We start from the raw sequence: 72,089 nt of genomic DNA on the forward strand, positions 1-72,089 counted from the left end.
CGATGTATAATTCTTTACATTATCTATTTTTGTTGCCCTATAATACACTACTGATCCTCTTAATTATACCGTGTCCAGTACTGCTAGGTACGAGAGGTGGTGTCTGGTGCAGAGCAGCAATAGGTACGCCACCAGGAGACAAGATCGTTAGCGAGTCAGAAAGAAGACTAGATCGTTACCGACTCGGATCGACACATGATTGCCTACATATAAGGGATCGACATATAAGCCGTGCCGTCCAAACAAGAAATATCTGCACTCGACACTTAACGTGAAGGCGATATTTGTTTACGATCAACTTTTACCTGAACTTGTTCCCTTCATCGTTTTAGCGTCGTAAAAACTCGGTTTCAACGCTTCTGGACATCGTCGGAAACTCTCGAGACATGGTGAGCCAGAGCCAGAGCCAGTATTCCATTGTGATCGATGTACTCCCTCCGTTCGAAAATAAGTTTGACTCATGTATCTAGACATATGTTAGTATATAGTTACACCCATATGTTGATGATAAAGTTGAGTCACTTATTTTCAAACGAAAGTTATAGTACCATATAGCTACCTTGCCCACCGTTGCTTGTCATGCATTGTTTTTTCCTATGGCTAACCGGTTATCTGCTTTGTGACGATGGCTTCAGGGGCAGGGACAATCCTCGGGCATCAGAGCTAATGAACTTCTGCTTGCAAAAAAGCAGGAACTGCTAGAACTGCTTCGGCAAGGGTTTGCCAACCCGGTGCTGAAAGACTGCGGGGTGAACTACTCTGCGGAAGCAGAGGCCAACAAGCTCAAGGATCCGGCTTCTCACTGGTCGTTTCGTTGATTCAGCACGTAGCTTCTTCCCAGTTTGAACAAGTTCATGCACACATACTGAACACAACTTCATGTAATGTGTGGCGTCCCGTTCATGTTTTTACCGATATGATTTCCCTTGGTTTACTTTATGTACAAACAAAGGGGATATTCCCCATAAAATAAATAAAATAAAGCGGATATAGTGTGGCTCAGCTTTGTCAGATACAACACGTTTTAGTGTGACCGTGCTGAGTCAATTAATTCGGAATGTATGGAGCATGTGTATTCATAATGCTGACAACCACATAATTCTTTTTTTACCACTAGTATGTTAAACAGCTGCAGGAATACACCGAAGTAAAACAAAAAAACATGAAAACATTTTTGCAACCTAGGCCTATCAAACCAAAGAACCAAGTGGTGCATAATGCGACAAGAGCATAGTAGTACAGGCGTACAGCACATTGGCTCAAAGCACCTGAAAGTGCGTCGTATCAGCAGTAAAAAAGAGAAGGCCAGCCATGATCCATGCAGCCACTAAATTACACTGGGCTGCCAAGTAAATCATTTGAGGAGCAGCCAAAATTTATTACTTTATCGACACGCTGTGAGACGGCCAAGGTAAAACTGCCTCTCTGAAATTCGGACGCAATCTCTCGTCGCCGCGGAAACACTGATCGCTACACATTGTAAAGTCAGGAGGTAGAGTGAAAAAAATGCACATCACCAAGAAGAAAGGGATTTTAGTTAGCTGCATCAGCTGGCTTTCTCCAGATTCTCAGCTTCTCGCCGCTGCCTCTCCTTAGCCTCCTCACGCAGTCTATCCTCCTCTCGCCTCAACGCTTCGGCTTCCTCCTCCTCGGCCTCCTCTCGCTCCCTGCGTTCATCCTCTGCGTCCTCTCTTTCATCGAGATAATCAAACTCCTTCTCTGCAGCCATAGCCTTTACTATTGGATCCCGCAGCTCAGATATCAAGCCCCCACCCACCTTGTACTCCTGCTCGTCACCGACAAGGAATAGCCGCTGATCAGGTCCTGACGCCATTGGGATGTCAACAGCAAGTAGCTTCATGTCATACTGCAAAGGAATTAGAGTTAGGTTAGAAGACTTGCTGTCATTGGACCGATACTACTACTTATTTACTACTTCCTCATGCAGGATGACATCTTATGTATTATATTATTTCTCTTCATCTATTATATTATTTCTCTTCATCTATATATAATAATACTAAAATCGGTGATTTCTAGATGGCAAGAGAGAGAACACTAAAAAAAACTAGCTGGATACAGTGTCAAGTGTCAACTACCAGTCGACTATACATGTGCTATGACAGCAATTTAAACTTTCTATTACAAACTTCTTTCATTTCTACAGAAGGGCTGACAAGAATCGACATAGCAAGATTGTGCATTGAATTCAAAGAGCGATCAGCAATTTCTCTTATATCAATAAGGAAGAGAGACTGAAACTTGCTTCACTTTAACTCTACTATTGCAATAATTGTTCAAGTTTTCAGTCACTCACTAAAGGTCTAGTGCTTACATCATATTGTGCATGCATAAGTACAAGACAGTTAAATCTAGAGGCAGTACAGTAGAGTTTGCTACGAAATAGAGAAGAACATTTTACATACCTGTCCTTTTTTCTTCTTGACTTCAACACTTACAAGACCCTTTCTTTCTGATCCTTTGATAGGGAAGATAAGAAAGCATCGCTTGCCGCCAACCTTCAATTTGAAGTCCTTTAGTTTAGGGCCTCCACCAGACATAACATATGCTCTAACGTCAGTGCCAGCTAAGGGCGCACCCATGACTTCAAGAATTGCAGCAGATGTATTGAGCTTTGTCATCGCAATCCTGTAAACCTTGTCAGGATTTATGGTGATCCTTGCGCGTGCGTACATACCCTGTGACAAACACAGATAATTGAAATCATTTAATCTCCAAAAAAACCATGACGCCATATGTCAAGCAAAGCTGCACTAGAAAGCTTAAATTGTCAACTACACCCTTTATGATAATACTACAGAGGATAAAACAAAATGTGCTACAAAAAATTAGTACTGAGCTATAATGTGCCACAAGTAAACTAGTTGTTTACATTAGCAAGTTTAAAAAAGTTCACATGCCCCTGGTTCTATACCCTGCCGCTGCATCTCAGCAAACAAGTCTCTTTAATCAAACATCACCTTGGTCACAGAAATCTAAATTATCTCCTGCTGTATTTTATTAATTCTGTTACTTAAAGAGGACCAAATTGGTGTACCGTCCATGCACACCAAGAAATGACATAAAATGAACAAGCGATGTTATTATAAGCATGTCTATCCAGTATTTTGTCTTCGTGATTAACTGCTACTGATATTTTGAAACATGGTACAGACTATTGGTTTGTTACCCTCTATGGTAAAGCATCATGTGCATACTAATTCTCGACGGATATCCACTTGGTGGATTCTGATCGAAAAAATTGCCTGAGGTGAATCATTTAAGAACAAAGAACAAAATAAAAATATGATTCTGGTTCTGGAGCAATCCACAAGGAGTACGTACAGAATCAAAGTAATGGCTGATGGCAGTTCAGGTGTAATCGCATAACAAAAGGAAGATAACCTTAACATTGCTAAGCATGGTATTCTCCTCACATTGTTAGCATGGTATAGTCGCACACAGGCATGTTGGCTAATCATATGATCAACAGACTATTGCTCCGTGTAGAACTGTACTATAAGCATGCCTATCCAGTATTTTGGCTTTGCGATTAACTGGTACTGATATTTTGAAACAGGTTGTAGACTCTGTTTGTTGCCCTACATGGTAAAGCATCATCTCTGAGAGCAGTAGTTATGGGTCCAGGGCAATCAACCACTATCTAAAATCCCAGTAAGTTCTCTAAGAATATCCACCTGGTGAATCATGATCCATCCTGCATTTTATACCTTAGAAAAGTATGTTAATCCTACTACATTTTATTTATGTTAGTCAAAAAGACCCAAATTGCTGTAGTCTCCATGAACACCAAAAGATGAAATAAAAGATGAAATAAATTGAATGAGCAGAGTTATTATAAGCATGCCTATCCAGTCTACGCTTAACTGCTACTCATATTTTGAAACATGGTACAGACTATTGGTTTGTTACCCTATAGGGTAAAGCATCATGTGCATACGAATTCTCGACGGATATCCACTTTGTGGATCCAATCCATCACCCATAGTTGAAAGAAAAAAATGCATGATGTGAATCATTTATTTTAAGAACAAAGAACATATGATTCTGGTTCTGAGGCAATCCAAGGAGTATATACACAATCAAAGTAATTGCTGATGGCAGTTCAGGTGTAATGCTATATCTAAAGGAAGATAATCTTAACATTGCTAGCATGGTATTCTCCTAACGTTGTTAGCATGGTATAGTTCACGCACATGCATTTTAGCCAATCATATGATCAACAAACTATATCGCTCCGTGTAGACCTGAACTAAAAGCATGCCTATCCAGTACTTTGGCTTTGCGATTAAATGGTACCGATATTTTGAAACAGCGTGTAGACTGTGTTTGTTACCCTACATGGTAAAGCATCATCTGTGAGAATAGTAGCTACGGGTCCAGGGCAATCAACCACTCTCTTAAAACCCAGTAGCAGTTCTCTATGGATATCCACCTGGCAAATCATGATCCACCCTCTATGGTTCAATGCAACTTGTATGAGACAAAACATTTACTATATGAACCATAGACATTGGATTTGGTTCTTAAGCAATCCAAGGAGTAAGTACAGAATCAATGTAATGGCTGGTGGAAACTCAGATGTAAAGATATATCTTAAGGAAGACAATCTTCATACTGACAGCACGGTAATCTAGTACGATCTCCGCACTGTTAGCTTGGCACAGGTCACACGTAGGCATGTTGACAATTTATACGATCAACAAAATACATTGCTTAGTGCGGATCCTTCAGGGTGAAGTACTGAAATCTGGTTTCTTGTAGGAACAGTGTGACAATTATGGAAACATCCCAGATACACCACAGTGCCAAAGGGAAAAATACATGGCATTGCCCACCTAGAATAATAGTGAAGGTTACCTAGAATACTTCATCAAGCTAGTTGCAGGTTCAGGGTAGTTGTTACAGGTCCAGGGCAATCAACCACTATCTAAAAACCCAGTGGCAGTTCTCATAATTGATATCCACTTGGTGAATCATGATCCATCCTCTACAGTTCAATGCAAATTGTATGAGACAAAGCCTTTACTGTATGAACAATTTGACAGTGAATTTGGTTCTTCAGCAATCCGAGGTGTAAGTACAGAATCAAAGTAATGGCTGGTGGCGGTGTAGATGCAATGGTATGATCTCAAAAGTGTTATCATGACACAGCCACACAGGTCACAACTCACACGCATGCAAGTCAGCCGTTCATATGATCAACAAATTATGTTGCATAGTGCAGACCCCGTCAGGGTGAAGCGTGTGGTTTCTTTTGGGAACAGTGCAGCATTTCTGGGAGCATGTCATATACACCGCAGTTTGAAAGGAAAAAACATGGGCATTGCAATTTCTACGAACTGAGCCACCTTAATAAACCGTATTGAAGGTTACGAAGAAATACTTCATCAAGCTAGATCATGATCTCTTCACCATATGTGCAACATACATAGCCGAGAGGAGAAGTGGAGAGCAACTCACAGCGAAGGCGACCATGGCGGTGGCGAGGGCGAGGAATCCGTACTTGGCCATGCCCTCGGAGAGGCCGACGAAGGTGCTGGCGATGCCGAACATGACCCGCCAGAGCGCGATGCAGACGACGACCCCGCCCGCGCCGACGAGCAGCATGTAGTTGCGGCGCCAGAAGGCCTCCACCTGCAGCCCCACGGCCTCCCGGTAGCGCGCGGCGGCGTTCTTGGCGGCCACCACCGGCCGGTTCAGCCCCTGCCCGAGCGGCACCGGCTTCGTGGAGCGACCGGCGCCGCCGCTCGCGAACTGCCTGGCCCCGCCGATGAGACGCTGCATCGCCTTGTGGTGCTGCGGGGCGAGGAGGGTGGGCCGGGGCAGCCTCGCCTCGGGACGCGCGGTGGTGAAGAAGCGGGAGGGGGAAGGGAAGTGGCGGGGGATTGGAGTGGGGGGAGGGCGGCGGGCGGCGGCCGGGGAGGGAGAGGTGGAGGGGCGGAGGAGGAGGTGGCGGTGGAGGGTGTGGAGGCCTCGCCGCGAGGAGGAGAGCGCGGCGGCCGCCATGGGGATCGAGATCGGGCTCGCAGTCGCCGGCTTGGGAAGGAAGGATGCTGGTTTAGACTCGACTCGAGAGCGGCTTGGACTAGACAGACAGACTTGGCTTTCCCTTGTTTGTTCAGACCATTTTTGCACCTTTCTTGCTTGTGCTTTGAATTTCAGTGGATTTTACATTTGCTATGGGATGTGCTGCAAAGGATTTCTTAGCAAAAATTTATACCAAATCCAATCCTGCAAACCAAACAACCATCATAGGAAAAATTTCAAAGAATTTGAATCATCCAAATTTCTTCGACAATCCTTCAAATCAAAGATGCCCTGACCTGTCGATATTGTAGTAATAGATTTTTTTAACCATTTCATGTTCGATTCTATAGCATGATTGCGCTCCAAATTTCATTTTTTTCTAGGGTTTGGAATATTCGAGCTATTTTCACTATAACATGGTCGGACCGACATGGCGCTTATATTCACCGAGTTAGATGGCTAATTGCCTCTGAATCAGTCTTCATGGCCCATAATTGCTGCAGAGAAGAAAAAAATCATAGCGAAAATTATTTTTGTAACGCTTTAGTTCCAGCGGTCAGTTATCTGTCGCGAAATATGTATCATGATGCTTACAGATTGCGATGCGATAGGTCAAATGGCGCCGCACAAATGCATCGTGGTACGTGCTACCTGCCTTCCATGTTATAGAACGTTTTTGGCAAACTGGTTTTGTTTACCAAAACATTTTACACTACGGAACAGAGGTAATACTATCCTAAGCCAACAATAACTGTTATGATATGTGTGACCAAGCACACTATCTGTTTATGATTCGTGCCTACCATGGTAGGTAGAAAATATTCCTTTCTCTCTTCTATTTTTATCTGAATCTCAAAACATAATAGACGGTGACGAAAACACCCACACCCATGCGTAGGTGTACAAAATTCACTCCTCCTACTTTCTCCCTCCGCGAATAAGTGTAAATCTGGATTTATCCTAAGTCAAACTCATTAAAATTTGACCAACTTTATTATAAGCAAAAATAGAAGCATTTGTGACACTAAACTAGTATCACTAGATCCATATTGAAATATAGTTTCATACTATACCAATTTGAGTTCATATATGTTGATATTATTTTTTATAAAATTGGTCAAATTTATAAAAGCTTGATTTTGGATAAAACTAGATGTGCTTATTCGTGGATAGAGGGAGTATGATCTTTGCCGAGACCTGTCTTTTGCCTGGCAATTTAATATCCACACTTTGTTGAACACTGTAAATCACACAGGGGCGTAACACAGGAAGCCCGGCTTCAAGTGGTAAAGGAATACGGCATTTCATTTTAATCACACAATAGCATTACATATACAAAACGATTTACAATGGGGTATTATGCATGTATGTAGGACAACCGACAACATCTAATCAAACACCAAAGTAGGAGTATATAATTTGCCTCACGTGATTTAAGGGACCTCTACATGCGCACACACAAATATAAACACACTCAAACGAAAACTTAACTATGGTGTTCACTCGAAACGTACGAATTAAAGTTACACGTACACCTTTACACAGCCTCAAGAGCATGCATGTTGAGAACCAAGAGTTCTAGTTGTGGAACATGTTTTCAGCCATCAGACCTGCCCTCCACCTTCCGCCTCGCTGCATCACGTCAGTTATGTCCTCGCTCTTCGTTTTTAGGGCCACGCGGTTGATCTTCTTCCTGAAGGCAGGATTTGCAGGCTCAACCATGATTGAATCCGCAGGAGGCATGTTGTAGACCACAACTTCCTTGAGATCTTCCATCAAACCTCTTAAGCCTGCTTCCCCTTCTTTCCCTTCAAGCTTGATCTTCATCTTGGAGCAACCAGACAGAACAATCCTTCTAATCTTTGGGATGGACCTGGGCCTTATTGTCCACTCTTCTACTTTTGTCAGGTTTGTCATCACCAGGCTTGTCACATTGTTGAATCCATTGTTAGAGAGCAAGAGCTTCTTCCCGCTGTAGGAGTCGTCAGACAAGACAAGCTCCATGAGGCTTGGGAGCTCACCTATCTTGTCGATGAACATCTGGTCCACCATGGATAGCTTGAGCACGAGCCTTGTGACATTGGGCAGTGTGTACTGGTCCTCCGTGCCGACGCCTGATGTGTCGATCTTCCCAGTCAGCTCTAGGATCTGCAGGCGGCGGAGTGTGAACTTCGTGAACAGTTTGAAAGGTATGTCATCCCCAGCAAGGTGCATGTACATGAGTGACTCCAGCTTCTTCAAGACGTCTTGAAGTGCTTTCCAATGCTGCTCACCCAAACCTGACATCTGCAAGGAGCGAAGATACACCATGTTGTGTAAAGGTTTGATGTTGTTGCTTGATGGATCAGAGCAGACTAGGCCTGTAAGTGTTTGCATGTTGTTGAGCACCCCGGCTGACTTGGGCAATTCCAGCCTGTTGGCAACAACGTGTCGCAGCGTTGGGATCTCCCAGAATGCTTTTGTCACCTTCTTCACTTCGGTCCTCTTTATGTCAAGTGTCTGAAGGTTGATGAGACGTGCAACCGAAGAAGGGAGCTCGACAAGGGACCGGCTCCGGAGGCCTAGGTATCTTACATGGATCATGTCCCCGATTGCACGAGGCACCTTTTTTATCCTTAACCCCCGGAGATCGATTACACGGAGGAACTTCGATGCCGGGAGAAAATGGAGAGTGTGGTTGCGTAGATCACTGTTGTTGCCTTGGTTCTTCAATGGGCCATGCGCTCTTACTATGGCTGCCTCCATGTTGCTCGATCTCTCCTCGGCAAAATCACCCAAGATGGACCTCATCTTAGGGAACGAGGTGCCTATGGGTATATACGACTTCATGTAGTTCTGGAGGTATAGGCGGCGAACGGAACCAGGTGCGAGGAGGTCAGCACTGTCATGTACCTCGAGGAAACTTGCCTCCTGTGCTTCTGCCTGTGCAAAAGCATGGAGACGGTCATGGATGGCAACAAGCCAAACGCCACCACTCAGGTCCCTCTTCACCAGGTGGATCATCCCCCTCGAGATCAGTTCCTTGAGGTAGTTTTGACCAATGTCCTCCATGGTCTTCCCCTTCTTCGGCTTCAGAAACCCCTCTGCGGCCCATAGCCGCACGAGACGCCTAGCGTTGTAGATCAGATTCTCTGGCATCCCTGCAAAATACAGGAAGCAGGACTTGAGCCGGCTCGGGAGATCGTCAAAGCTTAGAGCCAAGATCCTCTTCACTTGCTTTGGCTCATCGCTAGACTTGAGCTTCTTCAGGACCTTGTCCCACTCTGATATGCTCTTTGTCCGAAGAAGCCCGGCAAGCACCACGATCGCCAGGGGAAGTCCACGTGTTATCTGGAGCATGTCCTCACAAGCCTTGTCCATCAGCTGCTCGGATTGTGAGATCCTGCTACCAAAGATCTTCTCCTGGAACTGGTCGTCGACCCCAAAGACTCTGCGCTGAAACATCTTTTTGCTATCTTCTTCTTTGAGATTGTGTATCTTGAGTGGACGAACTTTCGGATTAGTGTATGCAGCTTCTTTGTCCTCGAGGCGAGTGATGATCATAATTCTGCTCCCTTTCTTGTTCTGCGGTAGGCTTTGGAGAATGGAGTTCCAGTTGGTGAAATTGACGAGGCCATCAATCATCACCAGGTAGCGTTTATCCACCAGGTACAATGAGAGGGCCTCATGAACTTTTTCTGTGACTGAAGAGTGGTCATCGGTCTCCGGGCACACACGCTTGTAGATGAAGTACAAGATGTCATCATCTCTGATTTGTGGTGGGACATTGATCCAAGCCCGTACATCAAACTCCTTCCTAATGATAGGACTGTCATACACTTCCCATGCAAGTGTAGATTTCCCAATGCCGCTCTCCCCAACAACTGAAATGACAGATCTGCTAGTGTCACCTTCCAGAAGACGTTCTTTCAGGGTTACACGTTCAGCTTCAAAGCCAACCACTTCGGTCACCTCATCCCTGCATATATTGATTGACCAAAGGGAAGAACATTTAGGCAAAAGTATGGTTTGCAAGTATTTGTAAGTGAGATGCTAACACAAACACAAGATCTTTACAATTAAATAACAAACACTATGTCCCAACTTTCTAAATAGTTTCACTTCTTTCAAAAGGATAGTTTGATTAACTAATACAAATGTGATAGGTATTTTCTATTACTGACCAAATGTATCTCTTTATTTCAAAAAATCAAAAAGTGTTTCCGGAAGTTTCAAAAAAGAAATCCTGGTTGTGCTACGGATTGGAAAAGGTAGGTTACTTATGTTGTGTATATGGCAAAAATATAAGAAGGGAGAGCTAAGCAAAAAACACCATTTATATACTCTACATATTACAGAGTATTATTTTTGTAGATGCACCAGATATGCAAGATTATGCATGAATCTTAGCAGCTGCACATAACGTTCAGTCATCTACATGTGCGTATTTATAAAGATTTTGGGCAGCACAGTCGTATAAAACAGTCAAACTCATTGGTTAAAAACATAACACGTCCCTTAAGCCCCAGCTTACCAAGATCCCCTAAACCTGAACAATGAACATTTAGAAGCATATAGTCGTGTTTGCTTCAAAAGATTTCTTGGCTCTACACTCACATCAAACACCCATTGTTTGATAAAATTTCAGGAGCACCATACAGACACTACTTGCAGATATAAAAGAAATCCAGAAGACCTCTGCAAGCAGAGCAACACCCAAAATGGCAGCAACCACTGCCACAGGGACAAAGAAATGGCTGAAACGCCAAAGATATCTAGCGCTTCACAGTTTCAGCAAGAGGAAAGACAGCGAATCGAAGTTTCCGCGCTTCCAGTGCCGCATATATGATGAATTGAACTCAAAACCACCTCAACCTGCTCCACCCCAACTCGCATTACGCAAATCCCTATCTCCTTACGCCCCAGTCTCTAAGAACACCAATCGGCCATGGCCGCACTCGCCACCACCAATGCCCAAGAGATTCGCGACCACCAACACCCAAACCACTCAGTCCACTCGCACCTCGAAGCCGACTACTGAAACCCCACCAGAACCCCCGCCAAAACATGGGGAAACCCAGAATGAATCGCGCCCAAATCAGGGCGGCTAAGGTATCCCTCACCTCGCTCGAACGCTGGGAGCCGGCGGGATGGACCGGCGGTCGTGTGCTAGAGTCGCTGCCGCTGCCGCGAGTTTGAGCCATGCGGCCTCTGCGTGCGACGGCAGGGGGAACCTGAGAGCGACGGAGCCGAGCAAGGACGGTTTTGTGCGGGTGGGAGTGTTGCACGGCGCGTGATGCGGTTTTACGTGGCAGAAAGAACACGTGTCTATATCTAAGAGATTTTAAGTCTCTGTTACCCCAGAAAAGTGCAATTGCAGTTTTAAAAAATGTAACTCGTATCAATTGTATTTTTCTAGTAGAAAATTACAACTAAAGTGCATTTTTATGGATGATTGAGACTTAAGAAATTCTAAGTTAAGTGAGACATGGCAAATTTTGTTTAGAAGTGTGTTGTATTGTGTTTAAGAAAACCTATGATTTAATTTTTTATGTTCTATAAAATATGTTATATTTATGCGTATTCTCGAAAATTTTATGCATGAAATTTAACAGAAAATCAAATATAAGCCCAGGGCTACAGGGTGGCTGCGTTTTCAGAATTGAAAAATAGGTTTTGAAACATAATAAATGCTGAAAAGCATACACGGATAGACAGATGTATACTGCAAGCATGTATATTTTCAATAATATATACATTATCCCTTGTGTTACACAACAATGCCAAAAAAAATCAGTTCTGGGTCCAAAATGTGTACTGTTCACTTTATTAGAATCATAGTTTTTTTTTTGTTTTTTTGTACTCTACAAGATGAAGTATTTTTATATTTAAAGTTTACACACTCGTACGAAATTTATGTATACACGAACAATATTCAATTTTTTGAACACTTTGAAATAATTATTCATATTAATTTAGAGCCCAAAGTTCCAAATCTCCAAAACTTAACAACCTTCTATATATGTGTATTTAATATTTATGGAGCTCTTTTGAAGCGATCATTTTGTGTGTGGATCAAGAGAGCTCGAGCTCATTTTGTGGTTATCGATGTGTTTAAAAGTCTCAAATAGTGCATAAACACATCTCATATATACATATTTGAAAAGGTAAGATGTTGAAGCATTTTGTTTGGTTCATCCACTTTAGTTTGTATCTAGTCTATTTTTATGTATAGGTTCACTCACTTTGGTTTGTATCTAGTCTCTTTCAAAAGTACCTAAAACATCTTACATTGATACACAGAGGGAGTAGATGGCAACTACAAGAATAGGGAGCTACACATCATCCTTATGAGCTCTAAAAGTTATGATTTTTTTTCCACATACCATAAATATGCAAAAAAAAATTGCGCCAATCTGTGTAGACGCATAATACTCAACAGTCCACTTGTGTAAATTTCCGGATAAAATGGAAGCAATAGAAAATAGTTATTTTTGTGTACCTTATGAGAGACTCTCACTTTCAGGCTATCCAAGGGGAAATGCTATTTCAATACCCTTATCAAGCAAACATGTTTTTAAAGAAATATTTTATTGTAATTTGGCCTCTGCATCATGAACGGAACATAAAATTTGCCAACTCTATTTAGTAACATGTCAAGACCTTGATCGTAATAATTCTTCATTTTGATTAAAAATATTATGTATTTTTACCACACTAATAATGTAAAATGTTATTGGATCATTGACATGGCTAGAGATTGTACTCATTCGCTACTTTGGGCAACCCATGCAACAAAAATGTGTCAATTGGTACAACAACATTCTAAAACAAGTACAAACATGCACTGTGTGTTCTTAGATGTAATTTGGCAACAAAATAAGATCAAGTGGCACAACTTAAATGAATTCTTCATGGTGTAGAATTACGCGGCTACATGCCCACATGCGGCCATCGAGGAACCACTTTTAGTTCTTCTCCTTTCTTATTTCACCCTCAAAAACATTGAAATTGATCAAGTCATAAATGGGTTCTTATTTGTAGAGCTGAAGAACAAATAGTAGTATGGCGACACATCATGTTTTTGTTTATGGAAGCTTATGGAACATAACCTAGGAAGGCCGATGAGCTGAATATTTTACTTTGTGTCTCTGAGCAATTATCCTGGTGGAAGATAAGTTTTGTATATTGTAGATTGTTATATTTTGGTGTAGGTGGGAAAAATCTAACTAATAAGGCCCATGAGCTGAATATTTTACGTTGTGTCTCTAAGAAATTATCCTCGTGGAAGATAAGTTTCGTATATTGTAGATTGTTATATTTTGGTGTAGGTGGGAAAAATCTAACTAATACCACTACTTTTTCGGATAGTAATACCACTTCGCTACTTGGGTATTCCAATCCACCATGAAATGGTTTTGAACATGGAAAGAACATGTGTCGAGGAAAGGCTTAAAAAGAAACTAAGTGATTTAAAAGGAAGCACTTGTTGTCCATGAGTTCTTGACTTCTCCTAATCAACTCTATTGTATATGATGTTTTTTCCATGATCTCACATCGAGTATTTAGTAGGATGAATTACTTGCGAACCAATTTTTCTTGGACAAATGTTCACATCAAAAGAGGTATCAACCAGCACAATGGATTGTCTTGGATACGCACGGATTAGGGATTTGGATCCCTTACTAAGATTATCTTCTAACTAGGCAAATGGTTGTTTAAAATTGACGAGGATGGAATATGGCATGATTTGTACAAAAAAAATGGGATCCAGGAACCTCTCACAAGTAAAATGGAAACCAGTGGACTCTTAGCTTTGGGCAGGTCTATTGGAGGTCATGAAGCAACATATTTTTCTGTCCCTTTGGTGCCTCATCAGTAAAAACTAAAGAAGATTCTTGCAGGGTAAGTGGATGGGAAACACACAACTCATGACCAATGTCCAAGATTCCCTATAGAGTAAAAAAAAATTGTATTTGTTTCCTTCCTCAAAAATGTTTTTTTTCCAGTTTTTTGTACAAAAAAGTACAAAACTTTACTCTTCGTTGAAGTACCTAATTAAGTTTGCCGCAGCACATAGGCTCTAATATATGTTGATCGTTACATTTGTTTAGTCTTGCGCACACGACACATCAATATATACTAGTATGCGGTTAAACTCTTCAGCGATTATCTAGGTTCAGTATGATGACGATGAATTAGTAATAATAGTAAATACTTTTTCCGATCAGTAATAAGTGTTGAAGTTTTAGTATAAATTTATAATTTGAACTAAAGCACCGATATTTATTATGGATGAGAGGGACTACTATAAAGGAAAAGTGTGAGAGAGAGTACGTGCGCTTTGCACACCCACTTTTTGACTTTTTCTTTCTCATATCTCTCAAATTATATAATATTTTGATTTGATTTTTTCAAGTCGCTATAAAATAACGAATTTAATGGGGAAAATAGTTAGGAATTTATTGTGCAATTTAAAATTTGAAATTATTTAAAATTCAAAATAAATTCTTGGAATATATGTATACGTAATGACATGAAAAAAACTCTAAATTATTTTTCCCATATTCTAGTTGTTATATTTAAGTGATCTGCAAAATTTTAAGTTAAAAAATTATATGGTATGGGAGATAGTTTTAAATAGTGTGCTATCTTTCGCTATAGCATCGCTATAGTGGATTCACAACACTTCCGCTAAAGATAAGCACTTTTAGTGCTAAATAGATTCTCTCGCTGATATCTCGCTAAATCGCGCTAAAACGCTAAATATGGCTAAAAATAGCGCTATTTATTCGCTAAGCCTAAATATTTTAAGATTTAAATGTAAAAGTTAGGCCTACTTATGTAATATGCATTTATGTACTAATTTTATTATTGCAATCATCATAATTTTTGAGTACAAGTTTGTATTATTGAATTTCATGCCATATTTATTGATCATATGAATGTTTTATGCCTATTTTTTTAAAAAAGTTTTCTTGTTTTGTAGAAAAACGCTTAGCTCTATAGTTTCGCTATAGCTTCCTTAGCGGCAAGAAATTCTCACAGCTAAGAAGCATAGCCTCCTATTTTAAATTTTGCTAAAACCTTGTATATCTAAAAGAAAAAAGATAAGTCAGTTTAATAAGTTCTTAAGATATGACAGCGAATGAAGGAGCCAGAGAGATGGGGAGAGATAATACGTACGCGTACCATGCGTCGACGGTGTTGATGGTGTTGTGCGCCGCCGACGAGGAAGCGCCGTGGGGCGCGGGGCGCAGCTTCCTGATCTTGTACTTATCGACGTTGTCGGAGATCTCCTTGAGCCTGTCCTTGATGCCGTTCATCCGGCCCCTTAGGTCATGGCGGACGGAGACCTGGGTGGTGCAGGAGGCGGCGAGGGCGAGGTACCTCCTCCAGGCGGGGGCTCCTCGCTGCAGCGTGTCGAGGTCGAGGCGGCGGAGGAAGTCGTCGAGGACGTCCTCCACCTCGTGCGCGACGTCGCGGGTCTGGCGGACCCAGAGGCCGACGTACTGGTTGGCGCCCTCCCGGCGCTCCTGGTCGGCGTCCTGGATGAACGTCTGCAGCCACTCCAGCTTGTCCCGGAGCAGCCGGATGTCGTCGCCCACGCCGCTCAGCAGCGCCGCCTCCTTCACGGCCAGCTCCCCCAGACGGTTCAGCACGAAGGTGATCGATGCGGACGCCATGCTCGATAATCTCGATCTCTCTCTTCTGGTGATTAAGCACTATCTTTCTCCTCTTGTTTGTAGTTAAACGACGTATGCTTCCGTATATATACACACAAAGTAAGAAGGCTAGCTACTGGACCGATTCAGAGAGGTTGAGCCGGCCGGATGGGGCGCTCGTCAAAAAGTCAAAACTGATCGTGCTTGGAATTAGGGGGGGAATTAATAATACACCATGGCACATGCTTAATTAGTGCTTGTGTGCATACTGCATACACACACATGCAAGTATACTATGCATCACAAGTTAGGTTCCGTCGAGAAAGATATGACGTAAGTTGCATATGGAAGTTGATGGTCAAGAAAACTACGGTGGCTTAATCTGCGAGCCAGCCCTTGCCTCACTGCGCAAGCTAGCTAGCCATGTTCAGCCAGTAGTAGCTTAGTAAGTAGAATGCATGCATGATGCATGTATTCCAGCTCATTGCTTATGTGTATATGGTGCACCCTTGATCGATTCATCCATGCCGCCGTTTACTTCAGATAAACAATACGACTGAACATACACGGTGAGTGAGTCGTCAATATCGAGCTTTATTGATTAAATATTACATTGTCAATTAACATCGAAATAATACATTGAGCAACAATGTCTCGAATATAATGGTTACCAATGTGTTTGTTCTCTCATAAAGTATTTGATCCAACGGTCAGGCCGGGCCTGCAAATACGTGTTTATCGAAAATCGGGCCAGGCTTGGGCCTGAATTCTTGGCCCAATGGTTGGGCTGGGCTGGCTCAGGCCCAGACTTTTAACTTCGGTTTTTTGGCCTAGCCCGAAAAATACCCAGGTTGAGTGTCAAATAGGAGCTCCCCAACGGCAATTCCTATTCATCACCCGCGGGTGATGGTTACCAACCATCGCCTGCGGGGAGTTTTTGGGCCGCAACCCATTAACATGTAGGGAGCCTGTAGATCTCGGTTTTTCCAGTTTTTGCCGAGTTTTTTCTTGTTTTTCTTGGGTTTCTTTCGGTTTTTCTTCGATTTTTCGATTTTTTATTTTTTTTATTTTTTAACAAATTTTAAAGTGGAGCAAATTTTAAAGTTAAGCAAATTTCAAATTCAAAATTTCAAAGTAAGCAAAATTTTAATCTTAGCAAATTTCAAATCTGGGCAATTTTTAAATCTAAGCAAATTTCGAACCTGGGTAAATTTGAAATCCAAGCAAATTTTCGAATCTGCAAAATTTTGAAATAACCGAACTAATAGGCCAGGTCCATAACCATCGCTAAGGGGTGATGGTTAGCACCGCCCCTCCCCAACCCAATGAATCTAACGTGTGCCTGACGCTCGAGCGGAGGATACTGAAAAGAGAGTGAACTTTTAGAGCAGGTGCTTGGTGAGCACCCGTATCCACACCATGTATACTGCATTAAGATCCGTGCTATTTTTTTCCCCTCTCAAACAATTTCTCATTTTTATATCTCTCGCACCACATATTTTTTGAAGTCAAAAACTTGCAGATCACTTAAACATAACAATTGGAATGTGGGAAAAATATTTTGGATTTTGTATGTCATTATCTATATATGTATCTCAAGATTTTTTTGAATTTTAAAAAAAATTAAATTTAAATCTGCACAAAAAAATTCTGAACTATTTTTCCTCCATTCTATTTGTTGTTTTTGAGTGATTTACAAAAAATCTAATCGAAATATTGTATAATTTGAGAGATAGAAAAAAGAAAAAGACAAAAAAAAAGAGAAGGTGCGAGGAGCGCACCTGCTCCACCACACTTTTCCCTACTGAAAAGGGCTGGGCCCAAGGCCCAGCTACCTTTGCACTCCGTTCCCCACACCTCGAAATATATAACTAGAAAAAAAGATCTCCGTTCTCGCAAGAGTCCCGACCTCGGTGCTGCAGGCCGCCGCTCACCGTGACGATGGCCTCGACGGAGGAGCAAGAATACGGTGGATCAATGGAATATTCATACCACCGTACGCACTACCCCAACGCGTGCACGGATGATGATCATGCCGGCCTCTGTTACCCGGAAGACCCAGCCGATCTCCTTGATCGGCTGGAGATTGCCGAACCCCATGAGCAGCCGGCGCGCATTGTTGCTGGTGCGTGCATCTTTACTCTTCCATGGGAACCCCTTCTTATTGATTCTTGTTTCCAAAAACTCAACTAGGCGTTGATCAATTTATCTATATTGAATGAATGTAACTGCACAGATGTTTCAGATCCTTGTGAAATTGCCTGGCGTGCCTTGGACCTCATGTTCCCACGCGAGGACGACGAGTGGAGCAGCTGGAGCGCGAGGGAGGGTAGTAGTGACGACGACGATGATGTTGACCCTGTACAGATGATAGACGGGGACGAGGAGACGGATTGCCCAGGTATCCAGTTCTCCATCCAGAGTAAATTGCCCTTCACAACCCAATCGATAATTAACCAATCTGTAGGTTTTACATTGATTCTTCAGGGGGAAATGTAGTCGATGACTGTAGCACAGAGGAAGGCGGCGATTACGAAGATGGAGGCGGTGATGAGCAAGTGGTAGATGATGACGAAGAGACAAACTGCCCAGGTAGCTAATGCTCTCATCAGACGATACAGAGATTGTCTTCCAATCTGAAGGAAATAGGGGATGTGTTTATATTGAAGTATTTGACTGCTGACATGACATGTTTTACATTAACTCTTCAGGAAAGCTTTACCCTGAGAGTGAAGCAGAGGAGATAGAACGCAAATGGGCAAAAAGCACCCTCCAACAGTTTATAGAGCACACCAAGATCTGCGACGAGATATTGGCCCTGGGTGATGAGGATGAGACCCCTTTACCTCCTCATCCTATGCAGGTGTTTCCTGACGCAACATCTGCATGTGTTCTTGGGTTAGACTGCCACCACCGTGTTTACAGGACCCATGACACTTCTACCAGTAAGTGCCAATTTGTCATTTGTTCATTCCTAGCAATTAATCTCTGCTGTCGTGATACCTACGTATTTTCTTAGCAATAATAACTTGTTTTTTCTTCACTCCATTGTTCACAGCCCCATCAACTCTTGGGTATCGCAAACCACAAGCTATGCTACAAATATTTTCTTTGCGTTTATCAAGCTTTGAGCCCTCGTATACAACTAGTGTGTACGGGATATTTGCCATTCGGGATAACTTTGACCCGCGCCGGAATTATGTCTTCAACCATTCCAGAGACGATGCTGTCACCGTTCAGAAACAGGTAATTAAGGCTTGTCTTCCTCCGAAAATAATTATGCTTGTTTTGTCTACGAATTGGTTGGCTGCTGAATCACCAAGTTCAACACTTGAGATTTAGGTCAGTTAGCTTCTTTGATTTGTCCCCTTTTGCATGCATCTATTAAAAGCTGTGTGAGGTCAGGTTATTTTATTTCACGGGTCCTATGGATCTGCCCCTTCTTGTTGTTAACACTTAAATTATTATTTTTACATCAAACCATCCTATCGGATCTCAAAACTTATATGATTATACTTTTGTATGCCATGTACATACAAAAACCAATCATCTTATTTACATACTTCAAAACATATATGCATGGGCATTGAGATGGTTAGCAGGATATTAGGGGGCATGGGGTAATTGATCTTGAAATCCCTAGTGGTAATATGATCTGACATCTGATACTCGTAGATGTTGAGCTGTTGACTACATAAAATAGATGCAAGGGAAATATTTTTTTTGAAACTAGGCAAGAGGCTTGCCATTCATTGATATAGGAGAAGAGAATGGCTAGTTTATGAGGGAAACCAGCCGAAAACCGATAAAAACACAACACAACACGCCGGCCCCGAGGCCGCGCACCACACGAGCCGACGGCCTAGCCACCCCAGTGGCCAAGGCCGACACCCTAAAACACCTCAAAACGCAACAAGGCGGAGGCAAAACACGGAGCCGCCGCTCCGACAACCACGCCGGCCCCCAGGGTCGTGCACCACCTAGCCGAAGACAAGCCGAGGACGAAACCGACAACACGAACAACAAACTTGCAGTGAAGGGCCTCCACAGTGATGCCTCCAACGAGGGGAGCGACGTCCGAGAGCGCCACCATCACCGGCATCGGCCGAGGCCGGTGCAGGGTTTTCACCCGGAGCACACCGAAACCGAAGACGTGTTCGCCTGACCGCCGAGTCGAGGAATCCAAACCGCTCGTCGACGCCGACAACCAACTCGCTCCACAGCTCCCTCCGGCCGACGGAGCAACCAAGGCGAGGACCCCAGCAGGCAAAACGACACATGAAAGTGTCGCCCTCGCCCGATCCCACGAGGAATCAGGGTTTCCCCTGGAGCACCCGGGCGGAGGCGCAAGACACCACCACGACAACGCCTCCAAGGAGGTCACGACGCCAAAAAAGGCGCCGCCGCCGTCGGTTCCAGCCGCAGCCAGAACAAGACTTTCGCCCGGCAGAGAGTCGCAACCTCACACCCGCCGCAAAGGGCCGGCCAGACCACCATCACCACCCGGCGCGCCGACTCCGCGCCACAGCCACCACCACCACCAATCCAGAGAGCTCCGCGAGCACGACCGACATCCACCGCACCTCGCGGAGATGAGAGGCAGGGCTGCGCAGCATGCGGCCGACAGAGCACCGCCAAGGAGCACCGTGGGCGCCGCCGGAACGCCACGAAGGAGGGGGCGCCGAACAACACCGAAGCGGAGACTCGAAGACGAACGCCGATGCCCGCAGACTTGAGCTCCCTGGACCAGCCGCCGCGCCGCCCACGCGGCCACCGCGGCCGCCACACAGCCGAGGAACCCGGGGCCGCCGCCCCAGCGCCCATCTCTGCCGGAACGCCGCGCCAAACCAGGGTCGCCACGCCGATCCGGCCGGAGCTCCAATCGCTCGAAAGGGGAGAGGCCCCTGCCCAACGCCGCCCGCGCGAGAGGAGGAGGACCCGCCGCCACCGTCAGCCGCGCGCCCCTCGCCCGGCGGCGTCCTCTGGCGGCGGCGAGAGGAGGTGGAAGGGGAGGAGGGGCGGCGGCTGGGCTAGGGTTTGAGTCGCCCGAGCCGCCCCCCAGGGAGCGATGCAAGGGAAATAGATTTACATTGTAGGCACATGCATGCATGCCTTAATATTGAAACAACTCCCATCTCGAGGGTGAAAAAATTCACCCATATCTCTCATGCATGTACCCGATATGAAGTTATCCACACAGACAGTTCTACTTATAACGACCACATTCCATATATGTTATAGTAGTAGAGCCTACACTTCTAAACATTTAATTGACCTCAACTTTGCTTCAACATGGCAGAATTTTAGTAGACAACTCTATGCATACATCATGTAGTAAAACTTTCATTATGACATGTTGCACTTCCTCTTGTTCCTTCTAGAACAAGTATTGGAATTCTCAAGATGCATAATTTGTGCAATAATCTATTCTGATATGTGATACTCACAAATAATGAGTAGCTGACAAGATATATAATTGTTTAAGGGATATCATTGCATTCAAGTCACATGCATTCTTAGATATTGAAACAAATGTTAAAAAATCCACCCTTGAGATGGAGTGAATTATCACTCAGTAGTTAGTTTCAACATGAGCCTGTATATCTCACTGAGTTTATTCTGTTACACGCTCACCTTTTTGGATGTGGATATTGCTCATCAGTCCTAACAAGATGTTAAATTGTAGGAATCCTTTGTCTTACCTCTTTGTAGCCCATGTCGAGGAATGTATTATGAATTAGATAAGGCATTATTAGAAGTTGATCTTTGGGAAAAGAAGGAAGGGGATGAATCAGCTGACAAGCAGCAAATCTCTGGATATGTTGAGATCGATATCGTTTTCGAACACGATTTCCTGTTTTGTGGACGGATTACTGTTGATAAGTGCAATTTGGACATAACGTACACAATTCTTTCAAGAAGTGTTGAGACTGTAATACAAGTCTATGCAAAGGTTGATCATCCTCATCATGTGAGGTTCACTGCTTTTAGCACTGGATATTGTAAGGATGGAGTCATGCTGTTGGATGACAAACTATTTGGGAGCGAAAAATTATTCCAGCATATCGTTGCTGTGAAAGCAAATGAAGAGTTGGATGTTGTTTTAGAAGTGGACAATTCACTGTTCAAGTGGACTTTTCAGGATGAATATGTCGGCGCTGTTATCTCTCCTAATGACTCGATCTTTGACTATGGCCTGTTTTTCGTGAGAGTGATGTTTGCTCCAAAGGACTCTCAGTGAAGCCGTAGGTAAACAGCAGAATTCTATGGTCTGACTTATATGACATTTCTATGTAGTATATACAACTGGCCATATCGTGAATTATTTTTCCTAGTCCCAGTATTAGTTGACCCAACGAACACTTTATGCTAACCAACTTGGTTTATCGAAATTAGGAACTAGCCTTTGCTATTGCTGCTATTTCGACTAAATTCCTGGGAGCCAAACATGGAAGGACATCTTTGCATACCGAATGCTATTGTAAATTAGCCTCCTAAAATATGTAACGTTGACTTACAAGTTTTAAGTCTCTCATGTTGATTTCCATATGTGGAGCCCGAAATGGAGTATTTCCATATGTGGAGTATTTTGATGTCGATTTAATTTGACGACGCAAGGTCACCACGGACAACGCCGTTTGTTAAGTGATAAAATCTGATACCGTTCATATCTTAGCGTGTTATTCTAGATACTACAGTACTACTATCCATGTTCGGGATTGTATGGCCTGAGGACCAATTTGATAAGAGTAAAGTTTGAAATAAACCTTAAAGTTGCAGTGGGTGATGGAATCAAACCTTAAACTTATAATCCCGGAAATTAGCACCCCGAGCTTACTATTCCCGGTCTATACTTACATGGAGCTCGTTTCCATTCAAAAATTGTTGACGTGGCAGCAGGCAACCCTGGGATCACCGACTGTTCGTCATCCTCAGGCTGGACCCTTTCTCTTCGGCATCCTCATGCCGGCCGAGCATTTAAACGAGCAGAACGCAAGCATCCGCGAGCCTGCGGATAACTTGCACATCTTCGCCATCAAGAGCAGCTAGGCCATGGCCTGTGACTCCCCTACATACGCTGAGTGTGCCGACGATGTACTTCAGCGATTCAGCCTACGACACATCTGCTGCACGGCTCCGCCGTGGTGATCGTCGTCGTGCTCCCCGTCTCCGCGGGAACGCAGGCGTGCTCTGTCTGTGGTGCCCAAGCCCAACAACCTGAAGGCGAGCAGGCGTTTTCAAAATCACGTTGACGGCGGCGAACCCAGGCGGTCAGCGCGGTCTGGAGAAGAACGGAGCGAGCTGCAGGTCGGACCGTTCGCCGTCCATCTACAGATCGCGCGCCGCCGTCGAGGTCCAGGTAGCGCGCCACGCTGCAGGCCGGGCCGTCGAGGTCCATGCGGTGTGTTGCGCGCCTTCCAGCTAAAGGACGCTCGCCGCCGTTGAGGTCCGGGTCACGTGCCGCGATGTATAGGGTAGGGTGGTGATTTCAAGGATTAAGAGTTCAAGGTTTGAGTTGGACACCATCTACAACTTAAAGGTTTATTTCAGACTTCACTCATTTGATAAAACCAAGAATGTTTATAATTTACTTATTAATTACAGCATGCACCTATAGTTTCAGATGCATCCAAGTTTCCCTCGTCTGCATGCCCACTGAGTATGTATTTTTCTTATCTAAGATACAACATCACTCTATTTAGTTATTTAATATAGTGCCATATAAGCCGGAAATGCACTTTTGAAAGCGGGCAACAACAATCGAGCACCATATGTACAGCAGCAACGGTATCAGGATGCAGAGCACACGCTAGGATCAGAGGAGAAGCAGACCTAGCGGCAACAACCACGCAGAGGAGGGCAGCTTGGGTCGAAGAGAATGAGCTCGCTACAGTTTGCGACTGCCAGCGCCGGCTAGAGATTTTTTTATTCGGACAGCGGTTCCCCTCACTTTCTTCCCAAACTTCTCTCCAGGCGGTGTCCAAGCGAGGTTTGGATAACGTGGATGGGCAGCCCACCTCCCTCTAGACGCCATTTTCCTGCCATGACTCGAGCCACCCTCCCGCCAGAGTCATTGCCCCACCATTGACTCCGGCTGGCTAGACTCGCGAGCTCCCACCGTCGCCGCCCCAGGATCTGTCACCAAGCCTTGGGGAGGTCGCCCGCATTGCGTCCGCAACCGAGCTCGGCAGGATGCCATCTATCGGTGCTTCGTCAGTGCTCAAAGCCCTTTTTGGGCCTAGAAGGCATCAACGACATTTTCGGACGCACACAGGAGGTAAGCACAGCCCGTCCCTGCCTTCTATGTCGTCGGCACTTCGTGACACCTCTACCGCCCGCGTGGAGATGATTATTTTTTTGCAATAAATTGTCGATGATTTCGTCAAACGAAGAGTTCGATGATGGGGAGAAGCTTGCGGTGGTGGCGTGGTCCAAGCTGAGACAACGAAGAAGAAACATGCCAGCTCGACGTTGGGTCGTCAAGTGATCAACCGCCCCGAACTGCCGCGCACGACAAGCTCATCACGGACTACTTCAACCCTGATGCAGTATACTGTAAAACCTGCTTTAGGTGACGGTTTAGAATGAGCTCTAAGTTGTCCACGAAAACTGTGGATGCCGCCAAGATATATGGCACATATTTCACTGAAAGGAGGAATGCCGCAGGGCTTCTAGGTCTTAGATACCAAAAGCTCACAGCCGCTTTTGAGGATGATGGTTTACATCTGATTTGATTGATGATCATGTGTGAATACGAGAGAGCACAATTCTCAGGAGTTTCCGCTGTTTTGGGAAGGTTATCATTGCAATATTTAGTGAGGAGTAAATGCGGTGCACCAGATGAGGCCGACACTCAGAGGCTTCTATCCATTAACAAAGCTAGGGGTTTGCCAGCATGCTTGGTTCCATTGACTGTATGTATTGGCGGGGTTATGTGCATGATCCTACCATAATTCTAGAAGTTGTTGCAAATCAGGAGTTATGACATGCTTTCTTTGTCCTTCTAGGATCTTGTGATCATATCAATGTATTGCAACGATCACCACTCGTTACCAGGTTAGCTCATGGAGAGGTTCCCCCTGTTGAGTTCATGCTTAATGAGCACAAGTACATAATGAGGTATTATCGTGCTGATGAAATCTACAGTTCAGACATATTTTTATGGACGAAGGGAGTACTTGTTTGAACTTGTAATTTGTGTTTGGACTTATTTGTTTATTGGTTGTATTGTGATGAATCTATTTATGTGATGAATTGTAATACTTATTTTAATTATGTATGGTTTGTTTCGTAGATAAAACATTGAGTTCCTATATTCATATTTAATTAGACAACACATAGATTTTGGACCGCAAGTTTTGTCTTCTGCTACATTTATAGTTTTCTGGGATCCCAATACTTTCTCTCCCCACTCCCAAAATGTGAGTGAGGTGTTATGCTTTTGATGGATATGCTCGTTTGTACCAAAGTTTACACCATCCGCTAGAGATGCTTTTAGACATCTCTCCATCAACCATACTACCAAATAGTCAAACATGTTGCGTTCTCCTTTAATTTCCTGAACACATTTTGCTCCTCCACGAAATCACAAAACCCCTTCTCTATATTTTTTTTTCAAACAAATCTCCTTCATTATAACCCACTCTGTCCACAAATAGGGGTACTTCTAGGTTTTGACATAAGTTAAACTGTTGAAGATTTGACTAACTTTATAGACAAAATGTAGCAACATATATGATATCAAATCGAAATATTATGAAACTACACTTAAAAACCCTTCTAGTGGTACTAGTTTGGTGTCATAAATATCACTACGTTTTCCTATAAAGTTGGTTAAATTTTGTTAAGTTTGGATTAATACAAAGTTTACAAGTGCACTATTTTTTTTTGGATGGAGAGTGTTCCCTTTTTTCGATAAAGGATTCGTTATTACTTTGAAAAGCAATTACACCCAGCTGCATAACCACAACCGTTTATATGTTTCAAGTCAAAGGTCGGATAAAACAAAACTATGCGAAATACATATCGAAGCGATGAAACATAAGACGCCTAAGGTATGGGTGGGGATTCAATCCGTAGACTATGCTGCCACCCATGTAGCCTTCAATCGTGTACAGACCTTCGTAAATAGGTCTCGGTTCTCCACTCGCTGAAGAGGTAAGAAACGGAGAATACATGTACACATCTGTAGATAACCTACAAAATGGAGCAATTTTTATGGTTAAAAATCTTGTCATTTCTACTTAGCCAAAGCGTCCAGATAACTGCTAGAGCCCCCACCCTAAGAAGCAACTTGAACCTTTAATCGATACCATGAAGCCAATTGCCAAAGACATTGGCTACACTAGTCGGAGGATACAGGCTAGACGCTACTTGGATGACTGACCATATAGATCTAGAAAATTGGCACCGTAAGAAAAGGTGTTTAATAGTTTCGTCATGTTGACAGAAAATACACCGGGTACTTCCATGCCAGTTTCGCTTAACAAGATTGTTTTTGGTGAGGATAACTCCTCGACGAAGATACCATCCATTTTTTTATTTTTTATGGTATTTTCATCCTCCAAATTTTCTTATTATTATCAACTGGTATGTCAGAATGAAGGATCACACTGACAATGATTTTATTGAGAAAGTGACATCTACATGAAGATTCCACCTAAATTCATCTGGTTCGGTCGATAGTTGTATATCTCCTAGCCGGTGGATTAGGGAATTCCATGCCAACAGCCTTTTCCCAAGCAAGACCGTCTGAACGTCACATTCGGAGGCGAGGTAGCCATTACCGTGACAATGATATCACTTTTGCGACGAACAATACTATACAAGGCAGGATATTGTTCACTTAAGGGTGCATTGCCTAACCAAATGTCTTCCCAGAACCGTATTTGTGCTCATTCTTGATCGAAAAAGTACCATGGCAGAAAAAGACATTCTTTGCCATCATGAGACCAGCCCAGAAGTACGAATCCCCTGGTTTTCAAACCACTTGGGATAACGTCTTCAAGCCAATATACTTTCTTCTAAGAATAGTTTGCCAAATCCCATCCTCGGTAAGAAGCTTAAACAACCATTTACCTAGCAGGGCTAAATTCTTGACTTCCAGGTCATGAACTCCAAGCCCTACTTGATCTTTGGGACTACAAACTATGCTCTATTTAACCACTCGAAATTTCTTTTTCTCGCTGTCCCCTTGCCAAAAGAATCTAGATCAATAGTAATCGAGTTTATAAAGAATTCCTTTTGGTACTAGGAAGAAGGATAACATGTACAGTACCATATTTGTCAGTACTGAATTAATGAGTACCAATCTTCCTTCCAGGGACAACAATTTACCTTCCAATTACTAAGGCGTTTTTGTAATCTTTTTTCCACTATTTTCCATTCAGCGATTGTGAGTCTCCGATAATGCATCAGAATACCCAAATAGCGAATATGAAACTGGCATTCCCCGTAACCAAACAACTCTGCATATAGAGTCGTATCATTTTGGGCATCACCAAAACAAAACAATTCACTTTTATGGAAATTGATTTTTAATCCCGACAACTGCTCGAATGCCACCAAAATTAATTTCAGATTGCGAGCTTTTTCCAGACCGTGATCCATAAATAGAATTGTATCATTGGAATATTGGAGGATAGATAAACCACCATCGACCAGATGTGGAATCACACCTTAAATCTTACCTTCAGACTTGTCCCGCTCTATCAGGATAGCCAGCATATCCGCTACAATGTTAAACAACATTGGTGTCAACGGATCCCCTTGGCGTAACCCTTTCGTGTCTGGAAATAGTGTCCGATATCATCATTAACCTGGATTGCCACACTTCTTCCATACACAAAATTGTTGATCAGAGTACGCCATTCAGGAGAAAAATCTTTCATCCCAAGAGTCTGCTGTAGGAAAGATCACTTGACCTTATCATGCGCCATTTCAAAATCTTATTTTAAAATAACCACATGTAATTTCTTAGTATGCATCTCATGTACCATCTCATGCAAAACCGCCACTCCATCTAGGATATTTCTTCCTTGCATGAAAGCGGTCTGTGATGGATGAACAACATGATCCGCAACCGTATTATGTCTAATGGTGGCCACTTTCGTGAAAATCTTGAAACTTACGTTTAAAAGGCAAATAGGTCTATATTGTTGAATCTTTTCTGCCTCATTAACTTTCGGTAACAAAATTAGTTCACCAAAATTTAGACGAAATAATTCTAGTTGTCCCATGTGCAGAGCTCTGAACAAATCTAGAAAGTCCGATTTAATAGTATCGCAAAAGGTTTGATAGAACTCAGCTGGAAAACCATCTTCCTCTGAATAAGGTCCAGTCAGAAGGCCATTTTCTTCCATAGATACTTGGGGTATGTCATCCGTTAAGTCCACGTTTAAAGAAAATGCACTTTCCTCCGGAGGACCAAACAAACCTTTATAATAATTCGTAATGTAGGATTTGAGTTGCTCATAGCCTTCAATCAACCCTTCATCTTGTATCGGAGAGTGAATACGTTTTTTCCGATGTCTCCCATTGGACAAGCCATAGAAATATCACATATTTGAGTCTCCTTCCAATATGAATTGGGCTTTGGAACGCTGATACCATTTAAGTTCCTCTTCGCGAAGAACACTCGCTGTCTGCGCATTGGACTGATTCTTGAGTTCAATCTCTTGCGGAGATAGCGGTCTTACCTCCGCTAAAGCCTCTAGCTCAACAATCACATGTGATAAGCGAGCCTTTTTTTTAAGAATACCAGCCATATGGGCAGTCCAACCAGAGAGATGTTTGCGCATTGCCCGCATATTATTATTCCATCTCAAAATTGGAGTGCTACCCGAGACCGGTCTCTCCCCAACCGTTCTAACCATTTCATGGAACCCCTCTCGATGTAGCCAGCCAAGTTAAAACTTGAACGACCGTTTACAAACAGATCGGGGATTCCCAGTAGTTAGGAGGATAGGAGCATGGTCAGACAATTTTTCGATACGTTCTAGTGCACGGACCGACACCATAGGATATTTATCTTCCCAATCGGTATCCATCAACACGTGATCTAGTTTTTCGTACGTGGGTTTAGGCAAGCTATTGGCCCAAGTAAATTGTCGACCGGACATAAACACCTCTCTTAAGTCTAAGCTATCAATGACAACATTAAACAAGAAAGACCAATGTGCATCGAAATGGCCTTTGATTTTCTCGTGAGGAAATCTGAGCAAATTAAAATCCCCTCCGATCAAAATTTGATGGGGGTTATCTTTTGCAAGATTTACTAACTCTCGTAAAAAGTCAGCATTAAAAGCGTCTTGAGAGGCACCATAAAGGGGAACCCCTCCTCTCCTTATATAGTGGAGAGGAGGCTTACAAGATGTACGGCAACTAGCATATCTCCTCCTGTAACTAGCCAAGACTCGATCCTCCCGCACAGGGGAACCCCTCCTCTCCTTATATAGTAGAGAGGAGGCTTACAAGGAAAGGAACTCTAGGGGTATATTTGCTGATCTAAGCTACTTTATAAGCTTCTTTGGCTCCAGGGGTGACCCTCCCTTCTTTAATCGACGACCAGGTGACCTCCTCCGGTACCTTTTATGCCATCTTCTTCTTTGGCCTCATGGCTTTGATTAAAGCTGAACTGCTTAGCTCCTCATGTCCTTTGGTCCTTGATGGAATCTTGGACCAGGGTGCCGACATGCTACAGTTGAGATTATGCCGGATCCCCGGTAACTTAACCGGTATAAACCGAACTCTTGTTCTTTTTATCTTCAGATTGTAACTCTTGGGCGTACCTCTGGCTTCGATATCACCGGTTGCCTTAGTCCGGTATACCCCTCCTGGTATACTGGTTTGCACCATCCGCCACTATCATAGTAAGCCTACTTAATCCGGATTATTCTTTAATCTGGTTTACAAACACTTTAACATGGCATATTTGCCATAGTCTTGACCTACCGGATTTACAAACACTTCAGTTTTACAAATACTTTGTTGCCAAACTTGACCTCACTAGATTTTTTTTTTTTAGATGAACCATCCCGCTTTATTGATGTATAATATTTGAGAGAGATACAGGGATCGGTACAAGGACTGGGGTATTAAGAAGCCACACACCCAGTTCTAAAGAAGAAGAAGCCCTTGCTAAACTATGAGCCTCTAAATTATAATTTCTACCTTCATGAACAAATCTAACAAACTCAAAATATCCAACTCGCTCCTTTATTTCTCTAACTATAGCTGCATTTTTACCACCCGTACCTTCTGAAATATCACGTAGAATTCCTTGACAATCTGAACTAATGCTAATTTTTCTGACAAGCAAATCATCTGCAAGAGACAAAGCTTCTCTACATGCTATAGTTTCTAGCACTGCCGAGTCTATGATTCCTGGATAAATACATGCCGACGCCCCAACGTTCATCCCATCACTGTTTCGACAGATAACACCAACAGCTCCCTGATTGCCAGTACGAGACACTGCCGCATCAACCATAAACTTATGAACACCGGGAGGCGGTGCTTGACCTCACTAGATAGACTCTTTAGTCTTGTGCAAAAAAAAAAAAAGATAGACTCTTTAGTCGGCCCACAAGCAAAACGAATCGAACGCAAAGGAACGCAGAAACGGTCAAGAGACGGGATGTAGTGAACCGGGCTGGGCCTCGGGCCATATCTCGGCTGCAAGTATAATCCGTTCCCCGCACCTCGACTCGAGAGAAAGAATCTTGGTTCCCCGCGACCTCCAGTGGAAATCCCTAATCCTCTCGGACCCAACGCGCCGCCGTTCGCCGCCCGTGACGACGGCTTCGATGGAGGAGCAAGTCTCCCGTGGAGCAGTGGAGCTTCGCCGTTCATATCACGCTACCCACTACCCTAACGCCTGCGCGGATCATGCCGGCCCGGAAGACCCAGGCGATCTCCTGGAGGTTGCCGAGCCCCACGACCAGCCGGCGCACGTCGTCACTGGTGCCCATCCTTACTCTTCCTCGATAATTCTTCAGTATTGATCCTGCCTGATAGGGAGTGCAACTGCACAGATTTTTACATCTTCGTGAAATTGCCTGGCGTGCCTTGGACCTCATGTTGCAACTAGGTTTTGATCAATTATTATCTGTTGCGACTGCACAGATTTAGATCCTTGTGAAATTGCCCACCGTGCCTTGGACCTCATGTTCCCACGCGATGACGACGATTGGAGCAGCTGGAGCGCAAGGGAGGAGGGTACTAGTGACGACGACGATGTTGAGACTGTACAAGTGATAGACGGGGACGAGGAGGAGACGGATTGCCCAGGTATCCACTTCTCCATCCACAGTAAATTGCCCTTCACCACCCAATCGATAATCAACTAATCTGTAGGTTTTACATTGATTCTTCAGGGGAAAATGTAGTCGATGACTGTAGCACAGAGGAAGGCAGCGATTACGACGATGATAGGCAAGTGATAGACGATGATGAAGAGACAAACTGCCCAGGTAGCTAATTCTCTCATCAGATGATACAAACATTGCCTTCCAATCTGAAGGAAATACAGGATGTTTTTATATATATTCAAGTATTTGACTGCTGACATGACATGTTTTACATTAACTCTTCAGGAAAGCTTTACCCTGAGAGCGAAGCAGACGAGATAGAGCGCAAATGGGCAAAAAGCACCTTCCAACAGTTTGTAGAGTACACCAACATATGGGAGGAGATCATGGCCCTGGGAGATGAGGATGATACCCCTTTACCTCCTCGTCCTATGAAGGTGTTTCCTGACGCAACAGGTGCATGTGTTCTTGGGTTAGACTGCCACCACCGTGTTTACAGGACCCATGACACTTCTACCAGTAAGTGCATTGTGCCATTCATTCCTAGCAATTAATCTCTGCTGTTGTGATATCTATGTATTTTCTTAGCAATAGTAACTTGAGTTTTCTTCACTTCATTGTTCGCAGCCCCATCAACTCTTGGGTACCGCACACCAGAAGCTATGCTACAGATATTTTCTTTGTGTTTGTCAAGCTCTGAGCCCTCGTGTCCCACTAGTGTGTATGGGATATTCGCCATTCGGGATAACTTTGACCCGCGCCGGAATTATGTCTTTAACCGCGCCAGGGTAGATGCTGTTGCGGTTCAGAAACAGGTAATCAAGGCTTGTCTTGTCTACAAATTGGTTGGCTGCTGAATCATGATGTTCATCACGTATGTCAGTTAGCTTCTTTGATTTGTCCCCTTTTGCTTGCAACTATTAAAAGATGTGTGAGGTCAGGTTAGTTTATTTCTCCAGGTTCGAGGGATCTACCCTTTTTTGTTGTTTTCAGTTACATGATTTTTTTTTTTTACATCAAACCACCAGATCTGATCTCAAAATTTATATATTATATTTTTACCAAAAACATACAAAAACCAGTCATCTTATTGATATAATTCAATATAAACACACCCCTATTTCTTTTTCTTGTTGTTATCTGCATGGACATTGAGACGGTTATAACTCCAGCTAGCGGGACATTATGGGGGCATGCGGTAGATGATCTTGAAATACCTAGCGGTAATCTGATCTTTCATGTGATACTCCTAGATTTTTAGCAGCTGACTACATGAAATAATTGTGAAGTAAACAGATTTACATTAAAGGCACATCATGTCTCGCATATTGAAACATGTGAAAAAATGTACCCTTGAGATGGAGCGAGTATCATTCAACAGTATATCTTACTGAGTTTGTTCTGCTTTTACATGCTAATGTATTTAGAACTGGATATTGCGGGGAGACGTGTGGATGTCCAAGGGGCATTATGCTCTAATATTTTAAAAGTGTATAAATGAAATGCGAACACCATGTTATCACATAGATGCATGAGCAGTTTCTTTGTTTACATAAGTAATGCAGTTCTAGCAGATACTCTCAGGAATAATCTAAAATCTTACTTGAAAACTAATGACTGTACGCACTCCATCACTTTTATGAAATGACTATTTATAGTAGAATTTTATCTAGGCAAGCAGACTTAGTTAATGCGCCTATTATTAGCTGTTGAATTGTATCTAGGACCATGATTATGCTTGTTTTATCTACGAATTGGTTGGCTGCTGAATCACGAAGTTCAACCATTGAGATTTAGGACAGTTAGCTTCTTTGATTTGTCCCCTTTTGCTTGCATCTATTAAAAGATGTGTGAGGTCAAGTTATTTTATTTCTCGAGGTCCAAGGAATCTGCCCCTTTTTGTTATTAACACTTAAATTACTATTTTTACATCAAACCATCATATTGGAATCTCAAAACTTATATGATTATACTTTTGTATGCCATGTACATACAAAAATCAATCATCTTATTTACATACTTCAAAACTTATATGCATAGGCATTGAGATGGTTATAACTCCAACTAGCAGGATATTAGGGGGCATGGGGTAGATGATCTTGAAATCCCTAGCAGTGATATAATCTGACATCTGATACTCGTTGATGTTGAGCAGTTGACTACATAAAATAGATGCAAAGGAAACAGATTTACATTATAGGCACATGCATGCATGCCTTACATATATTGAAACAACTGTGAAAAAGTTTCACCCTTACTCCCATCTCGAGGGTGAAAAAATTCACCCATATCTCTCATGCATGTACCCATTATGAAGTTATCCACACAGACAGTTCTACTTATAACGACCACATTCCATATCTGTTATAGTACTAGAGTATACACTTCTAAACATTTCATTTACCTCAACTGGCTTCAACATGGCAGAATTTTAGTAGACAACTCTATGCATACATCATGTAGCTAAAATTTTCATTATGACATGTTGCACTTCCTCTCGTTCCTTCTAGAACAAGTATTGGAATTCCCAAGATGCATAATTTGTGCTAGTAATCTATTCTGATATGTGATACTCACAAATATTGAGCAGCTGACAAGATATATAATAGTTTAAGGGATATCATTACATTCAAGTCACATGCATTCTTAGATATCGAAACAAATGTGAAAAAAAATCCACCCTTGAGATGGAGTGAATTATCACTCAGTAGTTAGTTTGAACATGAGCTTGTATATCTCACTAAGTTTGTTCTGCTACGCACTGATCTTTTTGGATGTGGATATTGCTCATCAGTCCTAACAAGATGTTAAATTGTAGGAATCCTTTGTCTTGCCTCTTTGTAGCCCATGCCGAGGAATGTATGTATCAGATAAGGCATTATTAGAAGTTGATCTTTGGGAAAATAAGGAAGGGGATGAATCAGCTGACAAGCAGCAAATCTCTGCATATGTTGAGATCAACATCGTTTTAGAACATGATTTCCTGTTTTGTGGACGGATTCCTGGTGATAAGTGTAATTTGGACATAACGTACACAGTTCTTTCAAGAAGTGTTGAGGCTGTAATACAAGTCTATGCAAAGGTTGACCATCCTCATCATGTGAGGTTCACGGCTTTTAGCACTGGATATTGTAAGGATGGAGTCATGCTGTTGGATGACAAACTATTTGGGAGCGAAAAATTATTCCAGCATATCGTCGCTGTGAAAGCAAATGAAGAGTTGGATGTTGTTTTAGAAGTGGACAATTCATTGTTCAAGTGGACTTTTCGGGATGAATATGTCGGCGCTGTTATCTCTCCTGATGACTCGATCTTTGACTATGGCTTGTTTTTTGTGAGGGTACTGTTTGCTCCAAAGGATTCTAATTGAAGCTCAGCTCCACCATTCTGATGTATTGCCATTGGCTGGAACTCTTTCGAAGAAGAGAAAAATGATGTTCTTAGACCTGTTAGTAGCAGCTGAATTTCTCTTGGCAAGCTTTAGGTGAACAGCAAATGTCTTTGGTATGGCCTGTCTATGTAAAATGTTGAACTGCTTAGCATGTTCAATATGTGTATACTGTCTACATGCTCTGTCTTTTTCTTGTCCTGTTATTATTATCCTTATGGTTAGAAAATTAGGGAGTACCTTATTACTGTACACCGCAGCACCAGGTGTAGTAGGCATCCTATCGCAGACGTGTCTGGCATGCGTTGCCTCTTTGGGGGCGTCCACGTTTTTTTTTTTTTTTTTTTTTTTTGAGATGGGGGGCGTCCACGTTTTGATAGAAATTAAACTGAATAGTTTGTTTGAACATGGGGATAATCCCTTAGAATATTGGTTGTACCTTCACCCAATTCCAACAAAACACAATCCTCAATTAGTAGATTGAACTAAGTTTTGGGAAAAGGCGGGTTAGGTGGGGATTAAATAAACACAATACTCTAATACCAAACATGATTTTACCAAACATACCAAACATGATTCCCACTAATCCCCAAGTACTAAGGTCTTAATGTTTGCAAGCTGAAACCTGTTGCAACCACATCACTCTAAGGGCCTGTTTCGTTTGGATGTCCACGGGAGAAATATTTTCTACATCACACGAACTTTAAAGCATCTGAAAAGTTGTACGAGGGGAAACGCTCGATTCGGCCATTTCTTACGATGCAGCCTTGTTCTTGTGCTCGCTGGGGCAAAAATGTGTCGCGCTGATAAGAGGGAGGGATGGCGGGAACCTGCGCTCGCCGGGGAAAATACGGCGGGAGAAATTCACTCACCTCTCGCCGATACTCCTCCCCTATTTACACCTTCCAGCCTCACCGCCCAAAGCCGCGCCACCATTTTCCCCCTTTCGAGATATCCCTCCGTAGATTTTCTCCGGCCACCAAGGTAAGGGACGGTCTCTTCTCAAGCTAGTGGACCTCCGTCGCGGAAGTTCATCCTCCTATGCCTGGCCGACATGTCGTCGTCTTCCTTCGCCGGATCTGTGAGTACCTCCCAACCCTAGCTTAGATCTACACTAACATTGGTGGTATCTATGTATGTATAGAGAGTTCTTGGTTCGATCTTATAGTTTTCTTACTTCTTGCTTGGATCTGTAAGACCCTAAAGTAGTTTTGCTTAGTTTGTTGCTTCGATCTGCACTTGTAGAGTACTTCTGCGTGGATCTGTAAGTTCTTGTTTCAATCTGTAAGAGTAGAGTAGTTTTTCCTTAGTTCTTGCTTCGATCTGTAAGCCTAGAGTGCGTTCCTAATATTTCGTGTGGGCGTTATTTCATCGAACACCTGCTTTTGCTTTCTTCTAAGCTACGTCGTCCATGTATAAGTGTGATAGTTAGTACCAGCTAGGCATTTTTCTTAGCATGCTTGCTTACCATTGTCAATGATGTTGTCTTGAGAGCTTAGCTTACTTACCATTGTTCTTGCACGTTGCTACTTTGATTGTCTGTATAGTACGCAACCTTCCCTAATCCATCGGCGAATTCTGTGTTGCCGGCTTAGCCACTCCGTTACATCCCGGTGCCTGATAGGTACTGCCCTATTAGAAAGAAATAACTTCATGATATGGTATGCCGCTCTGTCCAGCTTCGTGTTGAATCGGGTGTGCGAGTTGGTCAAGAAAGGGATGACCGGAGTGCAGTTCTTCAGGAAACGTGACCTGAAAGCGATTGTAGATCATGTTCTGAAGTTCACTAGCCATAAGGTTGGTGTCAATCAACTCTACAACCAACTGAGGCACTTGAGAGCAAGGTGGGTTCATGTATTGTGGTGACCCAGCGTACCACTGCATGGTGTAGTACACAAGTCGTTGACATAACACAAGTGAAACACCGTTCCACCCATATTACATCCCTCAGAGTGGTACAACAGAAACATATGCGAGTCCAAGGTATGTCTATAGAAGTACACACGAACTGTTTACATAAGATCAACACAACCTCCTACTTTACAGTGAGGTAAAACTTCAAATAAAGCTCCAGAAGAACGACTCGTAATCTATCTTATTGCTAGCTTAAGTTCAAGAGCTACTTGGCTTGCTATAGAAATCTAGCTACTTAGGTGCTAGGATTAGGGAAAGATTCCCTTCTATTGCTAGTCTAGGTTTCCATTATAACTGATGCAGGAGTTGACTCCATTGACTTCGTTGTTTGGATTCTTCATCTTGTTGCAGTTGACTCCTTTGTCTTCGAGTTCCACGGTAGTTTCTCCTTCGGTGCATTGCTCTAAGAAGGGGGTTCAAACGAGATAGAATGAGTACGAGCGTACTCAGCAAGTTCATATTAGGAAATATGTGTATCATGCACTAGCTACAGCCATAGACCAGAAAGTCATAGGCCAATGCAAGTTTTTGTAAACATTTCTTCAAAAGGTTTATTTTATTCTGAAAACTATGCCCGTCAGTCTTCACAGGTTGACTAGAACTTCGTGGAGTTCCTTTCCTGCCGCGTTCGCGATTCCTTCCGAACAGGGAGTGACAAATACAATTCAGTATCCTCTGCGGAGGTGCGTTACTTTTCCCATAAGAGAACTTATCCTTGATACCAACCGGGTGATCGTTCCCGTCCACACTTCCTTGGTGTGGGGCCAGGTGTAAGGTCCAAGCCAATCACTGCCTTCTCCGCGACCCTGCAAACCCACCCTTTTGTCCAACCGTACACCTCCAGTAGACTTCCCCCGATAATACGGCTTTACTCATGGTGTACTCCGGACAATCCATCATAGATGGTAGAGATTAACATCACTAATGGATGGGGATTTAAAAGGATTTCCCAACCTATTGCGGCAGTGCCTCCAACACCCCACCGTCTCTACCAATCCGTTGGCGTGCAGAAGGGAAAAGATACAGCTGACTTCCCCAGAGCCATTATAGATCTTATGGTCAACGCGATATGTACGGCGCTAGAATCACTGGACGGCATTGGTAATTAATCCTAGGGTGATATAACCCATTGCAATGGAACCTCCACCATATCAACACATACCATGGTTCCATTGCCCACCACATAGTCATATTCATAATTGTAAAATAATATTTGCTTTTCAATGCATGAGTGATAAGTATAGTACTTTGCATATAGTTTGATAAAAATAATCAAATGACATGAGCAAGCGATGAACTTGCCTTTCTTGACTGCAAGATTATGCAGGAAAAAGCTTCGATACGTGATAACTCCAAATTCTGAAATACCATCATTGTCCGGTAAGGACAATGTTTAAAGAACTGGCAAAGATGCTATAATGCATAGTATGAGATGCAATCGTCCCGAGCGTAATCTAACCTCGATGATTCAGGATGGATGAGTTGTAAAGATTTCTTTAGGGTTTGTTGCACTTTTATAATGGTTCTCAAACAAGGTTCTTATTAGGGTTTGGTTATATTAGCATCGTAATCAAGTGATATAAGACATTATAACAATTGTACACATAAATAATAGTGGTGGAATAATATGTAAGGATCAGTTGTCAATTTTAAGTTCTATGGAACATGGTTGATGATTACTTATACTATACTTCAAAAGAATAACTTTTGAAGAACATGTTGTTTAAGAAATATTGAGTATTTTAAAGAAGGATTAAGGCTTCTAAGGTTTGATTGACACTTGTACTTCAAAAGAATAACTTTTGAAGAACAGGTTAAATAAGAACATGAATTACTATAGTTAGGGGCTATGGCTTTTAAGATTTACTTATTAGATTCATTTAGTTCTCTAATAGGAACTAGTTGGATTGTTTAAATAGAATTGGTCTATACATAGCAAGTATTAACAATTTATTACTATGGTTGATTATGATATCATTTCAAAGGATGGTTATCCAGATGGTTCTATAAATTAGCTATTAGGGTTTACGATGGCTTCATGATGGCGTGTATTTCACACGTTCGTTGGGCAACCCCAAGAGGAAGGTATGATGCGCACAGCAGCAAGTTTTCCCTCAGAAAGAAACCAAGGTTTATCGAACCAGGAGGAGCCAAGAAGCACGTTGAAGGTTGATGGCGGCGGGATGTAGTGCGGCGCAACACCAGAGATTCCGGCGCCAACGTGGAACCTGCACAACACAACCAAAGTACTTTGCCCCAACGAAACAGTGAGGTTGTCAATCTCACCGGCTTGCTGTAACAAAGGATTAACCGTATTGTGTGGAAGATGATTGTTTGCAGAAAATAGTAGAACAAGATTGCGAGATTGTATTTCAGTAAAGAGAATTGGACCGGGGTCCACAGTTCACTAGAGGTGTCTCTCCCATAAGACGAACAGCATGTTGGGTGAACAAATTACAGTTGGGCAATTGACAAATAAAGAGAGCATGACCATGCACATACATATCATGATGAGTATAGTGAGATTTAATTGGGCATTACGACAAAGTACATAGACCGCCATCCAACTGCATCTATGCCTAAAAAGTCCACCTTCAGGTTATCATCCGAACCCCCTCCAGTATTAAGTTGCTAACAACAGACAATTGCATTAAGTATTGCGCGTAATGTAACTAGTGACTACATCCTTGAACATAGCACTAATGTTTTATCCCTAGTGGCAACAGCACATCCATAACCTTAGTGGTTCTTGTCACTCCTCCAGATTCACGGAGGCATGAACCCACTATCGAGCATAAATACTCCCTCTTGGAGTTACTAGCATCAACTTGGCCAGAGCATCTACTAATAACGGAAAGCATGCAAGATCATAAACAACACATAAGCATAGCTTTGATAATCAACATAACAAGTATTCTCTATTCATCGGATCCCAACAAACGCAACATATAGAATTACAGATAGATGATCTTGATCATGTTAGGCAGCTCACAAGATCCGACAATGATAGCACAATGGGGAGAAGACAACCATCTAGCTACTGCTATGGACCCATAGTCCAGGGGTAGACTACTCACACATCACACCGGAGGCGACCATGGCGGCGTAGAGTCCTCCGGGAGATGATTCCCCTCTCCGGCAGGGTGCCGGAGGCGATCTCCTGGATCCCCCGAGATGGGATCGGCGGTGGCGGCGTCTCTGGAAGGTTTTCCGTATCGTGGTTCTCGGTACTGGGGGTTTCGTCACGGAGACTTTTTATAGGCGAAAGGGCAGGTCAAGAGGCGGCACGGGGGCCCCACACCACAGGGCCGCGCGGCCAAGGGGGGGGCCGCGCCGCCCTATGGTGTGGCCCCTCCGTGGCCCCTCTTCGTCTCTCCTTCGGACTTCTGGAAGCTTCGTGAGAAAATAGGCCCCTGGGCTTTGATTTCGTCCAATTCCGAGAATATTTCCTTACTAGGATTTCTGAAACCAAAAACAGCAGAAAACAGCAACTGGCACTTCGGCATCTTGTTAATAGGTTAGTTCCAGAAAATGCACGAATATGACATAAAGTGTGCACAAAACATGTAGATAACATCAATAATGTGGCATGGAACATAAGAAATTATCGATACGTTGGAGACGTATCAGCATCCCCAAGCTTAGTTCTGCTCGTCCCGAGCAGGTAAAACGATAACACAGATAATTTCTGGAGTGACATGCCATCATAATCTTGATCATACTATTTGTAAAGCATATGTAGTGAATGCAGCGATCAAAACAATGTATATGACATGAGTAAACAAGTGAATCATATAACAAAGACTTTTCATGAATAGCACTTCAAGACAAGCATCAATAAGTCTTGCATAAGAGTTAACTCATAAAGCAATAATTTATAGTAAAAGCATTGAAACAACACAAAAGAAGATTAAGTTTCAGCGGTTGCTTTCAACTTGTAACATGTATATCTCATGGATATTGTCAACATAGAGTAGTATAATAAGTGCAATAAGCAAGTATGTAGGAATCAATGCATAGTTCACACAAGTGTTTGCTTCTTGAGGTGGAGAGAAATAGGTGAACTGACTCAACATTGAAAGTAGAAGAATGGTCCTCCATAGAGGAAAAGCATCGATTGCTATATTTGTGCTAGAGCTTTGATTTTGAAAACATGAAACAATTTTGTCAACGGTAGTAATAAAGCATATGTATCATGTAAATTATATCTTACAAGTTGCAAGCCTCATGCATAGTATACTAATAGTGCCCGCACCTTGTCCTAATTAGCTTGGACTACCGGATCATCACAATGCATTGTTTTTACCAAGTGTCACAAAGGGGTACCTCTATGTCGCCTGTACAAAGGTCTAAGGAGAAAGCTCGCATTGGATTTCTCGCTATTGATTATTCTTCAACTTAGACATCCATACCGGGACAACATAGACAACAGATAATGGACTCCTCTTTTATGCATAAGCATATAACAACAATTAATAATTTTCTCATTTGAGATTTGAGGATTGTTGTCCAAAACTGAAACTTCCACCATGGATCATGGCTTTAGTTAGCGGCCCAATGCTCTTCTCTAACATATGCATGCTCCAACCATAAGGTGGTAGATCGCTCTTACTTCAGACAAGACGAACATGCATAGCAACTCACATGAAATTCAACAATGAAAGGTTGATGGCGTCCCCAGTGAACATGGTTATCGCACAACAAGCAACTTAATAAGAGATAAAGTGCATAATTGCATATTCAATACCACAATAGTTTTTAAGCTATTTGTCCCATGAGCTATATATTGCAAAGGTGAATGATGGAATTTTAAAGGTAGCACTCAAGCAATTTACTTTGGAATGGCGGAAAATACCATGTAGTATAGGTAGGTATGGTGGACACAAATGGCATAGTGGTTGGCTCAAGTATTTTGGATGCATGAGAAGTATTCCCTCTCGATACAAGGTTTAGGCTAGCAAGGCTTATTTGAAACAAACACAAGGATGAACCGGTGCAGCAAAACTCACATAAAAGACATATTGAAAACATTATAAGACTCTACACCGTCTTCCTTGTTGTTCAAACTCAATACTAGAAATTATCTAGACCTTAGAGAAACCAAATATGCAAACCAAATTTTAGCATGCTCTATGTATTTCTTCATTAATGGGTGCAAAGCATATGATGCAAGAGCTTAATCATGAGCACAACAATTGCCAAGTATCACATTACCCAAGACATTTATAGCAATTACTACATGTATCATTTTTCAATTCCAACCATATAACAATTTAACGAAGGAGAAACTTCGCCATGAATACTATGAGTAGAAACCAAGGACATACTTGTCCATATGCTACAGCGGAGCGTGTCTCTCTCCCATAAAGTGAATGCTAGGATCCATTTTATTCAAACAAAACAAAAACAAAAACAAACCGACGCTCCAAGAAAAAAGCACATAAGATGTGATGGAATAAAAATATAGTTTCAGGGGAGGAACCTGATAATGTTGTCGATGAAGAAGGGGATGCCTTGGGCATCCCCAAGCTTAGACGCTTGAGTCTTCTTGATATATGCAGGGGTGAACCACCGGGTGCATCCCCAAGCTTAGAGCTTTCACTCTCCTTGATCATGTTGCATCATACTCCTCTCTTGATCCTTGAAACCTTCCTCCACACCAAACTCGAAACAACTCATTAGAGGGTTAGTGCACATTATAAATTGACATATTCAGAGGTGACACAATCATTCTTAACACTTCTGGACATTGCATAATGCTACTGGACATTAGTGGATCAAAGAAATTCATCCAACATAGCGAAAGAGGCAATGCGAAATAAAAGGCAGAATCTGTCAAAACAGAACAGTTCGTATTGACGAATTTTAAAATGGCACCAGACTTGCTCAAATGAAAATGCTCAAATTGAATGAAAGTTGCGTACATATCTGAGGATCACTCACGTAAATTGGCATAATTTTCTGAGTTACCTACAGAGGGATTTTGCCCAGATTCGTGACAGCAAAGAAATCTGGAACTGCGCAGTAATCCAAATCTAGTACTTACTTTTCTATCAACGGCTTAACTTGGCACAACAAAACACAAAACTAAGATAAGGAGAGGTTGCTACAGTAGTAAACAACTTCCAAGACACAAAATAAAAAAAAAGTACTGTAGGTAAAAACATGGGTTGTCTCCCATAAGCGCTTTTCTTTAACGCCTTTCAGCTAGGCGCAGAAAGTGTGTATCAAGTATTATCAAGAGATGAAGTGTCAACATCATAGTTTGTTCTCATAATAGAATCAAAAGGTACCTTCATTCTCTTTCTAGGGAAGTGTTCCATACCTTTCTTGAGAGGAAATTGATATTTTATATTACCTTCCTTTATATCAATGATAGCACCAACAGTTCGAAGAAAAGGTCTTCCCAATATAATGGGGCAAGATGCATTGTATTCAATATCCAAGACAACAAAATCAACGGGAACCAGGTTATTGTTAATGGTAATGCGAACATTATCAACTTTACCCAAAGGTTTCTTTGTAGAATGATCAGCAAGATTAACATCCAAATAACAATTTTTCAGCGGTGGCAAGTCAAGCATATTATAAATTTTCTTAGGCATAACAGAGATACTTGCACCAAGATCACATAAAGCATTACAATCAAAATCTTTAATCTTCATCTTAATGATGGGCTCCCAACCATCCTCTAACTTTTTAGGAATAGAGGCTTCACGCTCTAGTTTCTCTTCTCTAGCTTTTATGAGAGCATTTGTAATATGATGCGTGAAAGCCAAATTTATAGCACTAGCATTAGGACTTTTAGCAAGTTTTTTCAAGAACTTTATAACTTCAGAGATGTGGCAATCATCAAAATTCAAACCATTATAATCTAAAGCAATGGGATCATCATCCCCAATGTTGGAAAAAATTTCAGCAGCTTTATCACAGGCAGTTTCAGCAGTTTTAGCAGTTTCGGGCAGTTTCTCGCTTTGCATTCGAAGTGGAAACATTGCTAACACCAATTCTTTTATTAGTATGAGTAGGAGGTGCAGCAACATGTGTAGCATTAGCATTACTAGTGGTGGTAATAGTCCAAACTTTAGCTATATTCTTCTCTTTAGCTAGTTTTTCATTTTCTTCTCTATCCCACCTAGCACTTGATTCAGCCATTAATCTTATATTCTCATTAATTCTAACTTGAATGGCATTTGCTGTAGTAGTAATTTTATTATGATGATTCTCATTAATCATAACTTTCGATTTCAAAAGATCAACATCAGCAGCAAGACTATCAACTTTAGAAGCAAGTATATCAATTTTCCCAAGCTTTTCTTCAACAGATTTGTTAAAAGCAGTTTGTGTACTAATAAATTCCTTAAGCATGGCTTCAAGTCCAGGGGGTGAACTCCTATTATTGTTGTAAGAATTCCCATAAGAATTACCATAGCCGTTGCCATTATTATAAGGATATGGCCTATAGTTGTTACTAGAATTGTTCCGGTAAGCATTGTTGTTGAAATTATTATTTTTAATGAAGTTTACATCAACATGTTCTTCTTGTGCAACCAATGAAGCTAATGGAACATTATTAGGATCAATATTAGTCCTATCATTCACAAGCATAGACATAATAGCATCGATCTTATCACTCAAGGAAGAGGTTTCTTCGACAGAATTTACCTTCTTACCTTGTGGAGCTCTTTCCGTGTGCCATTCAGAGTAGTTGATCATCATATTATCAAGAAGCTTTGTTGCTTCACCAAGAGTGATGGACATAAAGGTACCTCCAGTAGCTGAATCCAATAAATTCCGTGAAGAAAAATTTAGTCCTGCATAGAAGGTTTGGATGATCATCCAAGTAGTCAGTCCATGGGTTGGGCAATTTTTAACAAGAGATTTCATTCTTTCCCAAGCTTGAGCAACATGTTCAATATCTAATTGTTTAAAATTCATTATGCTACTCCTCAAAGATATAATTTTAGCAGGGGGATAATATCTACCAATAAAAGCATCCTTGCATTTAGTCCATGAATCAATACTATTTTTAGGCAGAGATAGCAACCAATCTTTAGCTCTTCCTCTTAATGAGAAAGGGAACAATTTTAGTTTAATAATATCACCATCTACATCTTTATATTTTTGCATTTCACATAGTTCAACAAAATTATTAAGATGGGCAGCGACATCATCGAACTAACACGAGAAAATTGCTCTCGCATAACAAGATTGATAAAGCAGGTTTAATTTCAAAGAATTCTGCTGTAGTAGCAGGTGGAGCAATAGGTGTGCATAAGAAATCATTATTATTTGTGGTTGTGAAGTCACACAACTTAGTGTTTTCAGCGTTGGCCATTTTAGCAACAAGAATAAAGCAAACTAGATAAAGTAAATGCAAGTAAACTAATTGTTTTGTGTTTTTGATATAGCAAACAAGATAACAAATAAAGTAAAACTAGCAACTAATTTTTTTGTATTTTGATTTAGTGCAGCAAACAAAGTAGTAAATAAAACTAAGCAAGACAAAAACAAAGTAAAGAGATTGAGAAGTGGAGACTCCCCTTGCAGCGTGTCTTGATCTCCCTGGCAACGGCGCCAGAAAATATGCTTGATGGCGTGTATTTCACACGTTCGTTGGGCAACCCCAAGAGGAAGGTATGATGAGCACAGCAGCAAGTTTTCCCTCAGAAAGAAACCAAGGTTTATCGAACCAGGAGGAGCCAAGAAGCACGTTGAAGGTTGATGGCGGCGGGATGTAGTGCGGCGCAACACCAGAGATTCCGGCGCCAACGTGGAACCTGCACAACACAACCAAAGTACTTTGCCCCAACGAAACAGTGAGGTTGTCAATCTCACCGGCTTGCTGTAACAAAGGATTAACCGTATTGTGTGGAAGATGATTGTTTGCAGAAAACAGTAGAACAGTATTGCAGTAGATTGTATTTCAGTAAAGAGAATTGGACCGAGGTCCACAGTTCACTAGAGGTGTCTCTCCCATAAGACGAACAGCTTGTTGGGTGAACAAATTACAGTTGGGCAATTGACAAATAAAGAGAGCATGACCATGCACATACATATCATGATGAGTATAGTGAGATTTAATTGGGCATTACGACAAAGTACATAGACCGCCATCCAACTGCATCTATGCCTAAAAAGTCCACCTTCAGGTTATCATCCGAACCCCCTCCAGTATTAAGTTGCTAACAACAGACAATTGCATTAAGTATTGCGCGTAATGTAACTAGTGACTACATCCTTGAACATAGCACTAATGTTTTATCCCTAGTGGCAACAGCACATCCATAACCTTAGTGGTTCTTGTCACTCCTCCAGATTCACGGAGGCATGAACCCACTATCGAGCATAAATACTCCCTCTTGGAGTTACTAGCATCAACTTGGCCAGAGCATCTACTAATAACGGAAAGCATGCAAGATCATAAACAACACATAAGCATAGCTTTGATAATCAACATAACAAGTATTCTCTATTCATCGGATCCCAACAAACGCAACATATAGAATTACAGATAGATGATCTTGATCATGTTAGGCAGCTCACAAGATCCGACAATGATAGCACAATGGGGAGAAGACAACCATCTAGCTACTGCTATGGACCCATAGTCCAGGGGTAGACTACTCACACATCACACCAGAGGCGACCATGGCAGCGTAGAGTCCTCCGGGAGATGATTCCCCTCTCCGGCAGGGTGCCGGAGGCGATCTCCTGGATCCCCCGAGATGGGATCGGCGGTGGCGGCGTCTCTGGAAGGTTTTCCGTATCGTGGTTCTCGGTACTGGGGGTTTCATCACGGAGACTTTTTATAGGCGAAAGGGCAGGTCAAGAGGCGGCACGGGGGCCCCACACCATAGGGCCGCGCGGCCAAGGGGGGGCCGCGCCGCCCTATGGTGTGGCCCCTCCGTGGCCCCTCTTCGTCTCTCCTTCGGACTTCTGGAAGCTTCGTGAGAAAATAGGCCCCTGGGCTTTGATTTCGTCCAATTCCGAGAATATTTCCTTACTAGGATTTCTGAAACCAAAAACAGCAGAAAACAGCAACTGGCACTTCGGCATCTTGTTAATAGGTTAGTTCCAGAAAATGCACGAATATGACATAAAGTGTGCACAAAACATGTAGATAACATCAATAATGTGGCATGGAACATAAGAAATTATCGATACGTTGGAGACGTATCACTTCACAATTGCTTTACTAAATAATCTCTAATGGTTCTAAGTTAAGTGACTTATCATTTCTTAAGTAGGGTTTAGTTGAATAGGAGCATGTGATGTGAATTGCTACACAAGGTTGATACTAGAGTTCATCATTATAGTTCTACTAAGGTTTGATGGTTGAGGTTGATCTTAATGGTATGGTATATAGGATTGATGATCAATGGTGCTAACATGTGGTAACAAGCTAGGGTTTATACCTAGGTGATACTAGTGAATCATATAGATTTAATTAAGAATAGGAACATGAAATGATAATCTCATGTGACTTGGTTTATGCTAATGGATCATAAGCATGCATTCATTGGTTTCTTATTAGGGTTCTATAGGTATATGTGAATCTCATATGATCTCATATGACACATAACTAGGGTTTTAGAGTTACTACTAATTTAGGTTGATCACATGAAATAATGGGATCCAAGTCTTACTAAATTGAAACTAGGGTTTCTAAATTATGGTACAACTTCTAAAATTCTGATTATCAATTTAGGTGTGGTTACTAATTACTTTGAAGTAATGGTTTAACATTTTATTAATTTTCCACAAGAATTAATAATTAGGGTAATTCTTATTTAGGTTTAATTAAGAATCAGGGTTTAATAATTGTTATTAGGTTTTAAAATAATTAACTTGTTAACTAAAGATGTTTAAGTAAATAAGTTTTGATTTACCAAAATAATATTGGCTTATAATATTTTCTTGAGTTATTACTATTTAAAGAAAATAGAAAATAGTAATTTGCAATTAGGGTTTATGAATTACCACTAATAATTAATTTAGTGCAAATATAATAAATAAAATTAATCTTAACATTTTAATTAGTTACTGAATAGTTAAAATTAAATTTTGAAATTTCACTAATTATTGATTTCAAATTGTATTTTTAAATAATTGAAAAGGCATAATTAATAAGGTTGAAAATAAGTGAATTTTTATTTTGTCACACATTTTTATTTTATATTTTATTTGGATAGAGTTTATTTTTGTGAGCATTTTGATATATTATTCATAATTTTCTGAGTTGAAATGGATTTTATATAATTTTGCAAAGTTTCAGTGATTTTCTGGAATTTGAAATAAAACAAAAAGGCTAAACATACCGATTCGTTTCTAGTCTGAGAGACAGACATGTGGGGTCTGGTCCAGGTCAGCTGCCTCGTTGGCAGTTGACCGAGTCAAAGTGGTTAACGGTCCCACTACCACGTCGACATTACCGGCGGCTTGACGCCGGCGAGGCAGAACGCGACGGCGACGCCGAATTAGGGCTCCCCGGGATGATCTACTATATGTTTCTGGACCCCCATGACCTACTGAGCCCGATGGTGTGGTCGTCTACTCGAATAGCTCACCGGAGCATCACCGGCATCCATGTGCTGCGGCGGCGCACTCCGGTGAATGATGAATCTCGAGCTACAGAGGGTTCTAGGAAGCGAGATCTAGCTCATTAGATGCGCGAGCTCACCCTGAATACGACGGCGTGGTCGACGACGACGATTGCTGACGGAGGTGACGGCAATTGGCGATCTCCGGCGATGTGCTGCAGAAGGGATCGATGCAATTGAGACGATTCCTAGCTCCCCTGGACGATTGCTTGCGCCCAGATGCTCCTCTCGACGAGGCGCTCCTCCACGACCAAACGGCAGCCTCCGGGGTGACTCCAGTCGACGGCACCATGGTGGTCACCGGCGACCAGTAGAGAAAGAACACGAGGAATTGAGGGCGTCTGAGAGAGATTGGATGGGCGGTGATGAACAAGGACTACACGGTAACGCCCTCCACCTATTTATAGGCCAAGGGAAGCCTCGAGGACTCGACACGACGACGGCGACGGTGAAGAGGTGGCGGTCTCTGGAAGATGTTCTGGCGAAGATCTTTTCTCCCCTTGGATAGACTCGGACGTGAAACAATTAGGGCAAGGCTCTGGAACCTTCTGCCGCGTCCGGGCATCCCTATCGTCGACGAGAACGGCGTCTACTGGCGCTGCCGCGGTGTCGAGCTCGGAGAGGTAGACGACGACGACGTCTCTCCTTTGCACGAATTTTAAAGACACCGAAACGGTATCTGACTTGGGCTGGGCTGGTGCTGGGCTTCGATGCTGGGCTGCTCTGGTGCTGGCTTGGGCTGCTGCGGCCTGCTTCGGTGGACAGGTAAAGTTTTCCCTCTCTTTTTCCTTTTTAAACTTTTCTGTTTTATTTTCTGGTTTGAGTTTACTATTTGATTTCAAATTTGAACTCTATCTTATTTTGCAGGTCCTAAATTATTTGAGTATCAAGATAACTTAATACTATTATTTACTGCCTAGTGTTACTTTTAAATACATATTCATTTTATTATTAGGTTGATATTATGTGGGGTTTTAATTGAAATAGGAATGGGTTTTTATATCCATCTCAATTCCTTGTTAATTTAGGAACCAGATTCATTTCAATGGTTTGAAATTTGATAACAAGTGAATGGTGAAAATATTATTAGGTTTAACTAATGTGCTTAACAACATTGATTGTTCATATCTATTTTAATTTTGACTAGAGTTTAAAGTAAATGGTGTTGAGAATAGGATTGGTTCATGATTTCATGTGGAGAATTACTTCTAAGGGTTTATGAAGATGGTTGGATCAACTCTATATTCTCTACTCTTGCTTAGCAACTACTAGTTGAATTATTTAAAATAGATCCTAAGCTTGTTATGGTTAACTCACTTGTTAAGGTGACTTTATTTTTATACCCTACTATATCATTTGGTTCACTCAACAAGGTATTTGAATAGCAAAGTAAAATAGGGTATTGGTTTCATTCTACTCACCAAAGGCATTTAATCCATAAGCATATGTGGCTTGGTTTATACTTGTGATCCATGATACACAAGTTAGGAAACAATATTTTATGTGGGGTGGATACTACATGAAAGGTTTAGGGTTTTGCATAAGCTTCACTAAATTGAAGTATAAATAGGCAGGATGTATGGTAGGGTTCTAATTATAATCCAAAGTAATATTTGAATTGGGATTCAAATATGGTTTAGGGTTTTAGTTATGATCACCCATGTGATACACAACTAGGTTTAGGTATGAGCATAAGCATTGATTCTATTCTAGTGGCTAGAGTTATCCTCCTCACTTAGGTAGAAGTATTGTATCAAGGCAATGCTAGGTTAGTCTCAAGTGTTTGGATAAGCAAGGTTTAAATACAATATCATTACTACTCTATACAAGGCATGAGTATTGGTTTGGTTAATTACTAATGATATATTTATCATTTCATGTTTAACTTATCATCTTAATTTATAAAGTAAAATCATGCATTAGACATGATCCACTTATTCCTCACTAGTCTCTCTTCTTTAATACTTCTCTCAACACACTCACTTAGATTTCTTAGGGTTTATGATCATCACCCAATTTGTAATGATCAAAGTATTGGCCTCATAATAATTCATTAGTAAATCATGGTTCTCTCTCCAAGATCAAGTATAAGTCCATATACTTGAGTATACCTCTTTAGGTTGAGCTCTTCTGAATAGGTAGGGTTCTCTAGAGTTTATGATCATTACCAAGGTGTAATGATCACAACACTTGCCTCTCTATAATTACTAGAAGAATAAGTTCTTACTTCCTATCAAGTTTTAGCTAGGTCAAATAGGGTTTAATACTTTACTTATACTTATTATAACATTGGTTAGTATCAACAATTACCTCCCTTGGACAAGGTTTAAATACTTAGCTAGGTTCTATTTAATGGATGATATAAGCATATTGATGATTCTCTCCTTTCTCTAAGGTTTAAAGATATGAGTTGGGAAGCAAGGTTGGAATGGTCAAGGTTTAATGAAGAATGAATATGAATTCTCTTGACATGGATTCAAGTATTGTAATGGAAAAGCTATACCATGTGACTCATGGTAGGAACATTTATTTAGTAGAAGACATGGGTAAGATAAGTAAAGAATAGTTTCTTAATTAATTGTGTTCTTTGATTTATGGTTGAATAATTATTCATGTGTTGTTGTAAGGAATGGCATGTTAAGATCCTTTATAAGATCTTGTAGTTAATCCTTACTTAAGGTGTTGTTTGTTGTAAATCTACTTCTATTTGATCTAGCCCATAGATCAAATCCTCTCTACCCAAAACAAGGTTTTAGCAAAGATCACAGTGAAGTTTATAGCGCTTGACTTGATGATCTACTTCAATTCCAGCAAGTCAAGTGAAACTTCAGTCACTGTGGTAAGTTTTATTTGAAAGCGCGAAAATTCCCCGGATTTTCTATGCATGAATGCAGTGCACACTTTGGTGTTCTCTCATTTTGTTGCCTCTAAACCTGGGATATTACAGCCTCTCCCCCTTAAAGTGAACTTCGTCCCGAAGTTCGAACGCTCTCAGGTTTCGGAATGTTGAAATGTCTTGAACAGATCACCATCCTTCAACTCCATGGTGATCACACTAGATATAGTGAAATATATCCCTTGTCCAGATCCTTCCGGATTCTTCTGATATTTGGCACTGATACTTTCTTCCATTCTATGATTTCTTCCAACATTCTAAGCTTATAGGCTTACTATCCAAAAATTCTTGGATTAAGACATCTTATTGTGTTAATGGACTTTCCTAATGGTTGTGGTGACATCTTCTATTTGGGTACTCAAAGCTTGGTTCTACCAGCTGCGGTAATCCAGCTGCGGTGTAATATGGCACTACGATTTACCAGCTGCGATACTCAAACCTTAATTCTAAAGGATTTGTTTAAAGTAAGGTATTGTTTTCCCTTACTACCATAACTAAAGTAATGGTACTTGGTAAGGTATTTACAATAGGCATGGTCCTGGTGGTTTATTCCTACGAATGGATTAGACTCATTTAGTCCATCCAATCATGGCTTCTAGTTTATACTAGTTATCCTCTTTTTGGTTTCTTTAGGTTCCATGAAAGGAATCTTTCTACTAGGCTTATGTTTTAGTATGGTCAAACTTCTTCGTATAGTATCTTCTTAAGCTTGGATTGTCCTCCGACATTTTCTTCATCCAACTTCATCATATTAAACTTACTTGAGTTCTCTTGGTTTCGAGTAATCACAATTACCCACTCAAGTTAAGGTCTAACCTTTACTTCCTCGAGATATGAACCTCGGCTTCTGGTCTGACAACCTCCTGAGAGTACTATTATATGGATACTTCCACCAATCTTATGAAAATAGGATCGGACTTCCTCTCAGTTCAGACCTTCTTCCTGGTCCATCATACTCCAAATATTATATCTTAATACTTCTCATTCAACCTTCCTCTCCCCCTTGGAGTTTACTAATGATCTTCCAACTTCCTTTCTTCTAATCATTAAACTCCAAGGTTAGGTAGTTGGTTTAAGTCTGGTTCATATTTTGTACCTTTCTAAAGTCTCACCAAAAATTCTTTGCGGTGTATCCACACAGTTGTGAGTATCCGATGCGAATCCTCCTACTAAATATTTATTAGCTATGGAATACCAGCTGTGAAATACTAGCTGCGGAATCCCCTTTTCTTTTAGGGTAAAGAAATGTTCAGGCTGTGGGCTATCTGGTACCAGCTGCAGACTACCTAGTACCAGATGTGGCTTATTGGATACCAGCTGTGGCTATGTTATGGTTCTAGTCAATATCTACTTACCAGCTGTGGCTACTTACATAGTTTTAGTTAAGATGTACCTCACTTCACATACTTTCTCTTCATGATTATCCTATATCAGCTGCGGTCTTATTATACCAGCTACGACTTCACTTGTCTATTTTCCTTCTTCTAGGGTTTGTTTTGCAAGATAACCACTTGTTGACACTATGAAAATAGTATTATAAGTGACTTCACTTGCATTCCCTTCTTCCATAGTGAATATGGCTCCACTTCTACTACTCCATATTCACTATTTTTCTCACTTTCATGATACTTCCATGTTGAAGTACTCCTTGATTGAGGATAAAAGTGAGTTTTTATTAGTCCTTCCTTTAAGATTGTTGTGGTTGCTTCCCACAACTTTACTTCCTTCTTCAAGGGAACCTTCATCTTGTCTTCAAATCTTCATAATTCGTCCCTTCCTCACACGAATACCTTTAGCCTCTAGACCTATAACATCAAGTAAGAGCTTGATATTGCAACATGCATTTGCATATCAAAGTCAAACTTCATGTATGGATCTAGTCAAACAATGAAAATCCAATAAAATCCAAAAATCCAGCGTTGTGCTTATATTACACATCCTTATATGCCTGAAGATAATAGTTGGGTAAGACATCCCTAAACATCAGGCTCAGATGTGTAGCATATAACACCACATAAGATAGGTTTAGGTTGTGATACTTAGCACAAATACGTGAATTTCTACTATTTGTCTCAACCTTTATCTCAATTGCACATTTGCAATGAGACAACTTGAAACAAAATGGCCTGAGATAGTTGAAGTTAACCTAGTTTTCTTTGGAAGTACTAACAAAATAGTATACCCTATATATGTGCTATTTAAGACTACTTCCTATAATACAATTAGTTCTAACATGTCTACTCTAAACACATGATTGTTTAGAATATACCACCTATAACTCTAGGATTTCTCTATGTGATATGCTCTAAATAAGCCTTCTTTAAATTAAGGACTATGATTCTAACATACTTGGTACAGTTTCCAGGATTTTAAGGCCTAAGCTTTCGAACTATTCCCTAAATCCTTACTCCTTATCATACTCTTGCTAACTTAATTATGATGTTCTACTACATCACATCATGATTCTCAGGTGAATCATATATGATTACCAACTCTACCATGAAAGTTAGACTTATATAACTCCTATCACTCTTCCTTACCTCCTATGATTGACTCATCATAGATCTAAACTACCTCGTATGACTTATCTCCCTTACTTAACATCAGTCATTTGACATGTTAAATGACTCTTACTTAACCATAACTTGCATTGGTATACTTCTTCCAATAGGATATCTTCCTTATGGTTGTATCCTCTCTTTGGACTACCATGTATTGTATACCAACTGTGGTCTACTACTACCATTTATCTTAAACTCCAATGGTGTTCTAATTATTTGGAATGAAGCAAGATAACTAACTAACTTCACTTAAGAAGTATTGATAAGAAAGATTGACTCAAGTGTGTCAGGATTATTCTCAAGTGAATACCCATCTCAAGTCAAAAGAATAGTTGGTTTGGCTAAGACAACTTCCTATAGACACTACCAAACCTAGAGGTCTCCTTTAAAGGGTTTTAATCCTAGGGTCAAAGCATTTGCTCTGATACCAGCTGTGGTGACCCAGCGTACCACTGCATGGTGTAGTACACAAGCCGTTGACATAACACAAGTGAAACACCGTTCCACCCATATTACATCCCTCAGAGTGGTACAACAGAAACATATGCGAGTCCAAGGTATGTCTATAGAAGTACACACGAACTGTTTACATAAGATCAACACAACCTCCTACTTTACAGTGAGGTAAAACTTCAAATAAAGCTCCAGAAGAACGACTCGTAATCTATCTTATTGCTAGCTTAAGTTCAAGAGCTACTTGGCTTGCTATAGAAATCTAGCTACTTAGGTGCTAGGATTAGGGAAAGATTCCCTTCTATTGCTAGTCTAGGTTTCCATTATAACTGATGCAGGAGTTGACTCCATTGACTTCGTTGTTTGGATTCTTCATCTTGTTGCAGTTGACTCCTTTGTCTTCGAGTTCCACGGTAGTTTCTCCTTCGGTGCATTGCTCTAAGAAGGGGGTTCAAACGAGATAGAATGAGTACGAGCGTACTCAGCAAGTTCATATTAGGAAATATGTGTATCATGCACTAGCTACAGCCATAGACCAGAAAGTCATAGGCCAATGCAAGTTTTTGTAAACATTTCTTCAAAAGGTTTATTTTATTCTGAAAACTATGCCCGTCAGTCTTCACAGGTTGACTAGAACTTCGTGGAGTTCCTTTCCTGCCGCGTTCGCAGTTCCCTTCCCGGAACAGGGAGTGACAGTCACAATTCAGTATCCTCTGCAGAGGTGCGTTACTTTTCCCATAAGAGAACTTATCCTTGATACCAACCGGGTGATCGTTCCCGTCCACACTTCCTTGGTGTGGGGCCAGGTGTAAGGTCCAAGCCAATCACTGCCTTCTCCGCGACCCTGCAAACCCACCCTTTTGTCCAACCGTACACCTCCAGTAGACTTCCGCCGATAATACGGCTTTACTCATGGTGTACTCCGTACAATCCATCATAGATGGTAGAGATTAACATCACTAATGGATGGGGATTTAAAAGGATTTCCCAACCTATTGCGGTAGTGCCTCCAACACCCCACCGTCTCTACCAATCCGTTGGCGTGCAGAAGGGAAAAGATACAGCTGACTTCCCCAGAGCCATTATAGATCTTATGGTCAACGCGATATGTACGGCGCTAGAATCACTGGACGGCATTGGTAATTAATCCTAGGGTGATATAACCCATTGCAATGGAACCTCCACCATATCAACACATACCATGGTTCCATTGCCCACCACATAGTCATATTCATAATTGTAAAATAATATTTGCTTTTCAATGCATGAGTGATAAGTATAGTACTTTGCATATAGTTTGATAAAAATAATCAAATGACATGAGCAAGCGATGAACTTGCCTTTCTTGACTGCAAGATTATGCAGGCAAAAGCTTCGATACGTGATAACTCCAAATTCTGAAATACCATCATTGTCCGGTAAGGACAATGTTTAAAGAACTGGCAAAGATGCTATAATGCATAGTATGAGATGCAATCGTCCCGAGCGTAATCTAACCTCGATGATTTAGGATGGATGAGTTGTAAAGATTTCTTTAGGGTTTGTTGCACTTTTATAATGGTTCTCAAACAAGGTTCTTATTAGGGTTTGGTTATATTAGCATCGTAATCAAGTGATATAAGACATTATAACAATTGTACACATAAATAATAGTGGTGGAATAATATGTAAGGATCAGTTGTCAATTTTAAGTTCTATGGAACATGGTTGATGATTACTTATACTATACTTCAAAAGAATAACTTTTGAAGAACATGTTGTTTAAGAAATATTGAGTATTTTAAAGAAGGATTAAGGCTTCTAAGGTTTGATTGACACTTGTACTTCAAAAGAATAACTTTTGAAGAACAGGTTAAATAAGAACATGAATTACTATAGTTAGGGGCTATGGCTTTTAAGATTTACTTATTAGATTCATTTAGTTCTCTAATAGGAACTAGTTGGATTGTTTAAATAGAATTGGTCTATACATAGCAAGTATTAACAATTTATTACTATGGTTGATTATGATATCATTTCAAAGGATGGTTATCCAGATGGTTCTATAAATTAGCTATTAGGGTTTACGATGGCTTCACAATTGCTTTACTAAATAATCTCTAATGGTTCTAAGTTAAGTGACTTATCATTTCTTAAGTAGGGTTTAGTTGAATAGGAGCATGTGATGTGAATTGCTACACAAGGTTGATACTAGAGTTCATCATTATAGTTCTACTAAGGTTTGATGGTTGAGGTTGATCTTAATGGTATGGTATATAGGATTGATGATCAATGGTGCTAACATGTGGTAACAAGCTAGGGTTTATACCTAGGTGATACTAGTGAATCATATAGATTTAATTAAGAATAGGAACATGAAATGATAATCTCATGTGACTTGGTTTATGCTAATGGATCATAAGCATGCATTCATTGGTTTCTTATTAGGGTTCTATAGGTATATGTGAATCTCATATGATCTCATATGACACATAACTAGGGTTTTAGAGTTACTACTAATTTAGGTTGATCACATGAAATAATGGGATCCAAGTCTTACTAAATTGAAACTAGGGTTTCTAAATTATGGTACAACTTCTAAAATTCTGATTATCAATTTAGGTGTGGTTACTAATTACTTTGAAGTAATGGTTTAACATTTTATTAATTTTCCTCAAGAATTAATAATTAGGGTAATTCTTATTTAGGTTTAATTAAGAATCAGGGTTTAATAATTGTTATTAGGTTTTAAAATAATTAACTTGTTAACTAAAGATGTTTAAGTAAATAAGTTTTGATTTACCAAAATAATATTGGCTTATAATATTTTCTTGAGTTATTACTATTTAAAGAAAATAGAAAATAGTAATTTGCAATTAGGGTTTATGAATTACCACTAATAATTAATTTAGTGCAAATATAATAAATAAAATTAATCTTAACATTTTACTTAGTTATTGAATAGTTAAAATTAAATTTTGAAATTTCACTAATTATTGATTTCAAATTTTATTTTTAAATAATTGAAAAGGCATAATTAATAAGGTTGAAAATAAGTGAATTTTTATTTTGTCACACATTTTTATTTTATATTTTATTTGGATAGAGTTTATTTTTGTGAGCATTTTGATATATTATTCATAATTTTCTGAGTTGAAATGGATTTTATATAATTTTGCAAAGTTTCAGTGATTTTCTGGAATTTGAAATAAAACAAAAAGGCTAAACATACCGATTCGTTTCTAGTCTGAGAGACAGACATGTGGGGTCTGGTCCAGGTCAGCTGCCTCGTTGGCAGTTGACCGAGTCAAAGTGGTTAACGGTCCCACTTCCACGTCGACATTACCGGCGGCTTGACGCCGGCGAGGCAGAACGCGACGGCGACGCCGAATTAGGGCTCCCCGGGATGATCTACTATATGTTTCTGGACCCCCATGACCTACTGAGCCCGATGGTGTGGTCGTCTACTCGAATAGCTCACCGGAGCATCACCGGCATCCATGTGCTGCGGCGGCGCACTCCGGTGAATGATGAATCTCGAGCTACAGAGGGTTCTAGGAAGCGAGATCTAGCTCATTAGATGCGCGAGCTCACCCTGAATACGACGGCGTGGTCGACGACGACGATTGCTGACGGAGGTGACGGCGATTGGCGATCTCCGGCGATGTGCTGCAGAAGGGATCGATGCAATTGAGACGATTCCTAGCTCCCCTGGACGATTGCTTGCGCCCAGATGCTCCTCTCGACGAGGCGCTCCTCCACGACCAAACGGCAGCCTCCGGGGTGACTCCAGTCGACGGCACCATGGTGGTCACCGGCGACCAGTAGAGAAAGAACACGAGGAATTGAGGGCGTCTGAGAGAGATTGGATGGGCGGTGATGAACAAGGACTACACGGTAACGCCCTCCACCTATTTATAGGCCAAGGGAAGCCTCGAGGACTCGACACGACGACGGCGACGGTGAAGAGGCGGCGGTCTCTGGAAGATGTTCTGGCGAAGATCTTTTCTCCCCTTGGATAGACTCGGACGTGAAACAATTAGGGCAAGGCTCTGGAACCTTCTGCCGCGTCCGGGCATCCCTATCGTCGACGAGAACGGCGTCTCGGCGGCCAAGCCGCGGTGTCGAGCTCGGAGAGGTAGACGACGACGACGTCTCTCCTTTGCACGAATTTTAAAGACACCGAAACGGTATCTGACTTGGGCTGGGCTGGTGCTGGGCTTCGATGCTGGGCTGCTCTGGTGCTGGCTTGGGCTGCTGCGGCCCGCTTCGGTGGACAGATAAAGTTTTCCCTCTCTTTTTCCTTTTTAAACTTTTCTGTTTTATTTTCTGGTTTGAGTTTACTATTTGATTTCAAATTTGAACTCTATCTTATTTTGCAGGTCCTAAATTATTTGAGTATCAAGATAACTTAATACTATTATTTACTGCCTAGTGTTACTTTTAAGGGATTTCTATTTTCGTGCCCTCGGTTCCTTAGTTGTGCTCAGTTTTCCCCAGCCCCTTAGTTTTTCCTCAGTTTTACCCTAGCCTTTGTCTGAAGACCCGCAGAAGGAGCTCAGACGGAAGGAATCCGTTTATTTGGGCGTTCTGTGCTGACGTGTTGCGCCGCGTCGTCTGTGGGGCCGCGTCGTGTGGGGCCGCGTCGCGTGGGGCTGGTAGAAAGGGACCGCGTGGGACAGGACGAGAAGCGTTTGGTTGCACGTGAGCAGGAGCTGGGTTTTGTCTCTCTCGGCCCAAATTGGCATTTTTAAGAGCACCTTTTCCCCTCTTTCTCTCTCTGTCTTTTTCACCAAATTAGTATCAAATCTAGAGAAGCTTCTATTTCTGTCTTTCTTCAATATGGCAGCAAATCTAGTAGCAAATCTCTGGGGTTATTTATGCCTTTTGGCCCTCGTTTTTTGCCCAATATGGCAGCAAATCTAGTAGCAAATCTAGAAGCTATTATATGATAAATTCACGACATAATCGAAAACTAAGTATAATACATAGGTAAACTGCATACAGCAGCCAAAAGCAGCCAATAACATTGTTAATGTTCACGACAAACTAAGCTGCAAAAATATACAAGATCACGCACGCAATGTATGGACAACAAGAAGATTAGGATGAATGAATTTGTTCTTCATTCCTCCTCATATATTTCTCCGTCGCTCCATTCGTGCAATTCCCCAAGGAAATATTCATTGAACTCCTTCCGTCTGCAGTGTGAGGCCAATACATCCTCCAAACGGTATGGCCTGTGTTCATTTCTCAAACCGTAGAGTCCTATTCTATCCACACGTAGTGGCCACTCATCCCAGGCATTTGTATCATGAGAGTACGCTCGATATAACCCAAATCCGTGTAGTAGATGCTGCCAAAGTTGAAGTGTCGGGTACACTCTGGTGTCGACGGAGATACACCGGATATAATTCACGAAGAAGGCATTATCGCCAATGTTAGTGACCGGATGGAGAGAGCGGCTCGAGTGTCCACACGGTACACCAATGGTTTGCCCGCCAAAGCCGCGCCGACCAACAACACAAGCAGCGAGATCACCATCCGACTTCACAAGGTAGAACTTCGACGTCCAAGTTACGGAAATGAAATTAGTGTCTCCATCTTGATAAAGGTTTCGCCGCTGCAACTGTATATTGGTGCACACTATTCTTCCGATCTCAAAATTGTCCGCAGCTACTGCATACAGTTCACCATTGAACGGGGTAATGCAACGGAAAAAATGGTTCTTGATCGAAAATCTTCCTTCTCCCCAATCCCCATCTTCATTTATATCCTTAGTTGGAGTGCTCTCATCGACCCAACCAATTTCCGGCGGGTAATGTGTGGCAACGAAGACCATAGTCGGGGATTTGATAACAGCGATCGATTTCAGAAAAACAGATGGCATCTGCGCCTCAAACATCGTGTTCGATTTCTTTGTGAGTGGGTTCAGCATTGTATCTTGTGCGGCGGGTTCTTACGGGCAAGCACGATGACGCCACGGGAAAAGCCGACGAAGTAGAATCTAAAATATATTGAAAAGATAACATTCAGCACTAAGATTGAAAATAAGATCTATGGTGACGCCACGGGAAAAGCCGAGGAATTTGAACCTTGCACGAACTGCAGATAGATCTATGGTGACGTAGCGGGATGTGCCGAGATGGAGGAAGGTGAACTCAGCGGCGCGTGGAAGGGCGTGGTGTAGCATGATCCATTCGTGCAGGTGCACGTCGGGATCGGGTAAACCTGAGCGCCAATTTCTACGAGACTTGCCTCATAGCGAGTAGCTGTCCACGTACTCCTCTTTCGCCAATAAGCATTCGCCGATCTTGTGAAGTGGTCCGTCAGCCGTGAGACCGGCCCAGTTCACGGAGGCGCCGCGCTTGGATGTGCCGCCCTCGGATGCGCCGCCCTCGGAGGCGACGGGCTCGGCGGCGACGGGCTCGGCGGCGACGGGCTCGGCGGCGACGGGCTCGGCGGCGATGGGCTCGGCGGCGACGGGCTCGGGGGCGATGGCCGCCGGCGCATTCTTCTTCTCCATCACCGGCAGGGGAGGGCTCGTACGGCGGTTGGGGTTTTTTGGAGAAGTTGATGGGACGTGAAGGGGTGGTTTCGTGCGTGAGCGATAATGAGACGTACTGTGTGCAGAGGGAGGGAGAGAGGGGCTTACGCGTCCTAAATGCGACCCGCGTCAACAATGGCACGTCTTCCACGTCTGCACCGCGACACGCGTCAACAATGGCACGTCTTCCACTTCTGCACCGCAACACGCGTCCTCGAGTCTAACCCTGGAAATTTAGATATACTCATGTATACCCTCGAGTCATATACTAGCATTTTTTGTATGCTCAGTTTTCACCTTGAGTGCTAATACTGGCTAGTGCAATATACTCAGTTTTACCCTCAAGTGGCTGGTCAACAGAGAGTCAACAAATGGGATTAACTAGTTAAATGAGTTATTTAATGTGCAAAAAATTCCGAAAAGGAGTGGCACTTACTCATGGAGTCTTTACCACAAATTTCCACTTCTCAAATCATAGATAAATCGTAGATAAATCAAGTTTCACCACAAATTGCCACTTCTCAAATCACCTAGTAGCTATGAAGGTGCATGGTTTTCCATAATAAGCCCTACCCAAAACAGCTTTCCCCAAAACATACTTTGTCTGAATGAGACCATAATTTTCACACTCATGTAGATTTGTATTGCAAATAGTTTGAGGTAGGCCAAGATGGGTTTCATTGTACAAAACACGCATTTTCCATTTTTTAAATCTCATATTTGAATCCCTTAGTCTGTTTACTACTCACTTGCCCTTGGTTTCTTGATACTACTCGTTTTGCCCTCTCCCTTCACAAACTCTCACGTACGCCCAACATTGCCCCGATTGGTCTAGCCCATGTCACGCGGATCGTGCCCGACGACCGTTGATCGTATGATCTAACGGGCGGATAACCCCTATCTCTCTCTCTCGTCGGGGCCACCACCCTCTCTCTCTCTGTCGTCGGTTAGCTTCACGCAAAGTTTGGTTTTCTGCATTATTTTTCACGAGCTAAATTATAAACTCTTTTTAGGCATTACTTTTCACGCAAAAAATGATAAACCATCACCGATTTGTTGTAGCCATTACTTTTCACGCACAAAAATGATACACCATCACCCATTTCGTGTACCCATTACTTTTCACGCAAAAAATGATAAACCATCACCGATTTTGTTGTAGCCATTACTTTTCACGCACAAAAATGATAAACCATCACCGATTTGTTGTAGCCATTACTTTTCACGCACAAAAATGATACACCATCACCCATTTCGTGTAGCCATTACTTTTCACGCAAAAAATGATACACCATCACCCATTTCTTGTACCCATTACTTTTCACGCAAAAAACGATAAACCATCACCGATTTCTTGTAGCCCTTACTTTTCACGCACAAAAATGATACACCATCACCCATTTCGTGTACCCATTACTTTTCACGCAAAAAAATGATAAACCATCACCGATTTTGTTGTAGCCATTACTTTTCACGCACAAAAATGATAAACCATCACCGATTTGTTGTAGCCATTACTTTTCACGCAAAAAATGATACACATCACCCATTTCTTGTACCCATTACTTTTCACGCAAAAAACGATAAACCATCACCGATTTCTTGTAGCCATTACTTTCCTTTTAGGCATTACTTTTCACGGTAAAATGATAAACTATACCCCCACAACGGTCGTCTCCTCCTTAATTTATTGTGTATAAACCCCCACAACGGTCATCTCCTCCTTATTTTATTGTGTAAACCCTACAACGGTCATCTCTCCCTTATAAACACCCACACGGCCATCCCTTGTGTCAATAGGTTCTGCCTCTCTCTTCTTTTCGTTCACATACACTTTATCCATTGCCATGGCTTCCACGTCTCGGACGCGGACCGGAAGGGGAAGGGGAAGGGGAAGGGGAAGTGGATCATCATCATTGCCACCACCACCGTCAACACTGCCATTGATCATAGAGGAGTTCTTCATCGTCGTCTATGAAGACCCTTTGGTCAAGAAGGTACGTACGCGTTCCCACATATATGATGCATGTGATTAATTATGGGCATGTTCTAAAAAACCTTTAATTTCAAGGGTTCCCTAATTTCAAACGATCGGCGCTCGATCTCTTTGCAGGAACTCCCAAAAAATTTGCGGACTATCTTGACGGCAAGGAGCCAGCTAAGGTGTATCTCATGAGCAGCTGATCTGCGGTCCTCGTCTCGGACCGTGGAGGTCCTATTTGACGGACAAGGCCGGATGTACCTCGACAAGGGCTGGGAGAAATTCGCCATCGCGCACGGTGTGGATTTCGGCTGGTTCGTACACTTCAAATATGAAGGCGATGATGTGCTCACAGTGAAGGTGTTCGACGGAACAATGTGCAGGAGGTACTACTACTCAGACGACGAAGATACTGACGATGAAAGCGACGACGACGTGAAGCCATGCATCCATCCCCTTTAGATAATTAAGGGGATTATGACCAAGAATATATATGTAGCTTCATATGCATCGATTTAGAGATCTAGCTATTTTCTATATATTATGCATGTAAAAAATAATATCGCATTTCCACTATTATTCGAGCACCACATCCTCCAAACGATGCCGATGCCGATGCCGATATCGGCATGGTCAGAACGGCTATGCTCGCCGCCACTGCTAGGTCAACGTCGGGATGCACAATGTTTAGCATAAGAGTCACTTTAGATTAAGCTGCGAAAATGGGCTGAGGCGACCCCTACAGAGCGGCTCTATATTATATTCTCTAAATAAAATAGACGACCACAGCGGTCATTGGCTGCGGAGGCCCCACAGAGCGGCAATATATAATTTTCTATAAATAAATAGACGACCCACTGGTCATTGGCTGCGGCAGCCCCATAGAGCGGCCCCATTTGTCATTGGCAGCACCGCGTATACAATCGAAATAAACGGCCCACGCGTCAGCGGTAGATGGATCCACCCGTCAGCACGAGACGGTCAGCGAGGAACTGACCTCACGGTAACGGTAAGGCCTCTGACCTGACGGCAACCCGCGTCTTCGAGGGGTTTCAAACTAGAGGGAGGGGAAAACTGAGGAAAAACTAACGAGCTGGGGAAAACTGAGTACAACTAACGAAGCAGGGGCACGAAAATAGAAATCCCTACTTTTAAATACATATTCATTTTATTATTAGGTTGATATTATGTGGGGTTTTAATTGAAATAGGAATGGGTTTTTATATCCATCTCAATTCCTTGTTAATTTAGGAACCAGATTCATTTCAATGGTTTGAAATTTGATAACAAGTGAATGGTGAAAATATTATTAGGTTTAACTAATGTGCTTAACAACATTGATTGTTCATATCTATTTTAATTTTGACTAGAGTTTAAAGTAAATGGTGTTGAGAATAGGATTGGTTCATGATTTCATGTGGAGAATTACTTCTAAGGGTTTATGAAGATGGTTGGATCAACTCTATATTCTCTACTCTTGCTTAGCAACTACTACTTGAATTATTTAAAATAGATCCTAAGCTTGTTATAGTTAACTCACTTGTTAAGGTGACTTTATTTTTAGGGATTTCTATTTTCGTGCCCTCGGTTCCTTAGTTGTGCTCAGTTTTCCCCAGCCCCTTAGTTTTTCCTCAGTTTTACCCTAGCCTTTGTCTGAAGACCCGCAGAAGGAGCTCAGACGGAAGGAATCCGTTTATTTGGACGTTCTGTGCTGACGTGTTGCGCCGCGTCGTCTGTGGGGCCGCGTCGTGTGGGGCCGCGTCGCGTGGGGCTGGTAGAAAGGGACCGCGTGGGACATGACGAGAAGCGTTTGGTTGCACGTGAGCAGGAGCTGGGTTTTGTCTCTCTCGGCCCAAATTGGCATTTTTAAGAGCACCTTTTCCCCTCTTTCTCTCTCTGTCTTTTTCACCAAATTAGTATCAAATCTAGAGAAGCTTCTATTTCTGTCTTTCTTCAATATGGCAGCAAATCTAGTAGCAAATCTCTGGGGTTATTTATGCCTTTTGGCCCTCGTTTTTTGCCCAATATGGCAGCAAATCTAGTAGCAAATCTAGAAGCTATTATATGATAAATTCACAGCAGCATAATCAGAAAACTAAGTATAATACATAGGTAAACTGCATACAGCAGCCAAAAGCAGCCAATAACATTGTTAATGTTCACGACAAACTAAGCTGCAAAAATATACAAGATCACGCACGCAATGTATGGACAACAAGAAGATTAGGATGAATGAATTTGTTCTTCATTCCTCCTCATATATTTCTCCGTCGCCCCATTCGTGCAATTCCCCAAGGAAATATTCATTGAACTCCTTCCGTCTGTAGTGTGAGGCCAATACATCCTCCAAACGGTATGGCCTGTGTTCATTTCTCAAACCGTAGAGTCCTATTCTATCCACACGTAGTGGCCACTCATCCCAGGCATTTGTATCATGAGAGTACGCTCTGATATAACCCAAATCCGTGTAGTAGATGCTGCCAGGTTGAAGTGTCGGGTACACTCTGGTGTCGACGGAGATACACCGGATATAATTCACGAAGAAGGCATTACTGCCAATGTTAGTGACCGGATGGAGAGAGCGGCTCTGAGTGTCCACACGGTACACCAATGGTTTGCCCGCCAAAGCCGCGCTGACCAACAACACAAGCAGCAGATCACCATCCGACTTCACAAGGTAGAACTTCTGACGTCCAAGTTCTGGAAATGAAATTAGTGTCTCCATCTTGACAGTGCTCGCGCGCTGCTGCAACTGTATATTGGTGCACACTATTCTTCCGATCTCAAAATTGTCCGCAGCTACTGCATACAGTTCACCATTGAACGGGGTAATGCAACGGAAAAAATGGTTCTTGATCGAAAATCTTCCTTCTCCCCAATCCCCATCTTCATTTATATCCTTAGTTGGAGTGCTCTCATCGACCCAACCAATTTCCGGCGGGTAATGTGTGGCAACGAAGACCATAGTCGGGGATTTGATAACAGCGACTGATTTCAGAAAAACAGATGGCATCTGCGCCTCAAACATCGTGTTCGATTTCTTTGTGAGTGGGTTCAGCAGCTGTATCTTGTGCGGCGGGTTCTTCTGGGCAAGCACGATGACGCCACGGGAAAAGCCGACGAAGTAGAATCTAAAATATATTGAAAAGATAACATTCAGCACTAAGATTGAAAATAAGATCTATGGTGACGCCACGGGAAAAGCCGAGGAATTTGAACCTTGCACGAACTGCAGATAGATCTATGGTGACGTAGCGGGATGTGCCGAGATGGAGGAAGGTGAACTCAGCGGCGCGTGGAAGGGCGTGGTGTAGCATGATCCATTCGTGCAGGTGCACGTCGGGATCAGGTAAACCTGAGCGCCAATTTCTACGGAACTTGCCTCATAGCAGAGTAGCTGTCCACGTACTCCTCTTTCGCCAATAAGCATTCGCCGATCTTGTGAAGTGGTCCGTCAGCCGTGAGACCGGCCCAGTTCACGGAGGCGCCGCGCTTGGATGCGCCGCCCTCGGATGCGCCGCCCTCGGAGGCGACGGGCTCGGCGGCGACGGGCTCGGCGGCGACGGGCTCGGCGGCGACGGGCTCGGAGGCGACGGGCTCGGGGGCGATGGCCGCCGGCGCATTCTTCTTCTCCATCGCCGGCGAGGAGGGCTCGTACGGCGGTTGGGGTTTTTGGAGAAGTTGATGGGACGTGAAGGGGTGGTTTCGTGCGTGAGCGATAATGAGACGTGCGTGTGCGAGAGGGAGGGAGAGAGGGGCTTACGCGTCCTAAATGCGACCCGCGTCAACAATGGCACGTCTTCCACGTCTGCACCGCGACACGCGTCAACAATGGCACGTCTTCCACTTCTGCACCGCAACACGCGTCCTCGAGTCTAACCCTGGAAATTTAGATATACTCATGTATACCCTCGAGTCATATACTAGCATTTTTTGTATGCTCAGTTTTCACCTTGAGTGCTAATACTGGCTAGTGCAATATACTCAGTTTTACCCTCAAGTGGCTGGTCAACAGAGAGTCAACAAATGGGATTAACTAGTTAAATGAGTTATTTAATGTGCAAAAAATTCCGAAAAGGAGTGGCACTTACTCATGGAGTCTTTACCACAAATTTCCACTTCTCAAATCATAGATAAATCGTAGATAAATCAAGTTTCACCACAAATTGCCACTTCTCAAATCACCTAGTAGCTATGAAGGTGCATGGTTTTCCATAATAAGCCCTACCCAAAACAGCTTTCCCCAAAACATACTTTGTCTGAATGAGACCATAATTTTCACACTCATGTAGATTTGTATTGCAAATAGTTTGAGGTAGGCCAAGATGGGTTTCATTGTACAAAACACGCATTTTCCATTTTTTAAATCTCATATTTGAATCCCTTAGTCTGTTTACTACTCACTTGCCCTTGGTTTCTTGATACTACTCAGTTTTGCCCTCTCCCTTCACAAACTCTCACAGACGCCCAACATTGCCCTGATTGGTCTAGCCCATGTCACGCGGATCGTGCCCGACGACCGTTGATCGTATGATCTAACGGGCAGGATAACCCCTATCTCTCTCTGGTCGGGGCCACCACCCTCTCTCTCTCTCTGTCGTCGGTTAGCTTCACGCAAAGTTTGGTTTTCTGCATTATTTTTCACGAGCTAAATTATAAACTCTTTTTAGGCATTACTTTTCACGCAAAAAATGATAAACCATCACCGATTTGTTGTAGCCATTACTTTTCACGCACAAAATGATACACCATCACCCATTTCGTGTACCCATTACTTTTCACGCAAAAAATGATAAACCATCACCGATTTTGTTGTAGCCATTACTTTTCACGCACAAAAATGATAAACCATCACCGATTTGTTGTAGCCATTACTTTTCACGCACAAAAATGATACACCATCACCCATTTCGTGTAGCCATTACTTTTCACGCAAAAAATGATACACCATCACCCATTTCTTGTACCCATTACTTTTCACGCAAAAAACGATAAACCATCACCGATTTCTTGTAGCCATTACTTTTCACGCACAAAAATGATACACCATCACCCATTTCGTGTACCCATTACTTTTCACGCAAAAAAATGATAAACCATCACCGATTTTGTTGTAGCCATTACTTTTCACGCACAAAAATGATAAACCATCACCGATTTGTTGTAGCCATTACTTTTCACGCACAAAAATGATACACCATCACCCATTTCGTGTAGCCATTACTTTTCACGCAAAAAATGATACACCATCACCCATTTCTTGTACCCATTACTTTTCACGCAAAAAACGATAAACCATCACCGATTTCTTGTAGCCATTACTTTCCTTTTAGGCATTACTTTTCACGGTAAAATGATAAACTATACCCCCACAACGGTCGACTCCTCCTTAATTTATTGTGTATAAACCCCCACAACGGTCATCTCCTCCTTATTTTATTGTGTAAACCCTACAACGGTCATCTCTCCCTTATAAACACCCACACGGCCATCCCTTGTGTCAATAGGTTCTGCCTCTCTCTTCTTTTCGTTCACATACACTTTATCCATTGCCATGGCTTCCACGTCTCGGACGCGGACCGGAAGGGGAAGGGGAAGGGGAAGGGGAAGGGGAAGTGGATCATCATCATTGCCACCACCACCGTCAACACTGCCATTGATCATAGAGGAGTTCTTCATCGTCGTCTATGAAGACCCTTTGGTCAAGAAGGTACGTACGCGTTCCCACATATATGATGCATGTGATTAATTATGGGCATGTTCTAAAAAACCTTTAATTTCAAGGGTTCCCTAATTTCAAACGATCGGCGCTCGATCTCTTTGCAGGAACTCCCAAAAAAATTTGCGGACTATCTTGACGGCAAGGAGCCAGCTAAGGTGTATCTGCGAGCAGCTGACTGCGGTCCTCGTCTCTGGACCGTGGAGGTCCTATTTGACGGACAAGGCCGGATGTACCTCGACAAGGGCTGGGAGAAATTCGCCATCGCGCACGGTGTGGATTTCGGCTGGTTCGTACACTTCAAATATGAAGGCGATGATGTGCTCACAGTGAAGGTGTTCGACGGAACAATGTGCAGGAGGTACTACTACTCAGACGACGAAGATACTGACGATGAAAGCGACGACGACGTGAAGCCATGCATCCATCCCCTTTAGATAATTAAGGGGATTATGACCAAGAATATATATGTAGCTTCATATGCATCGATTTAGAGATCTAGCTATTTTCTATATATTATGCATGTAAAAAATAATATCGCATTTCCACTATTATTCGAGCACCACATCCTCCAAACGATGCCGATGCCGATGCCGATATCGGCATGGTCAGAACGGCTATGCACTGCTAGGTCAACGTCGGGATACACAATGTTTAGCATAAGATTCACTTTAGATTAAGCTGCGAAAATGGGCTGAGGCGACCCCTACAGAGCGGCTCTATATTATATTCTCTAAATAAAATAGACGACCACAGCGGTCATTGGCTGCGGAGGCCCCACAGAGCGGCAATATATAATTTTCTATAAATAAATAGACGACCCACTGGTCATTGGCTGCGGCAGCCCCATAGAGCGGCCCCATTTGTCATTGGCAGCACCGCGTATACAATCCGGAAATAAAACGGCCCACGCGTCAGCGGTAGATGGATCCACCCGTCAGCACGAGACGGTCAGCGAGGAACTGACCTCACGGTAACGGTAAGGCCTCTGACCTGACGGCAACCCGCGTCTTCGAGGGGTTTCAAACTAGAGGGAGGGGAAAACTGAGGAAAAACTAACGAGCTGGGGAAAACTGAGTACAACTAACGAAGCAGGGGCACGAAACTAGAAATCCCTTATTTTTATACCCTACTATATCATTTGGTTCACTCAACAAGGTATTTGAATAGCAAAGTAAAATAGGGTATTGGTTTCATTCTACTCACTAAAGGCATTTAATCCATAAGCATATGTGGCTTGGTTTATACTTGTGATCCATGATACACAAGTTAGGAAACAATATTTTATGTGGGGTGGATACTACATGAAAGGTTTAGGGTTTTGCATAAGCTTCACTAAATTGAAGTATAAATAGGCAGGATGTATGGTAGGGTTCTAATTATAATCCAAAGTAATATTTGAATTGGGATTCAAATATGGTTTAGGGTTTTAGTTATGATCACCCATGTGATACACAACTAGGTTTAGGTATGAGCATAAGCATTGATTCTATTCTAGTGGCTAGAGTTATCCTCCTCACTTAGGTAGAAGTATTGTATCAAGGCAATGCTAGGTTAGTCTCAAGTGTTTGGATAAGCAAGGTTTAAATACAATATCATTACTACTCTATACAAGGCATGAGTATTGGTTTGGTTAATTACTAATGATATATTTATCATTTCATGTGATAGATTAGATCTATGGATCACATATATATGTTTAACTTATCATCTTAATTTATAAAGTAAAATCATGCATTAGACATGATCCACTTATTCCTCACTAGTCTCTCTTCTTTAATACTTCTCTCAACACACTCACTTAGATTTCTTAGGGTTTATGATCATCACCCAATTTGTAATGATCAAAGTATTGGCCTCATAATAATTCATTAGTAAATCATGGTTCTCTCTCCAAGATCAAGTATAAGTCCATATACTTGAGTATACCTCTTTAGGTTGAGCTCTTCTGAATAGGTAGGGTTCTCTAGAGTTTATGATCATTACCAAGGTGTAATGATCACAACACTTGCCTCTCTATAATTACTAGAAGAATAAGTTCTTACTTCCTATCAAGTTTTAGCTAGGTCAAATAGGGTTTAATACTTTACTTATACTTATTATAACATTGGTTAGTATCAACAATTACCTCCCTTGGACAAGGTTTAAATACTTAGCTAGGTTCTATTTAATGGATGATATAAGCATATTGATGATTCTCTCCTTTCTCTAAGGTTTAAAGATATGAGTTGGGAAGCAAGGTTGGAATGGTCAAGGTTTAATGAAGAATGAATATGAATTCTCTTGACATGGATTCAAGTATTGTAATGGAAAAGCTATACCATGTGACTCATGGTAGGAACATTTATTTAGTAGAAGACATGGGTAAGATAAGTAAAAAATAGTTTCTTAATTAATTGTGTTCTTTGATTTATGGTTGAATAATTATTCATGTGTTGTTGTAAGGAATGGCATGTTAAGATCCTTTATAAGATCTTGTAGTTAATCCTTACTTAAGGTGTTGTTTGTTGTAAATCTACTTCTATTTGATCTAGCCCATAGATCAAATCCTCTCTACCCAAAACAAGGTTTTAGCAAAGATCACAGTAAAGTTTATAGCGCTTGACTTGATGATCTACTTCAATTCCAGCAAGTCAAGTGAAACTTCAGTCACTGTGGTAAGTTTTATTTGAAAGCGCGAAAATTCCCCGGATTTTCTATGCATGAATGCAGTGCACACTTTGGTGTTCTCTCATTTTGTTGCCTCTAAACCTGGGATATTACATGTATGCAGGCTAAAAATGCTGGAGAGGGTGCGTTGGGCGTTTTCTTGCACTTCATTCACTAAGTAATTTATGATGGATGTTGTTAGCTTGCACATGAAGAAGAACTAAGTAACCTCATCATCGCAGACTCACCCTAGGGACACCGATCTCATCAACAAGCCAACATAAAAAATATGCTCAGATAAAGAAGATCTATGCATGTCGTGTTTAGCTGCTCTGCTCACTCCCGCCGTGGTTCACCGTACTCTGAGCCACCTCATGTATCATAAGGCATAGGTGAAAAGCTATCTTGCGATGACCTCTCCTTCATGACGAAGTATTACCTCTGAGGATCCCGAGCATTGGATGCTTGTTGTCGTGCTTGTTCTGCTGATGATGATGAATACCGCATCCATGATGTATATTTTCAAAGTAGCTAGGTTTGATCTGCACTGATGGTACGTATGTATATTTTACGAGGTGATATTTACGTAACCTCTCAGTTGATGAACTTATGTTACATCACGAGCTGCTGTTCATAAACTCGTGGTGCAACACTATGATCCGCTGCTAGAACTATTATTCATGTCTAGCCTTGCTGGTTATGCTTATATGGTTATCGTCCTGTCATTTCTATTAAGTAGAACACCTTGTGAATTGAAATGTGAACTGGGTAAGCTCACCAAAAGAGATAGGATGGATGCAAGTGGCGGTGGCGTTCAGGGAGCCCGCATACGCCGCCCGTGATTAACACCTTTGCGGCAGTTGCGGCGAGCCAATGCAAGTAAGCGGCTAAAGCGGACAAATCTGCATATTCCAGCGGAGCCAGCGGCGTGCATACAGCGATGGAACTCTGGCATGGCGGAACGCCGGCCAGGAAGTAGCTGCACACCAGGACGTGATCACTTGAGCGAGCGGTCGATGCGGTCGGAGGCTAGCCTAGTCCGTGACTCCGTGTTACTCTTGAGCTCGTCCTCTGCTTTTGCACATTAGCTAGAGTTTAGCTCCAGCCGAGGCGGCCGATACGAACGTGTTCATGCCACTTACATGCCAAGAGCTGTTGCATGTGTGTGCCGATGGTATGGGATCAGTACACCATGTCTGCATGACTGCATGCTCTGTTACAACAGAAACGCACCCATCAGCTAGCATGGTTTGGCCGAGTGGGCGTGAGACGCATCGGCCGCGAGAAAGCAAGGAGCGGCATCGCGGAGCCACACAAAACCGCCAAACATGGTAAATGGCTGCCAAAAAATCCACATGATTATGATGCGGAACAGCGGAAGCGGCTCTAGCCA

General features: G+C 42.1%; 4 protein-coding genes across 4 annotated transcripts; 2 read left to right on the plus strand and 2 right to left on the minus strand.

Moving 5' to 3' along the window:
- Nucleotides 1-1,188: 1,188 nt before the first annotated feature.
- LOC127341242 (uncharacterized) lies at nucleotides 1,189-6,122 on the minus strand. The gene is made up of 3 exons (XM_051367037.1): nucleotides 5,485-6,122; nucleotides 2,427-2,699; nucleotides 1,189-1,867 (listed from the first exon to the last, which is right to left on the minus strand). Exons 1-3 carry the CDS (start codon nucleotides 6,028-6,030, stop codon nucleotides 1,547-1,549), a joined length of 1,140 nt encoding a protein of 379 aa, XP_051222997.1. The 5' UTR covers nucleotides 6,031-6,122; the 3' UTR covers nucleotides 1,189-1,546.
- Nucleotides 6,123-7,338: 1,216 nt separating this feature from the next.
- LOC127339245 (disease resistance protein RPP13) lies at nucleotides 7,339-15,716 on the minus strand. Its single transcript, XM_051365119.2, has 5 exons — nucleotides 15,213-15,716; nucleotides 15,118-15,126; nucleotides 11,737-11,755; nucleotides 11,154-11,364; nucleotides 7,339-10,009 (listed from the first exon to the last, which is right to left on the minus strand). Exons 1-5 carry the CDS (start codon nucleotides 15,714-15,716, stop codon nucleotides 7,630-7,632), a joined length of 3,123 nt encoding a protein of 1,040 aa, XP_051221079.1. The 3' UTR covers nucleotides 7,339-7,629.
- Nucleotides 15,717-17,621: 1,905 nt separating this feature from the next.
- On the plus strand, nucleotides 17,622-22,169 carry LOC127341240 (uncharacterized). The gene is made up of 6 exons (XM_051367035.1): nucleotides 17,622-17,820; nucleotides 17,932-18,096; nucleotides 18,183-18,287; nucleotides 18,407-18,640; nucleotides 18,754-18,941; nucleotides 21,382-22,169. Exons 1-6 carry the CDS (start codon nucleotides 17,637-17,639, stop codon nucleotides 21,934-21,936), a joined length of 1,431 nt encoding a protein of 476 aa, XP_051222995.1. The 5' UTR covers nucleotides 17,622-17,636; the 3' UTR covers nucleotides 21,937-22,169.
- Nucleotides 22,170-30,395: 8,226 nt separating this feature from the next.
- Nucleotides 30,396-34,572, plus strand: LOC127341241 (uncharacterized). Its single transcript, XM_051367036.2, has 6 exons — nucleotides 30,396-30,659; nucleotides 30,822-30,986; nucleotides 31,073-31,168; nucleotides 31,292-31,525; nucleotides 31,634-31,821; nucleotides 33,825-34,572. Exons 1-6 carry the CDS (start codon nucleotides 30,503-30,505, stop codon nucleotides 34,374-34,376), a joined length of 1,392 nt encoding a protein of 463 aa, XP_051222996.1. The 5' UTR covers nucleotides 30,396-30,502; the 3' UTR covers nucleotides 34,377-34,572.
- Nucleotides 34,573-72,089: the final 37,517 nt, after the last annotated feature.

Source organism: Lolium perenne, chromosome 3, assembly GCF_019359855.2.
Source record: "Lolium perenne isolate Kyuss_39 chromosome 3, Kyuss_2.0, whole genome shotgun sequence".
NCBI classification, from domain to species: Eukaryota; Viridiplantae; Streptophyta; class Magnoliopsida; order Poales; family Poaceae; genus Lolium; species Lolium perenne.

Bases quoted from the DNA above. Each gene is read 5' to 3' on its own strand.
- LOC127341242 (XM_051367037.1), bottom strand. From the start codon at position 6,030: ATGGCGGCCGCCGCGCTCTCCTCCTCGCGGCGAGGCCTCCACACCCTC. The intron at 2,700-5,484 runs GTGAGTTGCTCT...TGTTTGTCACAG, and splicing joins CCGCCATGGTCGCCTTCGCT to GGTATGTACGCACGCGCAAG. The intron at 1,868-2,426 runs GTATGTAAAATG...ATTCCTTTGCAG, and splicing joins TCAAGAAGAAAAAAGGACAG to TATGACATGAAGCTACTTGC.
- LOC127339245 (XM_051365119.2), bottom strand. From the start codon at position 15,716: ATGGCGTCCGCATCGATCACCTTCGTGCTGAACCGTCTGGGGGAGCTG. The intron at 10,010-11,153 runs GTGAGGGATACC...CAATATATGCAG, and splicing joins GCTCCCAGCGTTCGAGCGAG to GGATGAGGTGACCGAAGTGG.
- LOC127341241 (XM_051367036.2), top strand. From the start codon at position 30,503: ATGGAGGAGCAAGTCTCCCGTGGAGCAGTGGAGCTTCGCCGTTCATAT. The intron at 30,987-31,072 runs GTATCCACTTCT...TTGATTCTTCAG, and splicing joins GGAGGAGACGGATTGCCCAG to GGGAAAATGTAGTCGATGAC. The intron at 31,526-31,633 runs GTAAGTGCATTG...CATTGTTCGCAG, and splicing joins GACCCATGACACTTCTACCA to CCCCATCAACTCTTGGGTAC.
- LOC127341240 (XM_051367035.1), top strand. From the start codon at position 17,637: ATGGCCTCGACGGAGGAGCAAGAATACGGTGGATCAATGGAATATTCA. The intron at 18,641-18,753 runs GTAAGTGCCAAT...CATTGTTCACAG, and splicing joins GACCCATGACACTTCTACCA to CCCCATCAACTCTTGGGTAT. The intron at 18,942-21,381 runs GTAATTAAGGCT...GTTAAATTGTAG, and splicing joins CTGTCACCGTTCAGAAACAG to GAATCCTTTGTCTTACCTCT.